Source organism: Triturus cristatus, chromosome 2_1 (assembly GCF_964204655.1).
Source record: "Triturus cristatus chromosome 2_1, aTriCri1.1, whole genome shotgun sequence".
NCBI lineage: Eukaryota > Metazoa > Chordata > Amphibia > Caudata > Salamandridae > Triturus > Triturus cristatus.
In genome coordinates, this window is record NC_140581.1 from 15,762,429 (window position 1) to 15,834,517 (window position 72,089).

Sequence of the window (72,089 nt, forward strand, 5' to 3'; positions counted from 1 at the left end):
TAATGACGCATGGCCACTATGTATCGTAATGACTGATGCACTTACAACCTGGGAGAATGGACCCTGTGGATTGTAGGGGGGTCTTGCTCATGCAGGGGCACCTTCACACTTATAACTGAGCACCCTACCTTCAGGATTGAAAGGTCTACCTTAGTGGCGACTTATAGGTTTTAAGTGCAGTGACCTCAGATATAAAGAAACTTGTATCTGCCATAAGTGGTGCTAGCACCAGCTTACACAGGCTGCAATGGCAGGCCTGTAGTCACAAGTTGAGTGGTCTCCCATGGGTGACATAATACAGGCTTCAGCCCATGGTTTACCCATGCCCTGGGTACTTAGTACCATATACTAGGGACTTATAAGGGTAAACCAGTAGCCAATCTGGGGTGTACCCAAGTACTCACCATGCCCAATTTAGAGAAGAAGCACGGAGACTGGAGTGGATAAAAAATGGCCAGTGTCTTTGATGTACGAGGGTAATTTCTCAACAAATTCATGGAGAAAAAAATCCACGTATTTTGACATAGATTCACAAAGACTACATTGGGCAGATATAATCTGTCTGCCAGGGATGGGCACCTCTTGTTTTTGTACCTTGGGGATAAAGTATAAAACCGCAGTGATTGGAAAATCAACTTTCAAAAAACTGTGCTCATTTTTATTCAATAGTCCATCCCTTTTCCATTGCCCAAGCTCTTTGAGAATAGTATCTTTTAATTGTCTTACATCATTGGCCGTGGCCTTCCTATAGCAAAGTTCATCATTCAAATGACGGTATGCCTCTTGTAAGTATTGCCTTTTCAGCCACAACACAACGTTGCCTCCCTTATCAGCCGTCGTTATAATTACATCAGTGTTATTCTTCAATTTTTTCATTAAAGTAGAATATTGTTGATCACGATAAGATCAATATTTCATAGTTTTCATTACTTTTCGGTTGAGCACTTGGAGATCATGGATAACACAGTCACTAAAAAGGCATCTTTGGGCATGAGTGGAATGAAAGCAAAAGTTGGGCGGAATGGGCTCTGAGCTGATGAGTTCCCAGTGGTGCCAAGGTTAGATAGTTCTTGTTGTGTTGACCAATCAGTGTCATCTGAGTTTTCAACGAGAGCATGCATGGTTTTAAGATTCGTCAAATCGGTGACAGCAAGCTGGATACTCGGTTTGTCAGAGATCGAAATATTTACAGCAGTGGTAGAAGCTTTACTCAGTTTGAAATGTTTCATTAGCTTTAATTTTCTTATAAACTTAAAGACGTCAATTCTGGTTTGAACATATTTAAAACGGCTTTTGGGGCAGAATGACAAACCCAAAGCTAGTAGTCGTGTTTCAGCTGTCGTGAGATTTACATCAGTTAGATTGATGACAGTATTGTCCATGGTGGAATTATATATAGTACTTAGTTCTTTTTCTTCGTGTTTCGCCATCTGCCCCTGTTATTTCCTCCTTTTGATTTTGCGTCTTTGTTTTCTACATTCATTCCTCCATCTGCGCCTCACTTGGCCTGCGTGGTGTGCCGCAAGGTCTGGCGGCGATCTTCTACTAAAAAACCCAATTCTTCAGATGAAGATAGGCTGCTCGGAATTACCGTTGGCCCTTTGTATGATCCACTGTCATCTGAACATACGCTACTGGCAACTGAACTGAGATCTGAGTCATAGTCATCAGGATTGCGCAAATTGGTTGTTGGTACTGGTGTTGTTTTAGGTATCAAAGCCTGCCTCTTAACACTATCAAATTTGCGCGCCAAAGTAAAAATTCTACCGGATTCATAATCCCTCTTGTCTCTAGCAAACTTAAATATTTTGTGCGCTTTGATAGATTCTTCGTACTTCTGGAGTCGTGAGAATATGTATATTACCTACTGGCGGTCGCCGGTAGGCTGTTATACTTAGAACCTAGTTTCCATAGGAAAAGCGTTTTTTGATTTACCAATAACTTTGGCGCCGTTTGACGAATCTTAGCAAAATTTTCAAAACCAATGGGGCGCTCCGGTCAGCTCCTTTCTTTAAAGTTTCGGGGTGATTCGTCAAGCAGGGTCCGAGAAAAAGGGGGGTACCAAAACGCATCTTCCCGATGTTAATTTCCATAGGAAATTTTGGAACAGGTTACAGGACGAACTGCTGAACGGAATTACACCAAATTTGGCAAAAAGGTCGCTCTTGGTTCAGAAAGTGCCCTTTTTTAAAATGGTGTATATCCGTTCAGTAGTTGCCGAGAAATTAAAAAAATTAAAATATCGATATCTCCCGGGCACGAGCTTCACTCTGATTGGCTGCCAACACTCCAAACCAGGAAGTGTTGGCAGCCATTTTGTGACTCGGTAACAGAGTCAGAAGAAAAGAGTGGAAAAAAGGTTGAAAAACAAGAAAAGGGGGCTGGGTAGAAACACCCTGACCCCTAGGCCTGCTGAGGGGGTCCCAGAAGGACCCCCAGGACTTGGAAAAACATTTTTAAAAAATCGTCAGAATTCACACTGGGAGAGCGAATCTTGCCGAGAAAAAAAAGAAAAGTGCGGGCTTCATTTTAATGAGCCTCCAGGTGGGCTAGTTCCCGGGGGGCATGCCAAATTAATTTGCGGGGGCCCCCACAGCCCCGGGGACCACCACCTCCCCGGGGCTTCACTTTATAAATGTATGGGGGGCTCCTGCTCCTCCCCACACTGCCCTGGGGACCACCACCTGCCCGGGGCACTTTTTTATTATATGGGGGGGGGGGGCCTTACAGGCCGCCCCAGGGACCACCATCACCCCGGGCCTTAACTAAAAAATTAAAGTGGGGGGGGTCCCTGCCCCCACACACTGCCCCGGGACCACAACCTCCCCGGGGCACTAATTATTTGAATGCGGGGGTCCGTTGCGAACCCCAGCCCCAGGGACCACCACCTCCCCGGGGCTATGCAAAAGGAGGGAGCCCTTTATGGGCCTGGGGACCGCCACCCCCCAGCCCCGGCTCCTGCAATGTCCCAGCATGCCCACCCCCGGGACATTGCGGTTTGCTATGGCAGGGCGGGAGCACGGCTCCTGCCCTCTCATAGCAAACACTGCTTTGCTTCTTGAAAGCGATAGCAGGAAAACCTGCTCTCGCTTCCAAAAAGCGAAGCAGATTGCTTTTGCACCAGGGGAGCTGGTGGACCTTGGAGGCATTGGGGCTTCCCCCAGGGTCCCCAACGCAAAGGGCCGGCTCTGGGGGATGGGGTCCCTGGAGCCACGAGTAGTCCTGGAGGAGGGCCACACTGCCCCCTCCCTTTTCTTAAAAGAAATAGAATGGCCGGGCCCCGGGGGATTGGGTCCCCGGGGGCTGAAATGGCCTAGGGAGGGGGGCCACGCAGCGCCCCTCTTCAAAAATGAAATAAATAATGTCCAAGCCCTGGGGATGGGGACCCCAGGGCCGAAATTGGCCAGGTCCCCAAAAATAGTAAAAAAATAATTTTAAAAAAAGCCGGCATAACCCGGAGGCCCTGCCCCTCCCTGCACCATGCTGCAAACGCGCCCCCTGGTGCGTTGTAAGATGGGAAATTAAGTCCCCATGAATACTGAGGGTCCCTGGTGGCCAACTAGCCCACCAGGTTCCTCAAATAAGCGCCACATAGTTGGTTTGCAGAGAGGTGGTGCGAGGCCACGCACCTTTTGACACCACTCTGCAAACGCTCCTCTTAGCACACTGCTAAGGGCGATGAGGTCCTCTTGTGCCCTGAGGACCTCAGGACACAAGTGGACTTCATCCCCCAAGCAGCAGTGCGCCAGGAGCCGCCTTTGCAGTGTGGTGTAAAAAGGGTGGCGTGGCCTCGGACCACTCTCAGCAATCCAGGTGTGTGGTGCTTACTGGCGGTACCTGGTGGGCTAGTTGGCCCCCAGGGACCCTCAGGAATAAAGGGGACTTAATACCCCAACTTAGAACGCGCCAGGAGGCGCGTGTGCAGAGTGGTGGGGAAAGGGGCGTGGCCTTTGTTCACTTCTCAGCAATCACATTGTGTGTGGCTTACTGGAGGTAAGACATAGGCTAGTTGGCCCCTAAAGGACTCCCAGCAGCAAAGGAGGCTTCAATCCCCATCCAAGAGCGCGCCAGGGAGCGTGTTTGCAGAGTGGTGGGCAAAGGGACGTGGCCTGCTATGAGAACTTTGCAATCCTGCTGTGTGGAAATTACTGGAGGTAATAGGAGGGGTAGTTGGCCCCCAAGGCTGTCGTTGGGGGCCAACTACCCCTCGTTAACTGCAGTAAGTTCCACACAGTGGGATTGCAGGATTGCTCAGACGTCTAAGGAGGACATGTCCCCCTTACTCCACCACTCTGCAAACGCACCTCCTGGCAGATTACGGATTTGGGGATGAAGTCCAATTTACTCCTGAGGGACTTTGGGGGCCAAGAAGCCCTCTTGGTACCTCCTCTAAAACCTATTCAGCAGAATTCCTGAGCGCTGGTCGGAGGCCCAACACCCTTTCTCCACCACTCTGCAAACATGAATACTACTTAAAGAAGCATCTTTCTGCACCTCTGACTTAAAGGTAGTTTTAATCCCCCTGCCTTAATATGTACTAGGGCCTTACCGAAGAGGTCATGCCAATCACAGGGGCACCCCAACGCATAGTGTTCCCTAGTGTATGTAGGTGTTTTTACTGTTTTCTAAGTGTCTTGTAGCATAGGACTGGCCCTAGGCCTAGTTAGTCAGAGGCAGTCACCTCTAGTACCCATCAGCAAAAAGTGGGGGGCACAGGATGACTTTGCAACAAGGCCTCTTTCTGCTCCTCCGTTGGTTCTTTGAGCACATCTCTTGCTTCTCTCTGCACCATTCTTCGTCTTTCTGGACTTCTGTTGCCTCTTTCTGCATTTCTCTTGCTTCTTTCTGCGCCTTTCTTCCTCTTTCTGCATATATCCTACCTATGTAGGCATAGTTAGAAATTAGCATTTAAAAAACCTTTGTAATTCACTGAAATAAACACAGGTTTCAGGGACATTATAGTTAGAAATTAGCATTTAAAAAACCTTTGAAATTCACTGAAAAAAACACAGGTTTCAGGAACGTTATAGTTGGTAACTATAACTCGCGCCCCCGCAATGCACTGCTGATGACATCACATATTACATCATTCATGACATGGTCAGTGACATCGCTGATGACATCACTGATTACATCATCCAGTGACTGTGTGTTTCTGTAAAGTTTAATTTTGTTTTATATATATGCCAAGTCTATCAGACTGTGTTTTGTTGTGTAAGCTGCTGCATGGGTTGGTGAGTAGCTGTATGAGTGTCTATATGGGTTATTGATTGCTTGCCTGAGTGTGCGTGTGGGTGGGTGGGAGGTGTGCGACTCAGTGCATAGATGTGTGAGTGGTTGATTCACTGGGTGTATGGGTTCAAGAGTGCATGTGGAAACAGCTGTTTGGGTGGGTGAGTGTGTGTATGGGTGTGTTGGTGAGTGAATGGATGTCTCAGTGGTACATGTGCAAGTACCTGCATATGTAAAAGGCAGTATATGCGAGTGATGTGTATATAAATAAATATATGTGAGAGTCAGTAATTGTCAGAGTGGCTGCATGGATGAGTGTGTGTTTGCATCAGTGATTCTATACGAGAGTAGTTATGTGTTAGTATCTGTATGAATAAGTGAGGTTGTGTCTGTATAACTGTATAGGTGAGTAAATGGAAGTATGATTGATTCTTTGCATGACTGACTTAGTGTGTGAGTAACTCTGGATAGGTGGCAGTGTGTGTCTGTATAGATGCATGAGTGCATATGATAGTGTTGTATTGATGAGTGACTGCATGTATGAGTGACTGTGTGGGTGAATGAGTGGATGTGTGTGTAGACCTAGGAATCAGTCAGTGTGTATTTAGTAAATGGTATTGATGTGTCTATTTTTTCAAAAATGATAGTGTGTATTTTAGAGTGGGTGTATCAAAGGTTATATTCAGGTGTGAGGAAGTGCATCAGATTTTCACGTGGATGATGTCATCAGGGATGTAATTTGAGATGTCATCAGTGATGTCACTGACATGTCATGAATGATGTAATATGTGACGTCATCAGCAGTGCATTGCGGGGTCGCGAGTTAGCTGAACTAACTATAACACCAGAATTTCTATGGTTTTGTACAAGTGAAATGTCCAACTAACTATAACGTTCCTGAAACCTATGGTTTTTTCAGTTCATTTCTATGTTTTCTTAAATGCTAATTTCTAACTATAACGTGCCGGAAACCTATGTTTTTTCAGTGAATTTCTATGGTTTTTTAAATGCTAATTTCTAACTATAACGTGCCTGAAACCTGTGAGAGAGAGAGAGAGAGAGAGAGTGGGAGGAGCTGATCCTCCGCAATGAATTCTTGAACAGTATGACATTGAATGTCATAAAATGGTTGAGATACATAGATCTTTTTGTGGTTTGGCATGGAACAATCAGTGAAGCAGAGGCATTTGTTCAGAACTTAAATGTCAATACTTTGAATTTGCACTTCACTGCATCTATTAGCACTATATCTGTACATTTTCTGGATGTTGAGATATATATCCGCAATGGTCAGATACACACCACACTGCATAGAAAACCCACCGCGGTTAACTCGGTGCTCCATGCAAGTAGTGCCCACCCTGATCACCTCATTCAAAGTATACCATTTGGTGAGATGATACGGTTGAGGAGAATATGCAGTAATGACAATGATCTGAAGCAGGCACAGGCATCCAGTAAAGCTAGATTTTTGGCTCGAGGATACTCGCCCAAATGCATAGCAAATGCTATTCAGAAAAGTAATCAGTTAAGTCGGGATACCCTTTTAAACAAACAAAGCAAGCCAGAGACTACTAGGAAGGAAGGAGAGGACTCATTCAGATTTATATTTGGGTACAGTAAACAAAGCAAATACATCAAAAAAATCATAAATAGGAACTGGCCTATTATATTGGGGGATCCGGTTATTGGGCAGAAGTTACCTAGTAATGCCACTATAACCTACAGTAGAGCACCCTCCATGAAAGATACCCTGGTGTGCAATGATTTGGAAAATATAGGCAAAGGCACTTGGCTAAGCCAACGCCATGGCTTCTTCAAATGCAAAACCTGCAAGGCATGCCAAAATGGAATCAATACCACTTCCTACAAAACCCCTTTTAATCCTGTTGAGATCCCGATTAACAAAGCCCTAACATGCAAAATGACCCATGTGGTTTATGTGCTGGAGTCCCCATGTAGTCTCCGATATGTAGGCAGTACCGTACTGCAGGGACACAAACGGATACTCCAGCACATCAGGGCAATGAAAAATCAAGATCAGTCCTATCCGGTGGCCTGACATTTTGGTGAGCACCATAAGGCAGATCCAACCCTTTTGTGATACTTTCTGATTGATTGTGTGCAGAGTAAGAAGAAAGGGGGTGATCGAGAGAGAGCTTTACGCCAGTTGGAGACTAAGTACATTCTAAACCTCGATACTAAACACCCCGGGGGTCTCAATCAAACTGAAGACTTGTACACTTACCTTTAACATTTGATTCAATGAGATTTAGATAAAATGTCCACAGTAGCGGAGATAAACAACAATGAAATTCGATAGATAAGTCAAAAGAAAAAAAGAAAAAAACAAATCAACCCCTGTATATAGTAAATATTGGACTATGGTGCTGCATATTTTTAAGTTTCATATGTAATTTTTCACGGTGTAGTGGTATATTTCAGTCATATTGTATATTTTGTTTTTAACACAAGCACATTGCACTTTGCACTGGTAAAGTATTTTGCACTTCTTTGAACAGTGGATAGGTTATACTAGAACGTCGAACACTAAAGAGTATAAGAATTATAGCTGGTGACATTCGTCTAATATATTAAGGGCTCATGCCAAGGTATTTAAACCTGGATTCTATAGCGTGTGTCATTAACAATATAATTGCATGTTTGCACAAAGCTACGGCAGCTATATAACAACTCTTTAGGTATAATAGCAATACCATATGTCATATGTACTGTATTTGTTATTTTAAAGGGAACAAATCGAAATTTTTTTTTAGAAAAATGTATTTGAACATATATTTCTTTTAATCTCGAAGCTCCCTTTACAACATCGATGAATATGTTGTCTATGTCTATGGTTTTAAACCCGTGATGTTCAAATGCACTGGTCACTTTAAAAACCCAAAAATGTAACAAAAGTATTTAAGCAATCACGCACCGAATAGCGCGTCATGTGATCAAGATCCCTAGAGGATCGAAACGCGTCAGGCGAGTGAGTGTGTGTAAGGGAGCGGAATAAAAAAAGTTTTGCACTCATCTATGGTCCATACAACACCGGGAAAAGAAACGGCGTATGGAGTTCTACCTCATAGATATATATATATATATATAAATATACATATATAGTTGAAAAAATTGTGAATTTTTAGTTAGGAAAACTATATTCATTCTTTTTTTTTTTTTTAATACTATACAGAAGTCGTATACCCTTCACGCACCCTACATGATAGCTGCGTGCATTACAGTAGCCATTTTGAAAAGTCGCACTGGGGTCGCAACTTCGGCGTAATTTGTAAAGTATGAAATATCTTTAAATTAATTATAAATAAAAGATTTCCTTTAAGTGTTTGTCTAAATTTATTAATAAAAGTATATTTTTTTTTTTTGAAAACCTTTATTGACAGTTCAATAAGAACAAGTATGGGCCTACAACCCCCCGGGGCCGGCCGCTAAGCAATCAGAGCAGTAACGACAAGTATAAACACAGGCAGCACTTCAGGGAGCAAAATCGTACTGCTAATACTGTGAACAGCGTAAGTAGGGCACCAGGAGAAAAAGGTTTTCATTTTGTGATGAAACAAGGCAGAAGGATCAGGTGACAAGCAATTTTAAAACAACGATCACGGATATGCAGAGTAATGAACGTTAGCGATTTACAGCAATCTATTCGGTCAATGGCGCAAACACAAGAACATCAGGATGGAGAAAAACATAGTCTACAGCTGCGCCCACAGTCCCCCGCCAGAACTCCCCAAGAACACCCCGGAAGTTGTGAACACATGGAACGGCAACGAGGCATAGCAAAAGGAGGTGTATCACGCTGATCCCAGAAAAAGAAAGACAAAAAGAATCAGAGAAGAAAAAGGAGGCCATGGAAAAAGATGAAGGAATACAGAGTCCCCTCCCCCAACCCCCCACCCTGCACCTCTGCAGATGAGTACGCCCCCCCCCCCCCAGCAGTGTGCCTGTCGCCCTGGAACCAGACCCGAAATGTAGGAGAATAGGGAAAAGAAGTAGGAAAGGATCCCCACCAGACGGGGGGGTAGAGAAAGTCTTTATAAACTGGAGGAGGGCCTTCATAACAGACCCCCGGCTTCTCCCTCCCGCACGGTAAGGTTCCCCTAAAGTGAACAAGGAACAGCACAAAAACAATCTTCTCAAACCACGATGGGGAGCATTATGCGTCTATTGTGCCAGTAGCCATGTCAGGAGAGCACACCACCCCAAGCCCGCCCGTCCACTAGGCGACCACCCCCGAGGGGCCAGCCTCATCCCTGACCACTCAGTGGAATTCTGCCCATGCCAGCCCCTCGACCCAGCACCATACCCCATGTTCCTAGGCAGAGGAATATCCAACAACGACAGAGAAGCGACGCACACAGGTGGGGTGGAAGTCTCTGAGCATCAACACAGTCCGCCGCGTGAGGAAACAGGCTTCCAAGTGCTGCCCTAGGATCTGCACTGCACGCAAGGTTCAGGAAGGCAGAAGCAGCCAAAAGAGACATTAGTTGCTGGAGTTGTCTCTGGGTCGCAGGAGGGCATGCACGGGATGAGGCCACCACATCCCACTCAGGTCCAACGCCTCCGGGACAGATCAGGCCCTCAGAAGGTCGAACACACTGTAGCATACTGGCCGGGGCGTCCAATCGTGTACTAACCTCAGGGGGGGCCGCCACAGCGTCCTCCTGCGCGCAGTGTGGGTAGACTCTGTGTTCGTGCGGACAGGCGGGCCGCCACTGCCCCAACTCCGACGCCACACCATCGAGCTTACTCCCCAAGATCACGAAACCATGAACCAAGGAGGAGTGAAGAGTACCAAGAGCCTCGAGGAGGTCGCCGTACCCCAGCTCAGCTCTCTGTGATCTCGCCGCCACACTCCCAAAAATCGTACGCTCACAGGCCCGCTGCGGCCCGGCGGACAGGATGGTAGGCTTCATCGACCCAAGATGGCCGCCAAGTATGCCCGACCCTCACCGGGGCCGGGACCCCAGGACAAGCGTCGCGATGTCCACGTCGCGGGTGACCGGGTTCCGGGGGCAGGCAAAAAACTATCCGTGGTCACGGGCAACAGTCGTCCCCACCACGGACCAGCTCCCGTAGAAATCCGGGGGCGGCCCGCAATGATCGGGGCAGGATACGGACGGCGGCCGGGCAGCTCACCAGCAAGGCAGGGGCAGCCACCGGAGGATCTAAGATTTGCACCCCCGGTCATGCACTCGGTCAGCTACACTGGGCAGTAGAAGTGACCACGCCGAAATGTAGGCCGAGTTTGGCACCGCTCCGGTGGGCCGACTCCACCCAGTCACCACCGGCCGCTGTTGTCGCACTGCCACCCGGCCACGGCGTCCACTCGATGTCCCGGCTCCAGGGCCGCACAGGCCGCAAAGTTCAGATGCAGTTTTCTCCGGCGATAGCACGGCTAGAAACCTCGGAGTCACACAGTCGGGAGCCCCTCTCCTTCAGAAACACGACCACGTAGCACAAGTTGAGGATCTCAGGCAGGATATCCGTGCGGGATGCGGAGGCTCACGGAGCCGGGGGTCTACGCTGCCGTCCCGGTCGCCATCTTGGCTCCTCCCCCCAATAAAAGTATTTTTAAAGTATTATTTTCAATATAATTTCGACTAAAAATTATACGATTATTATTGGATTCGGAGGTTAGGAGGGATGGCCATCGATTTGTTTTGCATGATTTTTTGGTCTAGTCAGGTGGACCACTCCTCCAGGTGATGGACGGCTTGAGGATTCTATTCAAAAGGTGAGGAATCAACAGGCAGAAGTATCCATCAGAAGAGCAAGTTACTTACCTTCGGTAACGCTTTTTCTGGTGGATACAGTATCTGCCTGTGGATGCCTCACTGTCCCACCCGCCTCCCCGTTGGCATGAATGTTTTTAATAGGTCTTAATCATGCTTATGTTTTAATAGTGAGAAATGCTTGATCTGTTGCAATTTCTTTATGCCTTTATTGGTTATGCAATTGTATATATATATATATATATTCACAAAAAAAAAACATAGGTTTCAGGGGCGTTATAGTTAGCTGGACATTTCCCTCATACAAACCCTAGAAATTCCCCTGTTATAGTTAGTTCAGCTAACTATAACTCGCGCCCCCGCAATGCACTGCTGATGACGTCACATATTACATCACTCATGACATGGTCAGTGACATCACCGATGACATCTCAAATGACATCACTGATGACATCACTGATGTCATCATCCAGTGAATGTGTGTTTTTCTTAAAACTTTAAATATGTTTTATATATTTATAGTGAACTAACTATAACAGGGGACTTTCTAGGGTTTTGTACGAGGGAAATGTCCAGCTAACTATAACGCCCCTGAAACCTATGTTTTTTTTTGGTGAATTTCTAAGGTTTTTTAAATGCCAATTCCTAACTATAACGCCCCTGAAACCTTTGGTTTTTTCAGTGAATTTCAAAGGTTTTTTAAATGCCAATTCCTAACTATAACGTGCATGAAACCTATGGTTTTTTCAGTGAATTTCAAAGGTTATTTTAAATGCTAATTCCTAGCTATAACTTATCTCTGAAGATATCATGTTTAATGATTTTGATAGGATTTCTATATTTTTCAAATTCAGTGCATCAATTTCATTATCTTTTTTTAAAAATAGTTTTTTATCACCATTTTTTAAACTTATTTTTTCAATTAATTCTTTTAAAAATTAAAAAATATTAATGGGTTTTTCAAACATTTTTTTTATATTTTTCAAAATATATTTTAATTATAAGTTCAAAACTGTATTTTATATATTTTTTTCAATGTTTTTGGATCAGCGCACCCTATGCGCACCGTTCTCGATCCCTACGCGATAGCATCCGCGCATGGTATGCGTTGGGTACGTGTTTAGTGCGCGATCGCACTACTGTGGAAGTGGTAAGGGAACTGCACACAATCTTCATATTTCAGTACTGCACTTTTGTGTCAAAGCCTGACTCATTTAATCAAAGCATAGGAAAAGACTGGCTCCTAATGCTACTAAAACTTGACAACATGACCGGTTTTAAAACAGTTATCTGTCAGCAAATACACGATGTTACCAAATGCTTCTCTCACAATCCTTACCCAAATGCACACAGACTCACAGTGTGATTTTAGACAAGCAACACTATCCTAGGAGTTTACCAAAACTCATTCACTAGTCTGGAAGAGTTAATGGTACTGCACACAATCTACATATTTAAGTACAGCACATCTATGTCAAAGCATGACTCATTTAATCAATGCATAAGCAAAGACTGGATTCTAATGCTACTAAAACTTCACAACATGACAGGTTTAAAAAAAGTTATCTGTCAGCAAATACATGATGTTACCAAATGCTTCTCTCACAGTGATCCCAAATACACACTAACTCACAGTGTGATTCTAGACAAGCACCGCTATCCCTAGGAGTTTACCAAAACTCATTCACTACAGTGCAAGTGGTAAGGGAACTGCACACAATCTACATATTTCAGGACTGCACTTTTCTGTCAAAGCCTGACTCATTTAATGAAAGCATAAGCCATAACTGTCTTCTAATGCTACTAAAACTTCACAACATGACAGGTTAAAACAGTTATCTGTCCGCAAAATACACGATGTTACCAAAAGCTTCTCTCACAGTGGTTCCCAAATGCACACATACTCACTGTGTGATTCTAGACAAATAACACTATCCCTTGCACTATACCAAAACACATTTCTTCATCTAGAAGAAGTACTACATTTTAGTATAGAAACATAACATAATTCATTTCACAAATTCATAAACAATGACAGGTTTCTAATTCTACCAAAATATAAAAACAGCACAGTTATCTGTCTGCAAACACATGAAAAACACAAATGCTTATCACAGAATGGTTTCTACATGCACACGCACTGTCAATAAGATTGTAGAGAAAAAAAAGTACTCCCTACACTTTAGCAGGAGAAATACATTGGTCTGATTAAAATCACAATAGTCTACATACATCCCCTCACAATTAAATAACTCACCTTTTAAGTTGTTTTGTAGATTAAGAAGTATATCAGTCACTCACCATATTTTCTTTTACAGACTCTCTGCACTGTGCACCTCTCAGCAAAAACAAAGAATGGAAAAGTTTCCCTTTCATTTTCCACACATATACATGTAAACATCAAATCACAATCCTTCACACATAAACTCAAAAGCAAACACACATTTCTATTGGTTAAACATTTCAACCCTTTCCAACTGAAATACATTTCAACCCTTCCCCCAATCTGCCTTCTGCCTGTTACCATATAAACAGGTCATGGAACACTGCACTGAGCACACAGATCAGAAGTTCAGCACACAATGTTGCTACACAAGAGAGGAAGTGTGCTTCACTTTTCAACATATCAGCTAATCATATACAATGTTCCTTACAATCTGTTTTTGTTAACCAATAAGAATCATACCTTTAACAAACAGAAATATACACCCTACCTTTCAGTGTACAAAGTAGTCATACAACCAATGATTTCTTGTCTTTTTTTAAAAAAAATTCAGTGGATCCGCGCACCCAACGCGATAGGATGCACGCACCGTTCGCGCATTTTGCCGTTTTTTGTTTTTTTTAAAAAGGGGGCCCCAGTGGGTCCTTCTGGGACCCCCTAAGCACCTCTAGAGGGTCAGAGTATTTCCACTCTGCCCCCTTTAAATGTTTTACACACTTTCTCCCCTTGCTTCTTCAGCCTCGCTTCTACCGAGGCAGAAAATGGCCGCCAACAGTTCCAGGTTTCGAATGTAGACAGACACTTGACAGACAATTAGCATTCAGAGCGCGATCGGGAGGGTGCGCGCTCGCTTCGGGGAGGGTGCGCTTACGGTGCGGGTAGGGTCCGCGGATCCTCCCCGGCCATAGATATTTATGTACTTTTAACTCTAATTTTCTCAGGAACTACTGAACAGATTCACATCATTTATGCAAAAGACATGAGTCTCAACTGAGGACTATCTCTTTGCCAAATTTGTGGTCATTCCGTTCAGCGGTTCGGGCTGTAGCTGCGACAACAGATCCTATGGGAAATTGCATGGGGAAAACGTGTTTTGGGACCCCCCTCTTTTCTCTGCCCCCGCTTGACGAATCACCACAAAACTTTCAGGGTAGGAGCGGAGTGGAGCTGGCCAAAAGTTTGGAAAATTTCGCGAGGATTCGTCAACCGGCGCCAGACTTATTGGGAATAGAATGTTGCAGATTTCCTATGGAAAATAGGTCCTAACTATAACTATCTACTGGCGACCGCCAGTAGATAATATATATATATATATATATATATATATATATATATTACCTACTGGCGGTCGCCAGTAGGTAGTTATAGTTAGGACCACGTTTCCATAGGAAATCCGCAACATTCTATTTTGAATAACTTTGGCGCCGGTGGACGAATCCTCGCGAATTTTTCAAAATAGGTGGGGCGCTACGCTCCGCTCCTTCCTTGAAAGTCTCGGGGGGATTCGTCAAGCGGGGGCTGAGATAAAAGGGGGGTCCCAAAACACGTTTTTCCCATGCATTTTTCCATAGGACCTTTAGACAGGGCTACAGCCCGAACGGCTGAACAGAATTACTTGAAATTTGGCAGAGAGGTAGTCCCTAGGTCAAGGAAGTGCCTTTTGTGGGTTTGGTGTAAATCTGTTCAGTAGAATCTGAGAAAATAGCCTTTTAATCAATATATATATCTGTGGCAGCTTACCGTGCGCTTACGGTGCGCTTACCGTACGCGTACGGTGGCGTGCGCGAGCACGATTCTGATTGGCTGTTAGATCTTGGTAAACATTCGAATCGGTCGAAACCAGGAAGCGGCGGCCGCCATTTCGTGTTTTTCACTCAGAAAAAAAAGAGTGATATCTTGAAAAGGGGGCAAGGTGGAGAGTTACAGACCCCCTAACATTTGTAAGGGGGTCAAAGAAGGACAGAAAAGTTCAAAGAAAACATTTATTATTATTTTTTTAAAATCGCGGGGTACGCTTACGGTAAGCTTACGGTAAGCTTACCGTACGCGTACGGTAGAAAAAAAAAATAAAAAGAGAAATAAAATTCAGATTTAAGTGTTTAGATATTAGGGGGCTCTAAAAAGAGCCGTTGTGTTTATGAAGTGATTTTTTAGTGGTACCTACAAGTAAGTACCGATGCAGAGTCTAAGGTTCAAGAGGAAGACTCTGTTCCCTTCATCATTGAAGTGTACACCATCTCCTCTATAAATGTCTTGCATGTCGTAACGCAAGTTGTTGTGGTAAATGGAACCCATACCATAGTCACGGAGGAAAGCAGAAACAGATTTGTTGACGTGCTTTCTTGCTTTGTCAATCTGCGGACAGAAATGATTGGACCAGTTCTATTTTTGCCTTTGGCATATGTTAGAAAACACAAAGGCAGTTTTAGGGAAAAGTGAAAACAGTTGTGCAAAGGTGTCCTTCATAAGCATTTCCAGACCTACCCCAGTCAAAGTGCCTAGGTCATTGCCACCACAGTGCACTATTATGAGGTCAGGGTGTTGGATTTGCATGAAGGATTTCACCAATGGCATCAATTGGTGCCACTTTAACCCTCTCTGACCAATCCATTTAATGTCTACATTTGGCAAAGCAAGGTCTCTCACCATACCTGTTTTCTCTGCATAATTTTCACTCCAGAAGACATAGCTGTGCCCTACAATCCACACTGTGAACATCTTCCAAGGAGATCTGGATGCACTCAGGAGGTGTAATTTAGTAGAATGGGAAAATGAAATGAAAGACAGTTTGGAAATGGAGGCATACATATTTTTTTCATAAAAAAAAGAACTGATTGGCTGTTTCATACCATTCTAGAATAAAAACTAGGCTGCATGTGTAAATTAATAGAAGCATGTTTTGTATTGGTACAGAAAAATGTGTTACCAAAGAACAGTACTTTGGATTTGCTGTTAGGTTTGAAAAGTCAAGCACTCTTGCTCTGTGGAATTGAAACATTGTTTGGCGAACTTCTGACCTAACTCCACACAGCAGTGTTCCATGAGCTGTTGCTATGGTAGCAGGCAGAAGTCAAGTTGGGGGAAGGGTACTAGGCAGAAGTCAAGTTGGGGGAAGGGTACTTTTGGAAAAGGGTTGGTTTTCAACCAATAGAAAGAGAATAGGAGAGAGGTGTAAAGAAAAGAGATCCTGGCTCTGATAATCTGCTGTTTGAGTGCCACATTTCTTTCACAGCTAACTAATTTTAAAGGTGAGTTTAGAGTTTGAGAGGGGATGTATATGGTAAATTAAGAAATGAATAATAGAAATGGAATTCCTTTTGTTGAAGTTGTGTTTATCATTTTCTGTTTTGGGAGAAATTTAAATTTGAGGAACATGTAAAATAATATGGACTATGTTTTCACGATAAATTAAGATGTACTGGTATAAAAAAAGAATAGTTTAAGGGTTTGAGGTTGGACTCAGTAATGCAAATACATTCAGCATCACTAAGGCTGGTTGCCCTTGCTGGAATGTAGGCAGTCACCCAGGTTACACATGGTGGTGGTCTGAAAAAGCAGTTTGGACATGTGCAATTAAAAAAATCTGAAAAGTGGATTCATAATGTGTCAGTCTGTAAAAGTGATTATCACTTGTCAAAAAAAAGAGCAGTAAGTGTGCTTTCAAATTGGCAAAGAAATTTCGTTTTGTGAGTAATGTGAAAATATGACTCTGTGTGCATATAGGAATTACAGGCAGAGATTTATTGTGTACTGCTCTGGTGATTTCATAGTTGCATTAGTAGTAAAAAGGGGGAGTCATTTTTTGGTGCAGAAGCAGACTCTTAGCACACACCCAGCTGCTTTCCATGTGGAATCATGCACAGTATTTACAAGCGAGTGGGGTTTGAGGTTTCAGTCTGTAATGCAAATACATTCAGCATCACTAAGGCTGGTTGCCCTTGCTGGTATGTAGGCAGTCACCCAGGATACACATGGTGGTGGTCTGAAAAAGCAGTTTGGACATGTGCTTTTTTAAGAATCTGAAAAGTGGATTCATAATGTGTCAGTCTGTAAAAGTGATTGTCACTTGACAAAAAAAAGAGCAGTAAGTGTGCTTTCAAATTGGGAAAGAAATTTCGTTTTGTGAGTAATGTGAAAATATGACTCTGTGTGCATATAGGAATTACAGGCAGAGATTTATTGTGTACTGCTCTGGTGATTTCATAGTTGCATTAGTAGTAAAAAGGGGGAGCCGTTTTTTGGTGCAGAAGCAGACTCTTAGCACACACCCAGCTGCTTACCATGTGGAATCATGCACAGTATTTACAAGCGAGTGGGGTTTGAGGTTTCAGCCAGTAATGCAAATACATTCAGCATCACTAAGGCTGGTTGCCCTTGCTGGAGTGTAGGCAGCCACCCAGGTTACACATGGTGGTGGTCTGAAAAAGCAGTTTGGACATGTGCTGTTTTCAGAATCTGAAAAGTGGATTCATAATGTATTTTTCTTTTCCAGAGGGGGAGAAAAAGGTGAATCCTCAATTGGTCACTTGCATACTTTGTGGTCTGGTCCACTTTATCTCTAAAAGATTTAAAAAAATTAGTTATTAATTTCTCAAGGATCTTGAGATGTGGTAATTGATTTTTAGTGTTTTTTTTATAAAAAAAAAAAAATACGCTTACCGTACGCGTACGGTAAAAAAAAATAAAAAAAAAGGTTCAAAGAAAAAATAAAAAAAAGTTGAGAGGTAAGGTTGGCTCTTATAAGAGCCGTTGGGTTCATACAGGGATGGAGGAAAGAAAGAATGGGAGTATTATGAGCGTCTACAAACATGCTGGTCTATCTTATTGTTAATAAGGGTAAGACTGATCTCCCCAAAAACAATAAGACCACCACATTTTGTACACCTCATTTCAACACTCCCAAATCGAGGGTTGATGTCCACAGGAGAAGAAAAAGGTGATGCTCCCACATCAGAGGAAGGGCTCAGCTGAGCTGCCGATGATGTACTCGGCTGAGCATCTGAGGCTGGGCTCTGGTGACTTACTGAAGGGTTTTCTTCAGCATGTCGAGCAAAGGTCCTTGGGTGTCTGTCCTGGAGGTGTCTCTTCATAGAGTGATTTCCAAAGGAGTATTTCCTCCTTGGATTTCCTCTTGATAAAACACGACCACAAAGTTTGCAAGTGACCAATGGAGCATTCACCTTTTTCTCCCCCTCTGGAAAAGTGAAATACTCCCATACAAAAGAAGTCTTTTGTTTCCTCCTTCTCTGGATCATGGTGGTGCTGCTGGCCTCACTCTCAGAAGAGGTCTGCTGTTCTGCCATTGTATCCCAATGTCAATCCAGCTCCTGCTCCTAGAGAATCACAACAGAAATGAGGGGAATGGGTGTGGTGTGGGAAGAATCTGGAACTGAAAGTAGTTTCAACCAATGAAAAGTGTTCTTTCAAGCAGTAATGAGGGGAATGGGTGTGGTGTGGGAAGTTTCTGGAAGTGAAAGTAATTTCAACCAATAAAAAGTGTTCTTTGTAAGTCACATGACCTGCCGTGCGCGCACGTGACGCTTACGGTGCGCTTACGCAGCGCGTATGTCACACTCGCGCATGCGCATTACACGCCCCTGCGTAACCGCGACGTTGCTTCCGGGTGTACGCGTACGTCACGCACGTATTGCGTATCGCGCATGCGCATTACACGCCCCTGCGTACCCGCGACGTTGCTTCCGGGTGTACGCGTACGTCACTCACGTACGCGCACCGTACTTATGACGTACGAAGCGCGTACCGTCAGCTTACCGTACGCGCACGGAAAAAAATGCATTAAAAAAAAAAAAAAACCTTTCCATAATGCAGGATATAGTACATATAATATTTTATACAAAGGCTTACAAAAAATGAAAAAAAAAATTTGCATTTAAAAAACCGTACAAGTTCACTGAAAAAAACATGGGTATCACACACGTTATAGTTAGAAATTTGCATTTTAAAAACCTTGCAAATTCACTGAAAAAACCATAGGTTTCACACATGTTATAGTTAGGAATTAGCATTTAAAAAACCTTAGAAATTCAATGAAAAAACCAAAGGTTTCACACATGTTATAGTTAGCTGGACATTTCTCTCGTAAAAAACCAATGAAATTTCCCCGTTATAGTTAGTTCAGCTAACTATAACTCGTGCGCCCGCAATGCACTACTGATGACGTCACATATTACATCACTCATGACATGGTCACTGACATCACTCATGACATCACTGATGACATCTCAAATGACATCACTGATGACATCACTGATGACATCATCCTTGTGAAATAGTAGCAGACCTCTTCTTCCCCTAATATAACCTTTAATACACACATTTAAAAAAATGAAACTAAAATGTTCGAAATAATGAACATATCAATATCAGTTACAACAACCTATTCAGTAATTCTAAGAACCACATACACATCCACTCATTCACCAACAGTCCTATACAGTCACTCACACATGTACTCACTCATCATATGTATTCATACACCTATACATCCTGTTACACAACGCCACTCATCCATAGAGTTACTCACACACAAAGTCACTCATGCTAATAAAGAATCAAACATCCATTTACTTGCATATACAGTTATACACACACCACCACACCTACTTCTACAGAAACTTACACATACTTAGTCTTTTAAACAATCACTTATAGAAACACATACTTATTCATACAGGAACTCTTTCAATCTCTTACTCTCACATATACTCAGTTATATACACCAAAAGACACATATAACAGTTAAAAACATATGTAGTTACTCATGGAGACACTATTGAGACAGTCTTTCACTCACTAACACACCTTTACACATACTCATCCACCCATATAGTCATGCACACATGCTGTCTTCAACACATACAGTGAGTCACTCATTCATGCACCTATGCACTACATAATACCCCCCACCGAACCATGCAGACACTCAGACTGATACTCAAAAAACCAACTAATAACCTATATTGACTCCCATGTAGCTACTCACCAACCCATGCAGCCACTTATACACAAAGTGAGAGACTGATACAGATATTTACATATTTAAACATTACTCACTAAGCCATGTATTCACTATGATACATTTTAACAATCAGTTACACAATACATTTTTCTAAAAAAATCATCCATTTAGAGACTTATATACCCATTTAATCTTCCATCGAGCTTGAGATATACTTATATAAAACCTATTTAATTTTCAGAAAAACACACATTCACTGGATGATGTCATCAGTGATGTCATCAGTGATGTCATTTGAGATGTCATCAGTGATGTCATGAGTGATGTCAGTGACCATGTCATGAGTGATGTAATATGTGACGTCATCAGTAGTGCATTGCGGGCGCACGAGTTATAGTTAGCTGAACTAACTATAACGGGGAAATTTCATTGGTTTTTTACGAGAGAAATGTCCAGCTAACTATAACATGTGTGAAACCTTTGGTTTTTTCATTGAATTTCTAAGGTTTTTTAAATGCTAATTCCTAACTATAACATGTGTGAAACCTATGGTTTTTTCAGTGAATATATATATATATATATTTAGTACACTATGTATACATGTGAAAATGTGTTGATTCACCTGTTTACCTCGGTGGCACGGAAAAATGGATGGAGCGGACGTCACCACGCTGACAAGGTCCTCTTATGGCTCCTATAACGTCATACGGTGTCGCGAGTGGAGTCGTGCTATTATGAAATCGTCATCGATGTGGGAGAGCTAGGAAAGAAATTCCGCAGAATGCTGGTGCAGAGGATATTCACCTAAGTGTTCAGGCTAGTCCTCTGGGAGCAACTGTTTATGTTGCCACTCCAGAAATCGAAAACCAGTGATCTGAGGGCAGAAGCCCTGCAGATGGCACACGAAGTGGGGAGCCCAGTTGGGGCAGCGAAGTGACAAGCACCACTACCCACAGAAAAGGTAACAAGGACACTGAATAATACAGGATCTTCTCTTTGTATCTGGCAGGAACAACAAGGTTAAAATGCCCTAGTACCAATATGTAGAATTAGTGCTACAACGGTCTTGAAGAGGACCTGCGATGGCTGCTGCTTCTGCCTTCCATACACTGGAGGCGGCACATGGGTCACGCGGCACGGTCATACTGCAGTGGAACGCACACTCGTTGACCTCTCATGCCACTGCTCCACACTTCGGGGACAACGCTTTCCATTAGCTGTATTTTCTGATGACGTGTCGCACTGGCCCCGTCCAACAGCAGAACCCCTTTAGATCCAAACAGACTCTTCCACTCTCTCACCGGAAGTGAAACCAGGCCAATAGGACACTTTCACAATACAACAGCCCAGACTGCACTTTTCGGAAAAAAAAAACATTCCTTCCTCCTAATTTATCAAATAAACGACTCACTGAAGAACAGGGGCCAGCTTCGAGCAGTAAACAGCTGTTACAAAGACTTTTTTACTTCGCGATACCATTTCAACGCATGCATTACCATGTATGCGTTGTACATCGCAAAGTCACTACTACGCATTTTTTCAGAATGCATGTTCATTTACCACGCATGCCTACACAACAAATTTTGTTGTAAAGGTATGTATGGTAAATGGCCATGAGATTTATAAAAATGTAGATGATCCAAGTTGTTGTAAGGAAACAGAGGCTGTTCCGTTTCCTCACAACGACGTGCATCGCCCCTCTGAGACGACATGAAGCAGGAACCATGAGGAGAGGGAACAATGAGGAGTGAAAGGTAAGGGGAATTGGGCATGGGGTGGTGGTTACTTTTCTAGGGTTTAGGGGAGTGCAGTGGTGTTTGCGTAGTGTAGGGGGTCGTGCTGAGGGTAGTGTTTTAGGGTTTAGGGTAGTGCAGTGGTGATTTTGTAGTGTAGGGCGTCGTGCTGGTGGTAGTGTTTTAGGGTTTAGGGTAGTGCAGTGATGTTTCTGTAGTGTAGGGGGTCGTGCTTGGGGTAGATTTAGGGTTTATGGTAGTGCAGTGGTGTTTGTGTGGTGTAGGGGGTCGTGCTGGGGGTAGTGTTTTAGGGTTGAAGGTAGTGCAGTGGTGTCCATCACCTCCCCCTTTTGTACCGCTTTGTTCGCCATAAGTTGGCAGGGTATGCTCAGACGTTGAGTTCCCTTGCTCACTTTGCCACTGGATTCAAGCAAGCCTGACAGAAACCGGTCCTAGGAAGCTTGTTTCCGGTCCAGGGAAGACATGGCTTGGCAGTTCGGGCTGGACTGTTCCCATGAGGCACAGGGTCAGACTGATTTGCATATGGCCATGTCTGAACTGGGGTGGCAGAGTGGGCTAAAGAACGGTGATGGATCAAACCCAGATCTGTTGACTGGGTGCGAGTGTTTGATTGGTTCTGATGCTCCGTCCATCACCACCCCCTTTTGTACCGCTGGGTAGTGTAGGGGGTCGTGCTGGGGCAGTGTTTTAGGGAAAAGGGTAGTGCAGTGGTGTTGGTGTAGTGTAAGGGTTCGTGCTGGGGGTAGTGTTTTAGGTAGTGCAGTGATGTTTGGGAGTATAGGGGGTCATGCAGGGGTAGATTTAGGATATATGGTAGTGCAGTGGTGTTTGGGAAGTGTAAGGAGTCGTGCTGGGGGGAGTGTTTTAGGGTTTAGGGTAGTGCAGTGGTGTTTGGGTAGTGTAGAAGGTAGTGCTGGGTGTAGGGTTTTAGGGTAGTGCAATGGTGTTTGGGTAGTGTATAGGGTAATGCTGGGGGTAGTGTTTTAGGGTTTAGGGTAGTGCAGTGGTGTTTGGGTAGTGTAGGGGGTACTGCTGGGGGTAGTGTTTTAGGGTTTAGGATAATGCAGTGGTGTTTGGGTAGTGTAGGGGTCATGCTGGGGGAAGTGTTTTAGGGTAGTGCAGTGGTGTTTGTGTAGTGTAGGGGGTAGTGGTTTAGGGTAGTACAGTGGTGTTTGTGTAGTGTAGGGGGTCATGCTGGGGGTAGTGTTTTAGGTTTTAGGGTAGTGCAGCGGTGTTTGTGTAGTGTAGGGGGTCGTGTTTTAGGGTTTAGGGTAGTGCAGAGGTCTTTGGGTAGTTTAGGGGGTTGTGCGGGGGTAGTGTTTTAGGGTTTAGGGCAGTGCAGTGGTGTCTGTGTAGTGTAGGGGGTAGTGTTTTAGGTTTTAGGGTAGTGCAATGGTGTTTGGGTAGTGTATGGGGTACTGCTGGGGGTGGTGTTTTAGGGTTAAGGGTAGTGCAGTGGTGTTTGGGTAGTGTAGGGGGTACTGCTGTGGGTAGTGTTTTAGGGTTTAGGGTAGTGCAGTGGTGTTTGGGTAGAGTAGGGGGTCATGCTGGGGGAAGTGTTTTAGGGTTTAGGGTAGTGCAGTGTTGTTTGTGTAGGGGGTAGTGTTTTAGGGTTTAGGGTGGTACAGTGGTGTTTGTGTGGTGTAGGGGTTCATGCTGGGGGTAGTGTTCTAGGGCTTAGGGTAGTGCAGTGGTCTTTGGCTGGTGTAGGGGGTCATGCGGGGGGTAGTGTTTTAGGGTTTATGGTAGTGCAGTGGTGTTTCGGTAGTGTTGGGGGTAGTGTTTTAGGGTGTAGGAAAGTGCAGTGGTATTTTGGTAGTGTAGGGGTCGTGCTGGGGGTAGTGTTTTAAGGTTTAGGGCAGTGCAGTGATGTTCAGGCAGTGTAGGGGTCGTGCTGGGGTAGTGTTTTAGGGTTTTGGGTAGTACAGCGGTGTTTGTGTAGTGTAGGGGGTCGTGCTTGGTGTAGATTTAGGGTTTAGGGTAGTGCAGTGGTGTTTGTGTAGTGTAGGGGGTCTTGCTGGGGGTAGTGTTTTAGGTTTTAAGGTAGTGCAATGGTGTTTGGGTAGTGTATGGGGTACTGCTGGGGTTAGTGTTTTAGGGTTTAGGGTAGTGCAGTGGTGTTCCTGCACATTTAGGGGGTACTGCTGGGGGTAGTCTTTTAGGGTTTAGGGTAGTGCAGCGGTGTTTGGGTACCATAGGGGGTCATGCTGGGGGAAGTGTTTTAGGGTAGTGCAGTGGTGTTTGTGTAGTGTAGGGGGTAGTGTTTTAGGGCTTAGGGTAGTGCGGTAGTCTTTAGGTGGTGTAGGGCGTCGTGCCGGGGGTAGTGTTTTAGGGTTTATGGTAGCGCGGTAGTGTAGGGGGTCTGGCTGGGGGTAGTGTTTTAGGGTTTATGGTACTGCAGTGGTGTTTCGGTAGTGTAGGGAGTCGGGCTGGGGGTAGTGGTTTAGGGTAGTGCAGTGGTGTTTGTGTAGTGTAGGGGGCCGTGCTGGGGGTAGTGTTTAAGGGTTTAGGGCAGTGCAATGGTGTCTGTGTAGTGTAGGGGGTAGTGTTTTAGGTTTTAGGGTAGTGCAATGGTGTTTGGGTAGTGTATGGGGTACTGCTGGGGGTGGTGTTTTAGGGTTAAGGGTAGTGCAGTGGTGTTTGGGTAGTGTAGGGGGTACTGCTGGGGGTAGTGTTTTAGGGTTTAGGGTAGTGCAGTGGTGTTTGGGTAGAGTAGGGGGTCATGCTGGGGGAAGTGTTTTAGGGTTTAGGGTAGTGCAGTGTTGTTTGTGTAGGGGGTAGTGTTTTAGGGTTTAGGGTGGTACAGTGGTGTTTGTGTAGTGTAGGGGTTCATGCTGGGGGTAGTGTTTTAGGGCTTAGGGTAGTGCAGTGGTCTTTGGGTGGTGTAGGGGGTCGTGCGGGGGGTAGTGTTTTAGGGTTTATGGTAGTGCAGTGGTGTTTCGGTAGTGTTGGGGGTCGGGCTGGGGGTAGTGTTTTAGGGTGTAGGAAAGTGCAGTGGTATTTTGGTAGTGTAAGGGTCGTGCTGGGGGTAGTGTTTTAAGGTTTAGGGCAGTGCAGTGGTGTTCAGGCAGTGTAGGGGTCGTGCTGGGGTAGTGTTTTAGTGTTTAGGGTAGTACAGCGGTGTTTGTGTAGTGTAGGGGGTCGTGCTTGGTGTAGATTTATGGTTTAGGGTAGTGCAGTGGTGTTTGTGTAGTGTAGGGGGTCGTGCTGGGGGTAGTGTTTTAGGTTTTAAGGTAGTGCAATGGTGTTTGGGTAGTGTAGGGGGTCTGGCTGGGGGTAGTGTTTTAGGGTTTATGGTAGTGGAGTGGTGTTCCTGCACATTTAGGGGGTACTGCTGGGGGTAGTCTTTTAGGGTTTAGGGTAGTGCAGCGGTGTTTGGGTACCATAGGGGGTCATGCTGGAGGAAGTGTTTTAGGGTAGTGCAGTGGTGTTTGTGTAGTGTAGGGGGTCTGGCTGGGGGTAGTGTTTTAGGGTTTATGGTAGTGCAGTGGTGTTTGGGTAGTGTAGGGAGTCGGGCTGGGGGTAGTGGTTTAGGGCAGTGCAGTGGTGTTTGTGTAGTGTAGGGGGTCGTGCTGGGGGTAGTGTTTAAGGGTTTAGGGCAGTGCAATGGTGCCTGTGTAGTGTAGGGGGTACTGCTGGCGGTAGTGTTTTAGGGTTTAGGGTAGTGCAGTGGTTTTTGGGTAGTGTAGGGGCATGCTGGGGGAAGTGTTTTAGGGTTTAGGGTAGTGCAGTGGTGTTTGTGTAGTGTAGGGGTAGTGTTTTAGGGTTTAGGGTAGTACAGTGGTCTTTGGGCGGTGTAGGTGGTCATGCGGGGTGTAGTGTTTTAGGGTTTATGGTAGTGCACTGGTGTATGGGTAGTGTAGGGGGTTGGGCTGGGGGTAGTGTTTTAGGGTTTAGGGAAGTGCAGTGGTATTTTGGTAGTGTAGGGGGTCGGGCTGGGGTAGTGTTTTAGGGTTTAGGGTTGTGCATTGGTGTTTGGGTTGTGAAGGGGGTCGAGCTGGGGGTGGTGTTTTAGGGTTTAGGGCAGTGCAGTGGTGTTCGGGCAGTGTAGGGGGACAGGATGGGGGTGGTGTTTTAGGGTTTAGGGCAGGGTAGTGCTGTTTGGGCAGTGTAGGGGGTTGTGCTGGGGGTAGTGTTTTAGGGTTTAGGGCAGTGCAGTGCTGTTCGGGCAGTGTAGGGGGTCGTGCTGGGGTAGTGTTTTAGGGTTTAGGGCAGTGAAATGGTGTTTGTGTAGTGTAGGGGGTCATGCTAGGGGTAGTGTTTTAGGGTTTAGGGTAGTACAGCGGTGTTTGTGTAGTGTAGGGGGTCGTGTTTTAGGGTTTAAGGTAGTGTAGGGGGTCATGGGGGTAGTGTTTTAGGGTTTATGGAAGTGCAGTGGTGTTTGGGTAGTGTAGGGGGTCGGGCTGGGTGTAGTGTTTTAGGGTTTAGGGTAGTGCAGTGGTGTTTTAGTAGTGTAGGGGGTCATGCTGGGGGTAGTGTTTTAGGGTTTAGGGCAGTGCAGTGGTGTTCGGACAGTGTAGGGGGTCATGCTCGGGTGGTGTTTTAGGGTATAGTGCAGTGGTGTTCGTGCAGTGTAAGGGGTCATGTGGGGGGTGGTGTTTCAGGGTTTAGGGCAGTGCAGTGGTGTTCGGGCAGTGTAGGGGGTCTTGCAGGGGGGTGGTGTTTCAGGGATTAGGGCAGTGCAGTGGTGTTTGGGCAGTGTAGGGGGTCTTGCAGGGGGTGGTATTTCAGGTTTTATGGCAGTACAGTGGTGTTCAGGCAGTGTAGGGGGTCGTGCTGGGAGTGGTGTTTCAGGGTTTAGGGCAGTGCAGTGGTGTTCAGGCAGTATAGGGGTCGTGCTGGGGGCGGTGTTTTAGGGTTTAGGGCAGTGCAGTGGTGTTCGGGCAATGTAGGGGGTCGTGCTGGGGCTGGTTTTTCAGGGTGTAGGGCAGTGCAGTGGTGTTCGGGCAGTGTAGGGGGTCGTGCTGGGGGTGGTGTTTAAGGGCTTAGGGCAATGCAGTGGTGTTCGGCCAGTGTAGGGGGTCGTCCTGGGGCGGTTTGTTCAGGGTTCAGGGTAGTGCAGTGGTGTTTGGGCAGTGTAGGGGGTTGTGCTGGCGCTGGTGTTTCAGGGTTTAGGGCAGTGCAGTGGTGTTTGTGTAGTGGAGGGGTCGTGCTTGTGGTAGTGTTTAGGGTTTAGGGTAGTGCAGTGATGTTTGTGTAGTGTAGGGCACCCCCAAGGTGGAGGCTAGGCATCCTTAGCGTTGTGGGGGCCGTTGTGGAGATTAAGCAAGTTATTGCCCAGAGTTGCAGAGTGGGACTCCATGATTGGAATGGCAACGAGGCGAGAATTATCAGGTCCATGGAATTTTTGAGCCCAAGACCCGCCGAGGCGGGGAATTGAACCCTGGTACCGGGCTAGACCTCTGCATCAGGGTCTGCCGCTCTAACCATTGAGCCACACTTCTCTCACACTTCTGTAGTGTAGGGGGTCGTGCTGGGGGTAGTGTTTTAAGGTTTAAGGTAGTGCAGTGGTGTTTGGGTCGTGTAGGGGGTTGTGCTGGGGTAGTGTTTTAGGGTTTAGAGTAGTGCAGTGGTGTTGGTGTAGTGTCGGAGGTCGTGCTGGTGGTAGTGTATTGGGGTTTAGGGTAGTGCAGTGGTGTTTGGGTAGTGTAGGGGGTAGTGCGGGGGGTGGTGTTTTAGGGTTTAGGGCAGTGCAGTGGTGTGTGGGCAGTGTAAGGGGTCTTGCTGGCTTCCTATAACTACACAGAGGCTTAGTGCCCGGTATCCCCGGCCTATTTAGATTTTTGGGGGGAATTTTTAGCTGAGACAAGCATTTTCTTTCAAGGCTCGCCCCAACTCACCAGTAGCAGTTGATTCTTTATCAATATTTTTTAGATCTGATTTAAGCTGAGCTACTATGGAAAAAAGATGGAAAATGAGACAACTCATTGACCCACTTAAGACAACGGGGGTTCAAGTGTTTTTGCAGGAACCCGCCAGATTGAAGGTCATTAAAGATGGGCAGCCACTGTTTTTTGTCTCGGATCTGGAGGCTAAATTGGCACTAAGTAAATGGCAGACGGCATGAACACTTGGCGGGACTGCTTGGTTATGATTAAACTTATAACGCTGTACTTTTGAATCTTGTTATCTGTTTTTTCCTTGCGTCCCGGTAAAAATGGCTGGGAAAGGGTAGATTAGGATTATTTTTGTGCCCCGGTAAAAATGGCTGGGGAAGGGTAGATTAGAATTATATAGAGACTGGGTCTGGGTGGCTTTGGAAGTAGTATGGGCCTAAGTTGGCTCACATCCCCTTTTTTTTCTTCTTTTTCCTGGTCATGATGGGCCAGCTGGGACCTGGCTGGGTGGTACGTTGAGACGCAAGCTGCCATATTCAGCGGCAGCTGTTTGGGGAGGGGATGGGTAGGTTACTTTGGAGGGGAGGGAGAAGGGTATTCTGGGAGGGAGTGGGGTATAAGGAGGGAAAAAAGTCAAAAAGAAGGTTAGCAGTTATTACTATTTTGTTTTGAGGTTTGACAATTTAATTAAATGGGCGTGGCTTGCTTTGATTGGGTGTCTATCTTGGAATGTGTCTGGTCTGAATAGGGGGTTAAAAAGACAATTAGTGCGGGAGGAGCTCAGGGCATATAAACCTCGTTTAGTACTTTTAACAGAAACACATTTAGCATACATAGACCGGGGTTTTCTTGACCAATTGGGATTCCAGAATGTAATATGTACCTCTCAAAATGTGTCAATTAGAGGGGCTGCCATCTTGGGGTCTAAAACATTAGACTGTCAAGTCCACAAGGTGTTAGCAGATCAAAGAGGGAGGTGGGCTATTGCTCAAATTGAGATTAACACTGTGAGATATGTTTTCTGTGTTTTATATCGTCCCAATGTGGATGATCTGACAATATTTGATGACATCTGTTTAGAATTAGTGGGATGGCAGGGGGTTGTGGTTTTGATAGGATATTTTAATTGTGTTATTAATTATGGTATGGATTCCACTAACCGGCCACTTGCACTAAGAATGACGAAGGTTGAGAGCTAGGGCGATTACATTCACTGCAGGACGCATGGCGCTATTTGTACCCAACTACACCGGTGTATACGTAATAATCTGCGCCACATCGGCAGTACTCTAGGATTGACATGGCCTGGGTCTCAGACACTATATTAATGGGGGCAGACATGAAGATCTGTCCCAGGATTACATCTGACCACAACCCCATATTTTTTTCTTTCCAGGCAAACTCCAATCCTAAAGTAGCTCACCTTTTTACCTTTCCACGGTCTCTGGTTACAGATGTTGAGTATTAGGCTTTTATTATTTGAAACATTTCGGATTATCTTACAGATAATATAGGGTCTGCCCCGCTTTGGGTCGTATGGGATGCTATGAAAGCATTTGTTAGGGGAGTCACTCAGCAGTTCGTCCGGCAACAGAATAGAGAACGGGAGAGACTAACTAAGGATGCTTATCAAAAGCTTATAAGTTGTGAGATTCAGCATGCTGAGGCCGTTCAACTGCAAAAGTTAGATCAAGATTCTCTGTATGTTTCCCTTCTGGAGCAGAGGGCAGTGATTAATAGGACATTAAAAGAGAAGATAGCAGCTTGCTTTAATAAGCATAAGACACTACAATATGAATATAGGGACTGGATAGGGAAAGTTTTAGCTCATCAGCTTATGGATAGTCGCCTTAAAACTAAGATTAAGGCTATTAAAGGCGAGGGTGGCACTATTTACAGAGGCCCCCAGGAGATAGCTGACCCGTTTTCTACTTTTTATCATCAATAGTATTCCCCAGATCCAGCACAAGACTTGACTGATATGCAGAGCTATCGATGAGGGAGTAATCTGCAGACTTTGACAGAAGAAGATTCTCTGTTACTAGAGCAGGAGATTACAGTGGAGGTGGTTTTGGAAGCGATTGGGGGGCTATCGCCATGGAAAGCGTCTGGGGATGATGCCATCCCGGCAGAGTTTTACAAATGCTGCAAAAGTCTCCTGGCCCCGGTGCTTCAAGATGTAATCTCTCAAGTTGGGATCACAGGATGAGTTTCAGATTCATGGAACATGGATAACAATTTTTTTCTAAAAAAAGATAAAGCTCCAGAGGAACGGGCATCATATCGCCCAATTTCTTTAATAAACGCAGATGCAAAGGTGTTTGCTAAGATACTGGCCACCAGGTTAGCTCCAATGATGGCCAGCCTGGTTTCTCCCGGGCAGCATGGGTTCATTCATGGAAGAGACACTACTGCCCATGTTAACACGGCAATAGCGGCCTTTGATGCTGCGGGGAAGCTTAAAACTGAACTGGGTATTGTCTTATTGGATGTAGAAAAGGCATTTGACCGGGTGGCCTGGCAATATCTCTGGGCAACACTCATCGCATTTGGGGTTAAGGAAAGTTTTCGGAAGCTGGTTGCGGCTATGTATCATAATCCCATGGCCACATTACTGTATTCAAAGGTCCAAACTATTCCCTTTCCCATTCGCTGTGGTACGAGGCAGGGCTGCCCCCTTTCCCCTCTATTATTTGCTCTTTATATAGAGCCTTTTATTCGGGCATTATTGGTTAATAATTTGATTTGTCCGTTGAATATTGAACAGCGGCCCATCAAATTTACGGCATATGCCGATGATATAGCTATTTTTACTGAAAAGCCAAGGGAGGCTATAGAAAACATTAATAGGGAGGCAAAGAGGTTTGGATGCTTTTCCGGTTATAAGCTGAATAGCAACAAAACTCAAGTTCTTCTTAATTTCCAGCCGGAATTCCCGTTTGAAGTGGTTTGCTCGAAGGTTACATATCTAGGGGTGCAAATCTCGGCTAAAATAGGGGTCATACACTCATTAAATTATGATTCTCTACTAATAACAGTTACCAAACAATTGAAGCTGTGGCATAAGCTTCCATTAAGGGAGATGCAACATTATAAAAATGAAGATACTTCCCAAGTTCCTTTATCTTTTTTGGTCAATCCCGTTACGAAACCCTAATGTGTTTTTTAAGAAGCTGGATGGGGTCTTGAGCAGTTTCATTTGGGGTTATAAGAAGTCAAGACCCGCTAATGGATTGATGAAACTCCCATATAACCAGCGTGGTTTAGACCTCCCTGATTTTAAACTATATTTTTGGGCCGCTTTTGTTGGCCGGCTACACAGTCTCTTGAACCCCGAGCAATTGGATTTTTGGCATTGGTTGGTCCTTGGGGGAAGATAGCCAGATGTTTTTATATCGAATTAATGACCCTAACTATTTTAAACGCGTAGGGTTCAAGACCATAAGAGATTGTGTACATATTTGGCAGGGCATCAAAACTAGATTTTCTTTATCTCTGGTACATAGTAAACTTCCTCTTTGGGGTAATCCAATGCTGTCCGGATTATTTCCGGATGGAATGGCTCGTCAGTGGACTAGGTATGGGGTTTACTCTCTCGGGCAATTGTATGATTGCAATGACTTCAAGACATTCGAGAATCTCCAGTTGATGTTTGATATTCCTCAATTAATGTTTTTTAAATATATACATGTTAGGGACTATTTCGTCAGTAACTTAGCAGTTCGGAGGGTCACTGGGTCAGAAATTTGCAAGACAATTGTGGAAAGAAGAAAGAGCAGTGCAAAACGAACGAACAGAGGTGCAAAAAGAGGCAAGAAGGAAGAGGGGTACAGAAAGAGGTAAGAGAGATGCACAATTGGCAAGAGATGTACAGAAAGAGCCAGGAGGGGTGTAGAAAGAAGGAAGAAAAGTACAGAAAGAAGCAACAGAGGTGCTAAAAGTGGTGCAAAGGGTGCAGAAAGGGAACACGGGTGTAAAAAGAGGCAAGAGGGGTGCAGAAAGAGGAATGAGGGGTGCAGAAAGAGGCAAGAGGGGTGCAGAAAGAGGCAACAGAGGTGCAGAAAGACACAAGAGAAGTGCAGAAAGAATCAAGAGAGGTGCAGAATGAAGCAAGAGAGGTGCAGAAAGAAGCAAGAGAGGTGCCGAAAGAGGCAACAGAACTGTGGAAAGAGGCAAGTGGGGTACAGAAGGAGGGAAGAGAACTGCAGAAACAGGCAAGAGTTGCAGAAACAGGCAAAGGGGGTGCAGAAAGAGGGAACAGGTGAACAGACAGGGGCATGAGAGGTACAGAAACAGGGAAAAGGGGTGCAGAAAGAGGGAAGAGGGGTACAGAAAGAGGCAAGAGGGATGCAGAAAGAGGTAAGAGAGTTACACAAAGAGGCAATAGGGGTACAAAACGAGGCAACAGGGGTACAGAAATAAGGAAGAGAAGTGCAGAAAGAAGCAACAAAGGTGCTGAAAGAGACAAGAAGGGTGCAGAAAAAGACAAGAGAAGATCAGAAAGAGGCAAGAGATGCATAAAGAGGCAAGTGAGATGCATAAAGAGGCACGAGAGGTGCAGAAAAAAGCAACAGAGGTGCTGAAATAAGCAAGTGAGGTACAGAAAAGGGCAAGTGAAGTGCAGAAAGAGGCAAGTGAAGTGCAGAAAGAAGACCATGAGGTGCAGAATGAGGAAGACATGTGTAGAAAGAAGAAAGAGAAATACAGAAAGAGGCAAGTGAGGCACAGAAAGAAGAGAGGCTTGTGCACTATTAGTACCAGTTTAACACCCACATTATGCAATAAGTAACACATGACCATTCCAGCTCTGCAAAGGGCCTTCCACCACGCTGTAACACATGATGCTGCATTTTTGGGAACATTTGAGCCGTTTGAGCTAAAAACAAGGCTTTTTTTGTTCAAATCTGCAGATTAGGCAGCAGATGATGGAATATTTGGCAAATGCTGAAAATGTTTAAATATTTGAAAATTGGTGCAGCAGAACAGTCACATAATTCCAGTGGCCCTGCTCATACCTCTGACTAGGTCCAGAAGTGCTCCTCAGTGGTTCCTTCTTTTTTTGTTTCTCATTGAGTTTATAGTTTAGCTTCTATGGAAACGAGTAAGACTAAACCTGAGTTTACCACCCCACAACACAGACTACAATAACACATAATTACTCTCGAAAACACATAATCCCACTTCACGTAATTCCTATACACTAAATACCAGATACTTTCTATTCACATAATTCCACTGCACAACATACCACATAATTCCACTACACACAACATACATCCACTCTACACTAAAATACATTAGTAAAAAACTTTTATATTTACAACGCCAATGGCTCTAACTCTCGCAAATGTGAAACCTATGACATTGCAAATACTTATTTCACTAGTAGTCGCGTTTGCAAAGTGGTGGAGAAAGGGTGCTGGGCCTCCGACCAGCGCTCAGGAATTTCACTGCGTAGGATTTAAAGGAGGTACCAGGAGGGCTTCTTGGCCCCCAAAGTCCCGCAGGAGTAAAGTGGACTTCATGTCCCATCCTGTAGTCTGCCAGGAGGCACGTTGGCAGAGTGGTGGAGAAAGGGGGCGTGGCCTTTGAAGAAGTCTTAGCAATCCCATTGTGTGGGACTTACTGGAGAGAAAGAGGGGTAGTTGGCCCCCAAGGACATCCTATTACCCCCATAAATTCCCACACAGCAGGATTCCTAAGTTCTCATAGCAGGCCATGGACCCTTTGCCCACTACTCTGCAAACGCGCTCCCTGGCACACTCTTGGATGGGTATTGAAGTTACCTTCGCTGCTGGGGGTCCTTTGGGCCTACTAGCCTACATCTTACCTCCAGTAAGCCCCACACAGTGGGATTGCTAAGAGGTGGACACAGGCCATGCCCCCTTTCTCAACCACCCTGCAAACGCACCTCCTGGTGTGCTCTTTGTTGGTAGATGAAGTCCCCTTGCCTCCTGAGGGTCCCAGGGGGGCAACTAGCCCACCAGGTACCTCCAGTAAGCCCCACACAGCTGGATTGCTGAGAGTGGTCTGAGGCCACGCCCCCTTGTTACACTACTCTGCAAACACGCCGCCTGCGCACTGCTGCTCGGGGGATGAAGTCCACTTGTGTCCGGAGGTCCTCAAGACACAAGAGGATTTCATCACCCCACCAACAGTTGCGCCAAGGGCTCCCGCTCTTTGCTTTTTCAAAAATATTTCCTGCACAAATACAGCCGAAGTTATTTTAAAAAATGATTTTTTGGGGCCTAGGTGTCCCTGTGGGACCCCCTGAGCAGGCCTAGGGGTCAGGGGTTTCTACCCTGCCCCCCTTTCTTGTTTAAAAAAAAAAAAGTAACTGTTTTCTAGTGACTCTGTTACCGAGTCACAAGATGGCTGCCAACACATTCTGGTTTAGAATGTTGGCAGCCAATCAGAATGAAGCTCGTGCTCTGGAGGGTTTGCGAATCACCGCGTCTTGTAGTACTGCAAGGACTTCAGCTGGCTATGCAAACACGGGGATGTGAGGCACAAGACGAGCAGGGGAAATACTTACTTAAACTACCAGCGAGGGCTAAGGTGGTGTGTAGCTTCTCCTATGCTGGCCCGGATTCTGCGGTAGATGCTCGGACCTGGCTGCAGTCTCTGGCAGCACTGGCAGACCTCGAGGAGGGTCTGCTGGTGAGTTAGCTGGTTGACTGGATCAGGGTTCTACTGGCCTAACCTTCGGGTACAAAAGTCTCTGCTAAGGAGGGATATGGCGCTGCCGAAAAATACGGCGAAAGCCCCCCTGCAGGAGGAAGACAACCTGAGGAGCGGAATTAAAGCTCCCCAGACTAGAGCCAGCAGACCTGCATTGTGGCTTCTAGAGGCAAGTAAAGCGGCCGAGCTGATCTCAAGGGGGAAACTCCGAGTTCAGACGGGGGATGCAATTGCATTGCTACTTTGTAGTGTGACATCCAAAGAAGCTCTGGAGATCAATGTTGAGAGTAAACTATCGCTATCACCTGAGGACTCTGCAGAGAGCTTGGAAGAAGAGCCCGATGCTGGCGTTGAGCTGCCTTTAGGGCTCGATCGGGGGGAACGTGGACTTGAGAGTCTTTGGTCATTCAATAGGATGACATTGTGGAAATGTCTGCTGTGAGGGCCGGGGGCATTAACGAGCGCAGATTGGAGATTAATGGGGAGATTAATGGAGAGAGCCCCGGTAGTATCTCCCAAAGCTGCGATGTGTTTAGCCCCGAGGACGACGGGCCTAAGAGTATCCAAGCGGCTCAAGGCAATGCTACTGGAAAATCTGAGACAAGTGCTAAATTTACAAATAAAACTAAATGCGTACACTCATCCGGGGCTGTGGCAGAGGTTGTGACCTCAAGGAAGAATCAAGGGGACTCACCAAAGTCCTCTAATACCGCAATGGGGAACCCAAAAAAGAATAACAGAAAAGATCTTAGAGTTACTAAGTCACACAAAATATCTATTGACCCTCAAGGGTCTAGTTGGTATAATAGATCTGGAGCTCATCGAGGGGGGATGGAGAACAGCCCACTCAGGAAATGCGTTACGTCAAAAGGAGAGGTTAAGGCACTGATTTCTTGCTTGTCTGGCTCGGTAAGGGGGCAATGTACGGGAAGCGCAACAAGTAATGAAACTAATGAGGCTATCGGAGAGCAAGTGATATCTCCGATTTATCCTAATTAACTCTGTAGGATACCTCAATCAGAGCAGCTTAGAAAGTCTGCCCGGACCCAGTGAGAATTAGTCAATAAAACTCAGACAGTTTCACTTGATGCTGAACTTGAGATTGAAGAACAGCTTACTGCTAAGGAGCCATCACTGGCAGTATTATTACAGGCTTTCAAAAACAACGGCAAGAAGCCCAGGATCATCATGCTCAGATTAGGGCAAACTATCTCAGCATTAAGCCATCATTGGATGAGGTGATGGGTACAGTAGCTGGTATCTCGAAGGATATGACTGAGTTACAAAGCAGGGTAGCGGAGACAGAGGAGTCAGTTACTGCTATTGCACAAACCATTCAGTCACATGATCTACAGCTCCAGGCTTGTCAAACTAAAATTGAAGACCTAGAAAACAGACAAAGGCGAAATAATCTAAGACTATTTGGAGTACCGGAGGGTAAGGAGGATGCTGATACCCGAGCATTTGTGGTCCAACTACTTCAAAAGGAATTCCCGGATCTGTCAGACTGGGACTGTCAAGTCCAAAGAGCACACCGGCTTCCTATAACTACACAGAGGCTTAGTGCCCGGTATTCCCGGCCTATTTAGATTTTTTGGGGCAATTTTTTGCTGAGACAAGCATTTTCTTTCAAGGCTCGCCCCAACTCACCAGTAGCAGTTGATTCTTTATCAATATTTTTTAGATCTGATTTAAGCTGAGCTACTCATTGACCCACTTAAGACAACGGGGGTTCAAGTGTTTTTGCAGGAACCCGCCAGATTGAAGGTCATTAAAGATGGGCAGCCACTGTTTTTTGTCTCGGATCTGGAGGCTAAATTGGCACTAAGTAAATGGCAGACGGCATGAACACTTGGCGGGACTGCTTGGTTATGATTAAACTTATAACGCTGTACTTTTGAATCTTGTTATCTGTTTTTTCCTTGCGTCCCGGTAAAAATGGCTGGGAAAGGGTAGATTAGGATTATTTTTGTGCCCCGGTAAAAATGGCTGGGGAAGGGTAGATTAGAATTATATAGAGACTGGGTCTGGGTGGCTTTGGAAGTAGTATGGGCCTAAGTTGGCTCACATCCCCTTTTTTTTTCTTCTTTTTCCTGGTCATGATGGGCCAGCTGGGACCTGGCTGGGTGGTACGCTGAGACGCAAGCTGCCATATTCAGCGGCAGCTGTTTGGGGAGAGGATGGGTAGGTTACTTTGGAGGGGAGGGAGAAGGGTATTCTGGGAGGGAGTGGGGTATAAGGAGGGAAAGTCAAAAAGAAGGTTTGCAGTTTGGTAGGTGGTGGAAAATTAGCAGTTATTACTATTTTGTTTTGAGGTTTGACAATTTAATTAAATGGGCGTGGCTTGCTTTGATTAGGTGTCTATCTTGGAATGTGTCTGGTCTGAATAGGGGGTTAAAAAGACAATTAGTGCGGGAGGAGCTCAGGGCATATAAACCTCGTTTAGTACTTTTAACAGAAACACATTTAGCATATAAAGACCGGGGTTTTCTTGACCAATTGGGATTCCAGAATGTAATATGTACCTCTCAAAATGTGTCAATTAGAGGGGCTGCCATCTTGGGGTCTAAAACATTAGACTGTCAAGTCCACAAGGTGTTAGCAGATCAAAGATGGAGGTGGGCTATTGCTCAAATTGAGATTAACACTGTGAGATATGTTTTCTGTGTTTTATATCGTCCCAATGTGGATGATCTGACAATATTTGATGACATCTGTTCAGAATTAGTGGGATGGCAGGGGGTTGTGGTTTTGATAGGATATTTTAATTGTGTTATTAATTATGGTATGGATTCCACTAGCCGGCCACTTGCCCTAAGAATGACGAAGGTTTAGAGCTTGGGCGATTACATTCACTGCAGGACGCATGGCGCTATTTGTACCCAACTACACCGGTGTATACGTACTACTCTGCGCCACATCGGCAGTACTCTAGGATTGACATGGCCTGGTTCTCAGACACTATCTTAATGGGGGCAGACATGGAGATCTGTCCCAGGATTACATCTGACCACAACCCCATAATTTTTCTTTCCAGGCAAACTCCAATCCTAAAGTAGCTTGCCTTTTTACCTTTCCACGGTAATTGGTTACAGATGTTGAGTATTAGGCTTTATTCTTAGAAACATTTTGGATTATCTTACAGATAATATAGGGTCTGCCCCGCTTTGTGTCGTATGGGATGCTATGAAAGTATTTGTTAGGGGAGTCACTCAGCAGTTCGTCCGGCAACAGAATAGAGAACGGGAGAGACTAACTAAGGATGCTTATCAAAAGCTTATAAGTTGTGAGATTCAGCATGCTGAGGCCGTTCAACTGCAAAAGTTAGATCAAGATTCTCTGTATGTTTCCCTTCTGGAGCAGAGGGCAGTGATTAATAGGACATTAAAAGAGAAGATAGCGGTTTGCTTTAATAAGCATAAGACACTACAATATGAATATAGGGACAGGATAGGGAACGTTTTAGCTCATCAGCTTATAGATAGTCGCCTTAAAACTAATATTAAGGCTATTAAAGGCGAGGGTGGCACTATTTACAGAGGCCCCCAGGAGAAAGCTGACTCGTTTTCTACTTTTTATCAGCAATAGTATTCCCCAGATCCAGCACAAGACTTGACTGATATGCAGAGCTATCGATGAGGGAGTAATCTGCCGACTTTGACAGAAGAAGATTCTCTGTTACTAGAGCAGGAGATTACAGTGGAGGTGGTTTTGGAAGCGATTGGGGGGCTATCATCAGGGAAAGCGTCTGGGGATGATGCCATCCCGGCAGAGTTTTACAAATGCTGCAAAAGTCTCCTGGTCCCGGTGCTTCAAGATGTAACCTCTCAAGTTGGGATCACAGGATGAGTTCCAGATTCATGGAACATGGCTAACAATTTTTTTTCTAAAAAAAGATAAAGCTCCAGAGGAACGGGCATCATATCGCCCAATTTCTTTAATAAACGCAGATGCAAAGGTGTTTGCTAAGATACTGGCCACCCGGTTAGCTCCAATGATGGCCAGCCTGGTTTCTCTCCAGCAGCATGGGTTCATTCATGGAAGAGACACTACTGCCCATGTTAACACGGCAATAGCGGCCTTTGATGCTGCGGGGAAGCTTAAAACTGAACTGGGTGTTGTCTTTTTGGATGTAGAAAAGGCATTTGACCGGGTGGCCTGGGAATATCTCTAGGCAACACTCATCGCATTTGGAGTTAAGGAAAGTTTTCGGAAGCTGGTTGCGGCTATGTATCATAATCCGATGGCCACATTACTGTATTCAAATGTCCAAACTATTCCCTTTCCCATTCGCTGTGGTACGAGGCAGGGCTGCCCCCTTTCCCCTCTATTATTTGCTCTTTATATAGAGCCTTTTATTCGGGCATTATTGGTTAATAATTTGATTTCTCCGTTGAATATTGAACAGCGGCCCATCAAACTTACGGCATATGCCGATCATATAGCTATTTTTACTGAAAAGCCAAGGGAGGCTATAGAAAACATCAATAGGGAGGCAAAGAGGTTTGGATGCTTTTCCGGTTATAAGCTGAATAGCAACAAAACTCAAGTTCTTCTTAATTTCCAGCCGGAATTCCCGGTTGAAGCGGTTTGCTAGAAGGTTACATATCTAGGGGTGCAAATCTCGGCTAAAATAGGGGTCATAGACTCATTAAATTATGATTCTCTACTAATAACTGTTACCAAACAATTGAAGCTGTGGCATAAGCTTCCATTAAGGGAGATGCAACATTATAAAAATAAAGATACTTCCCAAGTTCCTTTATCTTTGTAGGTCAATCCCGTTACGAATCCCTAATGTGTTTTTTAAGAAGCTGGATGGGGTCTTGAGCAGTTTCATTTGGGGTTATAAGAAGTCAAGACCCGCTAATGGATTGATGAAACTCCCATATAACCAGCGTGGTTTAGACCTCCCTGATTTTAAACTATATTTTTGGGCCGCTTTTGTTGGCCGGCTACACAGCCTCTTGAACCCCGAGCAAATGGATTTTTGGCATTGGTTGGTCCTTGGGGGAAGATAGCCAGATGTTTTTATATCGAATTAATGACCCTAACTATTTTAAACGCGTAGGGTTCAAGACCATAAGAGATTGTGTACATATTTGGCAGGGCATCAAAACTAGATTTTCTTTATCTCTGGTGCATAGTAAACTTCCTCTTTGGGGTAATCCAATGCTGTCCGGAATATTTCCGGATGGTATGGCTCGTCAGTGGACTAGGTATGAGGTGGACTCTCTCGGGCAATTGTATGATTGCAATGACTTCAAGACATTCGAGAATCTCCAGTTGATGTTTGATATTCCTCAATTAATGTTTTTTAAATATATACAGGTTAGGGACTATTTCGTCAGAAACTTAGCAGTTCGGAGGGTCACTGGGTCAGATATGTGGGAGTGTATGTAGGCCCAGACCCGGCAGGCCACCATTAGCAAGGCGTACCAAATTCTTTGTCAAAGTAGGGCTGAGGGCTGTGAGAAATTGGCCTCCAGGTAGAGCGAGATTCTGGAGGAAAATATTGACATAGAAAACATGGGGATAGCTTTGGATATTATTGCCTGTTCTGTACACTCTGTGAACCTACGGCTCCAGCAATTTCGGACACTTTGTTTACTGTATTATACCCCAGAAAGGATTGCTAGATGGCCTCAAGGGGGGGTTGGGTGGGGAGGGACCTATGGAGGGACACGTCAGAACTGTCCTAAATGCGGGCTATATGCTGCTGGCATTGTTCATATGTTTGTTATGTGTCGTGCCTTAAGGTTGTTCTGGGATAAGATACTAGCAGCAATTAAATGTAAACTTGCCAGTGACCTCATGCTTTCAACAACTGAAAAGATGCTAGGGTACAAGGAAGATTGCGGGCAGAACAGGTCTTTATTGACAATTATGCTGGTAGCTGCCTGGTTGGTGATAGCTAGAGCCTGGATCTCTCCTAAACCCCCTACTGAGATGGAATGGTGGCTAATCCTCAAGGAAACTGGGGAAAGGGAAAAAGCGCATGCTAAAGTACGGGCAATTCAGGCCATGCAAAAGCATAGGGCCATTTGGGGCTGTTTAGAAGAGCCATAAAACATATGTTAAAAGGTTTTGGGCTGCCATAGGTGTATAAGGTTGTGCAATTGTTTAGGAGTGTTCCCATCATTTTGTTTACTTGATGTTTTTGCTTTGTTGTCTCTGCTTTCGTTATTATGCTTTTCTTTGTTTGTATGACTGTTCTTCTTCTTGACATAAGTTTTTTCACAAAAAAAAAAAGTGTTGGCAGCCAATCAGAATGAAGCTCGTGCTCTGGAGGGTACGCGAATCCTCCGCGGTGCTCAGATATATACATTTTTATTTTTTTGAGTTTCTCAGCAACTACTTAACGGATTTACACCATTTTTAAAACAAAAGCGTGCTTTCTAAACCAAGAGTTACCTTTTTGCAAAACTTGGTGTAATTCCATTCAGCAGTTCGGGCTGTAGCCCGATCCAAAATTTCCTATGGAAATTAACATGGAGAAAACGCGTTTTAGGATCCCTATTTTTTCTCGGCCCACACTTGACGAATCACCCTCAAACTTTCCAGACAGGAGCTGACCTGAGTGAACCATTAGTTTAGAAAATTCCACAAAGATTCGTCAAACGGCGCCTAAGATATTGGCAAAAGAAAAAACGCTTTTTGAATAGAAACAAGGCCCTAACTATAACTAACTACTGGCGACTAGATATAGTAAAAAAACATAATACTAAAGAAATAATAAAACTTCCATATATTTACCATTAAAACTTTTACAACAAATATGCCTTCACCATTTATGCTTTTACAACGAAATTCGTTGTAAAGGCATGAATTGTGTGGTAAACTTGTGTGGTAAAGTCGCCTGCGCGGTTCAACCTGTGTGGTAAAGGCATGCGGGGCTCCGACTGCATGGTAAAGACCGTTTCCCCCTGGAACATTCTGTACAAGGTTTGAATTTACTGTGCAAAACATCATTATTGTTGCCTGTTGGGAGACAGCTCTGGGTGGGTAGAATTAACAAAGACAGTCAGACCACAACTTCGGCATAGTGAGAATGGGTGAAGTTTATTATAAAACATCTACCCAGCCTTTAACAGAGGAGCATTTCAATGGGATTGTGGAGGTCGCCTCATGTCAGTATTCTAGCCCATCTGAATCCTACCACAATCCTGAGAGGGATGGTGGCCTGCTCTACCCAAGACGGGCTCCAGATGACACATACCCTCAGGTAAATGGCACATTAGACCACATCTAAGGTATTCTGTCAGACTCGCACACCCTATGCTTAATAGGATAGGCAAAGCTAGGTAGGAGCACAATTATATGTTGTCATAAAGTAAATGGTTGAACGGTTCATTCTTTTCACCATTTTTGTCCACGATCAGCTCTGCCCGTAGAAGGTCTCCCATACTCTGCCTACATGCACTGCTTTGCCTGGTGCTGCCTCGTTTTTTCCCACTATTGATGATCGCTTTGCTGCCTGTTAGCCTCTATTTTTGCAGTATCTGTGTAGCCTTAAGTTTTATTTCGCCTCCAAGTTTATCCTGCAGTTTTTGGCACACTTTCTGCTTTTCAGATCGAACGCGCCATTTAGGAGCCACTCGCTCCTTTCCTGCCTGCTCTTTCCCACCCATTCACACTCACACTTCCCACCACCCAGCACCCCACCCCACTCCAAGGACCTACTTAATGGAGGATGCAGCGTGGCTGCGTAAAGCTGTCATGCCACTTGTGAACCAAAGGCAAGCCCGTCTACGCCTGGACTGTATTCAGTGCAAGGAACCATAGTCCTCTGACCACCCACAGATAGTCCCCCGTAGAATTCCAAGCCCTGGACCCCAGATGTCGCAACAACTGCTAACTCACATCTCCTCAATCAACAGTAGGACCATTCACCTGCCGCTGCTGTCTCTTCACCTGCAACTCAGGACCTCCCACCTTCACAGAAACCCACTTTGCCAACCTTGACCGCCCCTGAACAACTCAGATGCCTCCTGCTTAATGCTTGATACCTCTCCAAACATGCTTCAGAAATTTGGGACACCTTCACTCTTCCCCCAACGTGATATTCGTCACATAAACTCAGCTAAACCCCTTCTCCACCCCTGACATCGCCACTGGGACAGCACCAACAAACATGAAGGAGGCATCGCCATAATCCACAAAGAAACAATTAGCTGCGCTACACCGAAGACGATGAAACATTGATCAACGAACACCTCATCTTCCAACTCCACACCGACGGCAGAATCAGTATTAGATGCACTCTTGCCTACAGACCCCTTCCCAAGGACCTCGCCTCTGCGATGTCATCGCTGACTTCATTGCCCCATTAGCTATCGACTCCAAGCACTACATCTTACTCTGTGATTTCAACTTCCACCTCGACAATCGCACAGGCACCAACTCCCCCCACCTCCTGGAACGCATGAGCATTATCATCCTCACCCAGCTGGTCACCAACCCACACACAGTGCAGGACTCATGCTTGATCATGTCACAGAACTCACTTGGAGCGATCACACCATCATCCACTTTACCATCGCAGGATCCCCAGGCAAAGACACCAGGCCTCCCATCTCCTTCCTCTACAACTTGAACAAAGTGACACAGACCAAATGGACGGATGCCCTCAACACCAGCCAGCCCGACACTGTAACCAACCTGAAACAGGCCATCCAGAGCTTCACCACCTAGCTCACCAACTGCACTGACAGAGTCACCCCATCAAGCCGGCCATGACTGGCAGACCCACCAAACAGGCCAGCTGGTGGACACCAGAATAGAATTCAGGACCATGAAAAGCAGTTGCAAATGACTGAAGAGATTATGGCACACCAGCAGAGACCCCATAGAACGAGCCACCTTCAAGTCAGCCCTCAACAAATACCACAAGTGCCTCAAAGACAAGAAAAAAGACACCCAAGCCCACCACATTGAAGCAAGCACCAACCAGACCAAGGAACTCTTCAGCATCGTCAAGAGAGTTCTCATGCCTGGCAGCTACCAAGAACATGATCTCCCTTTCACAGGAACTCTGTGACACACTAGCGAACTATTTCCAAAACAAGATATGCACCATCTACAGGAACTTCAAACCCCAACCCACCAACTTCAATAACCTCCTCGCACCAATGGACGCCACCCCCGATCATCCGCTCACCGCACAGGAACAGTTCACCACCCAGAACACCATAGCCATCACAAACTCCATCCACACAAGAGCGTCCACAGACCCCTGCCCCACCGCCTCTTCACCCCTTGGAAGCAAGGAAATCAGCTGCCAACTGACCACCATTCCCAACGCATCCATCACCACAGCCATCACAGAGACAATTGGAAATACGCAGAAGTCAAACCCCCTCCACAAGAAACCTTCCGCCAACCCCAGTGAACTCAAGAACTACCACCCATCTGGCTGCTCCCAAAGTTCTCGAGAAGGCTGCTAATCGTCAGCTCACCGAACCCCTGGGGAGAAAACAACCTGCTAGACGCCTCTCAATCTGGTTTTCACGCCAATCACAGCACCGAGAAAGCTCTGATCGCCACCGCCGACGACATACACACCACCCTCAGTGATTAGGGAGAACCTCCTCGACCTCTCGGATGCATTTGACACTATCGCACCACACACTCATCAAGAGACTTTACCACATCGGGATCCAGGGTGATGCCCTCAAATGGATCGCATCCTTCCTCACAGGACGAACCTACAGAATCCGCATGCCACCCTTCGCCTTGAAACCATCTACGATGTCTCAAGATTAATCCCTCAGCCCCACCCTCTTCAACATGCACATGACGCCCTTGGCTGAAAACCTCAGAACCCATAACCTCAACATTATATACAACTCCGAGCTCATCCTCTCGCTCTCAGCACCACGGGAACCAACTTCCCCAACTGCATAACAAACATTGCCAAATGGATGAAGACTAACTGTCTAAAGCTCAACATCGACAAGACCGAAGTGCTCATCTTGGAGAACACCTCCCTATGGATCGACACATGGTGCCCTGCCAAAGTAGGCCATACTCCCACGCAGATAGACCACAACCACAACCTGGGCATCATTCTGGACAGCAAATTCACCATGAAACGACAGATCAACGCACTGTCCTACTCCTGCTTCCACACACACTGCATGCTCCAAAGGATCTTCTAATAGTTTCCCATTGGCACAAGGAAAACTGCCATTCAAGTCCTAGTCACCAGCCGATTGGACTATGGCAAAGCACTGTATGCAGGAACCAGCACCCAACTCATGAAGAGACTACAGATGATACAGAAATCAGTGGCCAGGCTCATCCTCAACCTGCCCAAACGGAACCACATCACCCCTCCCCCCAATATCTTGACATACACCTACAAAGTTCTCCATGATCAAGTACCAGACTATATCATCCTCTGCCTAAACTTCCACCAACCTTTTAATGACATTTGCTCCGCCTCTCTCGCTTTGCACAGACACTGCGCTTCTGCCAAAGCATCAGTGGAGGTCGTTCTTTCTCTTACCTTGCCGCAATTCCTGAAAAGGGCTTCCCTTCCATCTCCATAATATAAACAATGGTTCCAAAGGGAAACAAATAATTTCAATTGCAATAAATCAAACAGCAAAAATCAAAGAACAAAGATCAAAAAGCACAGCATTGAAAAATCAATCAAATAATCAATAATAAACAATGAATTACAATTCGAAAAACAACAATTTATTTTTTTTGTATTGTCAGTTGGATATCAGCTTATTTGAATATAAACAAAAATGAAAAAGGCTGTATATACAAAATTTTAGAAAAACGACGCAGTGACAAAGTGAATAAAGTGGCTAAGTGCAATAGTGAAAGTGTAGGTATTTACAGTATATGCACGTGATTATCAATAAAATCAAAGTATACACAAAAAACAAATTTTACAACAAACTTTTTGTTGTAAAAGTCCTCAACTTCGTTATGAATATAGGATAAACCTTGTCAGACACATGTCCTATCTTTTTATGTTATACACAAGGAGTTCCAATTGGTAAGGGACTGTGGAATCGTCAACGTTTCGACCCTATATTGACCAGTCGTTGTAAATAGTCATATCGGGTCTTCTTCAGGACCCAGAAGGTGTATAACAGCCTAGATTGCAGGTGATGGGACAGACTTTCACCAAAATGTCGCAGTTGCTACTCGTTACCAATCGGAAGGGACAGCCAGGATCGGAGAGAATCTTGATTGTAAAGGAGAATCGTCTTAGTCTAATCGATAACTCTTTATTTTCTATCTTTTTACGCTTCGAATAGCAGGACCTGCTAGGGACTACTGACTTCAAGGTAGAGACTTAACGTGTACCACAGCAATCAGGACACGAGTTCAACTAGATTGCAGGTGATGGGACAGACTTTCACCAAAATGTCGCAGTTGATAATAAAGAGTTATCGATTAGACTAAGACGATTCTCCTTTACAATCAAGATTCTCTCCGATCCTGGCTGTCCCTTCCGATTGGTAACGAGTAGCAACTGCGACATTTTGGTGAAAGTCTGTCCCATCACCTGCAATCTAGGCTGTTATACACCTTCTGTGTCCTGAAGAAGACCCGATATGACTATTTACAATGACTGGTCAATATAGGGTCGAAACGTTGACGATTCCACAGTCCCTTACCAATTGGAACTCCTTGTGTATAACATAAAAAGATAGGACATGTGTCTGACAAGGTTTATCCTATATTCATAACGAAGTTGAGGACTTTTACAACAAAAAGTTTGTTGTAAAATTTGTTTTTTGTGTATACTTTGATTTTATTGATAATCACGTGCATGTACTGTAAATACCTACACTTTCACTATTGCACTTAGTCACTTTATTCACTTTGTCACTGCGTCGTTTTTCTAAAATATTGTATATACAGCCTTTTTAATTTTTGTTTATATTCAAATAAGCTGATATCCAACTGACAATACAAAAAAAATAAATTGTTGTTTTTCGAATTGTAATTTATTGTTTATTATTGATTATTTGATTGATTTTTCAATGCTGTGCTTTTTGATCTTTGTTCTTTGATTTTTGCTGTTTGATTTATTGCAATTGAAATTATTTGTTTCCCTTTGGAACCATTGTTTATAATATGTTGATGAGGCCCAGGTTCCTTGGGTTATAGGGTTACCCCTGTTTATTTAACTTTTGTCCCTTCCATCTCCGGTCAGTACCCTCTCTGGCAGAATCCAGGAAGACACTCAAGACCTGACTTTTCAACTGAGCGCTGCAACCTAGCGCTTGTGTCGGGAATTAGTAGAGCCAGTCTCTTACCTTTGCTGATTCTAATTTTGATTTATTTAGTGTCACGCTTGCCGCTACGATACATAGCCATGGATGTGGCAGCGTTCACATGGTAAACGCGGCTGCGTTTCTTGTGGAGGTCCTTGTTTTTTCCTCTCGTACGGTTGTCTGTCCTTTAGGACAACAGTGATGGGTTGTTAAGTCACCTTGATAAATATATCGTGACTTTGGTGGGTGCACCCATATTTTCTGAAAGATTTGATCTTCCCTTTTTTGTTAGTCAGGAGTCCAGTGTTTTTTTTTTGCCATGTCCTTGGCTTTTTTTCCCCTTCATTCTTTTATGATTGTTGGATAAGAAGAAGGTGTTACGTCCTTGGGATATTTTGGTGCGTTATGTCTGGACAATCGTTATGTTAATACCCTAAGAGGAGATGCACTTGGAGGCTACAACAGTGAGCTAAAGACATCCAAGTGGAACTTTACCTTCACTCTCAGAAAAGCAGTTGGAAGCTGAGTGGGGGGGTAAGATCCTTATTTGATTTTGCCCGAGTGCTTATGCCTAATCAAGCACGTATGGATGTGGATGGGTGGAGCTAATCTCTCTCTTTGTTGCCGTTCGAGGCATGTGGGCTGCTGAATTCATATCTGTGCATAGATCGCCGCCTAGTGTTGGGTCCGGATGATTGCACATTGTTGTCCTGGAAGAGTCTTCGAAGTATCACGAGATAGGTGGCTCCTCCCCTGGACTACAGTGCGCATGGGCATCCCCTCCATCCTTAGATTGTTTTTTTCCGCCATTGGGTTTGCATGTCCTAATCTTAGCTCTTTGAGTATTTAGGCCTTCACATTCGTCGGTATTGTTTTCGTTCGGCGCCAAGTCTATTTGTGGAGGGCGTTCTCGAGTAGATCATCAACGATGGAACCAAAGACATCGAATAGCCCTTTTAAGCGTTGCCCTCTTTGCAACGCTAAGTATGCTCGCTTCGACGTGCACCCGGTGTGCAACAAGTGCCTCTCTCCAAACCACGACGAAGCCACCTGTATGGCGTGTTCCAGGTTTCGATCGAAGAAGACCCTTCGCATTCGTCGAGCAGCTCGGCTCGAGGCGCAGAAAGCGACGCCGAACCCGGACAACATCTTTGGGACAGAAGATGAGGAGGTCGTGGACCTTGAAGTTCGAGGGGAGCTATCGGATCCGGCTTCGGAGCGAGAATCCGACTATGATGCTGAAGACGAGCGTATAGTAGACGAACAGGAAGATGGTGTCGTCGAAGAGGTAGGAGACGACGAGGAGGCCCTTGGGGCCGAGGAGGATGGCTCAGAAGATGAGCTAGACCCACATGTCGGTACAGGGCCCAGAGAGGCACTCGATAAGGCTCAGGTCGAGGGATCGCCACAAGGCCTTACCCAAGATCATTCTTCTCGTTCTACAGCCCCGCATAAAGGCCCGGCTACGAACTACCCTAAAGAGCCATCGGTATCGAAAGCGCCATCATTCGGTCAAACGAAATCGAAACTGAAGGCACAGGCACCTAACTCGAAACCGAAAGTGAAAGAGTCTCTCATCGGCAACAAGGCCTCGAAGCCCTCGGAGCCGAACAAACAAAAGAAGGCCGTCGACGCACAGAGATTTCATGGGGACGTCGAGCCGAAGGCGGCGCCAACAACCAAGGTCAAGGTTGCCGACCCGAAAAAATCGGCCCGAGGATCGTCGACACAAAAATACAGAGCGACTCGTGACGGCCGACCCATCCCAGTCCTCGTGTCGAGAACACGGCGTCTGGTTCGGGGTTAGATGCCACGTCCAAAAGGGTATCGAAGGAACGTGTCGAATCAACAACACCGTCTCCCTTCCTAAAGAAGAAGGTGTCGGAGTCGTTACTCCGCATCCACGACACGGCTTCCATGCTCGGCGCAAAAGCACCCCCGCAGCCGAAGACGGTCAGCACAGTTCACATCGCGTCGACGCACATAAAATTCAGATTACCACCGGCGGTACGACCGCCGATGTTCGACGCAAAGAAGGGTCCAGAGCCGCAAAAAGGGGTCGACCCGAAGAAACCTGTCGAAGCACCAACAGGAATGCCAATGGGACAGAGAGCTGTCGAAGTACCTCAGGAAGATGAGGAGCCAAGGCAGTTTATCGATGCGGAGACTGGTAGACTTTCAATATATAAAAGAAAGATACAGCCAGAGAAATCAATGGAGCCATACAAAATTCCATTGAAGAAGAAGAGGACCACATCACCAGTTCTAGTGGAACATGTTCAATATTATGACCAGGAGCCTCAGTCATTCTCACCCACACAGTTTGATGTGGATGCAGGGGATGCTGGTGATGTTGAGGACACTTATCCTGTGGACACTGACCCTGAAGATCAAAACCAACCTTGGGTGGACGATATTGGTACAGGGGACCCACATACTGCTCCAGACACACCGGCATATGTGGTAAAATCATCTCCTACTGAGGATACTGCTGCCTTCAATGCCTTGATTGAGAGAGCAGCTAAAAATCATGATGTACAGCTCCACACTGATCCTATTGAGGATGATTTTCTGATGGATACCTTCTCTGCCTCAGAAAGATCTGTTAAGACTCTGCCCATGCTGAAGGGGGTCCTAAAACCGGCTCATGACATTTTTAAGGAGACCGCAAGGGCGAGAGTACTAAACCCTAGGATTGACAAAAAATATAGGCCAGCTCCTGTGGACCCTACCTACATAAGAGGCCAGTTGCCTTTGGACTAGTTGGTGGTGTCCAATGCTCGGAAGAGAGCCAATTCACAGACAACGGGTGATGCTCCTCCCCCTGACAAGGAGTCTAAGGTCTTGGAAACTTCAGGAAAAAGAGTTGCTGCACAGGCAGCTAACATCTGGAGAATTGCCAACACTCAGGCACTTCTGGCTCGATACGACAGGGCGCATTATGTTACCCTAGAGACACTGCTACAGCACCTCAAAGATCAGTTTAAGGAAGGAGCAGAGTCTCTTATTACAGAAGGGAAGCTCATAAGCAACGCTTCCATTAAGTGCGCTCTTGACGTAGCAGACACTGCAGCTAGGGCTATTAACACCAGCGTCATGTTAAGAAGGCATGCTTGGTTGAGAATCTCAGGATTCAAACCAGAGATACAGACAACGATACTCAATCAACCTGTCAACCCTGACTCCCTTTTTGGCCCCGAAGTTGACACCACCCTAGAAAAGATCAAAAAAGATACAGAGACTGCAAAGTCTATGGGGGCTCTGCAATCACAGCAGTTTCGGAGTGGGTCCTTTCGTCGCTCTAGCAACAGAGGACCATCTAAAAACCAGAACTCCCAACAGTCGCAGTACACTAAAGGAGGTTCACAGACCACCTATAATAAGAATACTAGAGGTGGATACCGTGGAAACAACGTCAAAGGCAGAGGCCGAGGGAACAACAGCTCCAGGTCCTCCGCCACCAACAAACAGTGACGCCTTGTCACTGCCCCCCGACCACGTAACACCTGTCGGGGGGAGACTCCAGGAGTTCCTGCCGGTCTGGAAGTCCATCACTACAGACAGGTGGGTGAGAGACATTGTCCAGTACGGTTATTGTCTGGAGCTCACATCCACTCCACCAAACATACCACCAAGACACCGTCCTATGTCCGCAGAGCACTTGCACTTATTCCACCAGGAAGTTCTCAGTATGCTCCAAAAAGGAGCCATAGAACTCGTGCCAGCAGAAGAACAGGGATCAGGAGTGTACTCACTGTATTTTCTGATCCCCAAAAAGGACTGGTCTCTCAGACTCATACTGGATTTACGACCTCTAAACCGTTACATTCTGTCAGAGCATTTTCACATGCTCACCTTGCAACAGGTGCTGCCGTTGCTCAAACAGGGAGACTTTCTCGCAACACTAGATCTCAAAGATGCGTATTTCCATATACCCATACACCCTTCACACAGAAAATATCTCAGGTTCACTGTTCTCAATCAACATTACCAGTTCAAAGTCCTCCCTTTCGGAGTAACAACGGCACCCAGAGTGTTCACCAAGTGCCTGGCAACAGTGGCGGCCCACTTAAGGAGACAGCACATACATGTCTATCCTTATCTGGACGACTGGCTTATTCAGGGAAAGTCGGCCCAGCAGTGTGCATCCACGTAACCCACACCATTCACCTTCTTCACAGCCTTGGCTTCTCCCTGAATTATCCAAAGTCCCACCTTCAACCCACCCACGTACAGCAGTACCTAGGCGCGACCATAGACACTCTGGCAGCCAAGGCACAGCCCAATGCAGTACGGATCAACAGCATGCAGTTGCTCATAAAAAAGTTCAAACCTCAACACTCACTACCGGCACGAGTGTTTATGTAGTTGATAGGCATGATGGCCTCCTGCATCTTCATAGTCCCGCACGCGAGGTTACATATGCGCCCGCTTCAGGAGTGCTTGGCACGTCAGTGGAATCAGGCTCACGGACAATTGAAGGACCTAGTGTTGGTGAGCGGTCGGGCATACAACTCTCTGCATTGGTGGAATCCACAAAACCTTTGCAAGGGCCGACCGTTCCAAGAGCCTGTCCCACAAATCATACTGACGGTGGACGCGTCTCTCCAGGGATGGGGAGCTCATGTACTCAATTACACAGTGCAGGGACTATGGACGACACAGCAAAGGAGGATGCACATCAACCTTCTGGAACTCATGGCAATCTTCCTTGCAATGAAGGCATTCAAAGTACACTTGTGCAACAAAGTCGTGTTGATCCGGACGGACAACATGACTGCCATGTACTACATACAGAAGCAGGGAGGAACACACTACCCACAGTTGTCTCATCTGGCTCAGAGCATGTGGAAGTGGGCCATTCAGAGGATCATCTTCCTCATGGCGGAACACCTCCCGGGCAAGGACAACCAGATGGCGGATCTGCTCAGCAGACACAGCCACCAAATACACGAGTGGGAGATACATCCATCAGTACTCCAACCGTACTTCCAACGGTGGGGTCGTCCAGAGATAGACCTATTCGCCACAAGGGAAAACGCAAAATGCCAAAACTTTGCCACCAGGTTCCCACATCCACAGTCGCAGGGCAATGCAATATGGATGAACTGGGCAGGCAGATTTGCGTACGCTTTTCCCCCAGCACCATTAATACCGCTGGTGGCACGCAAACTGAGGCAACACTCAATGACGCTCATCCTGGTTGCTCCAACGTGGGCACGCCAACCATGGTACACCACGTTTCTGGAACTCTCCGTGGTACCGCATCAACGACTCCGGCTAACACCCACGCTTTTAACGCAGAGCCATGGCGAGATTCAGCACCCAGATCCGCAACAGCTGAACCTGGCGATCTGGCTCCTGAGATCTTAGAATTTGGCTACCTAAACTTGCCTCCAGAATGTATGAATATCATCAAGGAGGCAAGGAGACCCACTACCAGAGCCTGCTACGCGGCTAAGTGGAAACGATTTGTCATTTATTGTAAAAATAATGACATCAATCCGCTGGATGCATCGACGCAAAACATTATCTTTTATCTATTACACTTATACCGATGCAATCTAGCATACAATTCCATCCGTATACATTTAACCGCACTGGCAGCTTACCTTCAGAACAGGCAGCACCTCTCACTGTTCAAAGTGCCTGCCATCAGAGCTTTCTTGGAGGGACTCAAACGTGTGATTCCTCCAAGACACCCTCCTTCACCAGTCTGGAACCTAAATGTGGTCCTCACCAGACTGATGGGACCACCTTTTGAACCTCTAAACTCGTGAGATTCAATTTCTAACATGGAAAGTAGCTTTCCTAGTTGCCATTACTTCCCTACGAAGAGTTAGTGAACTTCAGGCACTAACCATTCAAGAGCCATTTATACAGGTTCATGCCAACAGGGTCGTACTACGCACCAACCCTACTTTCATGCCCAAGGTAATTTCGCAGTTCCATATGAACCAATCCATAGAACTACCAGTGTTTTAGCCTAATCCTGAGAATGTAGCAGAGAGAATGCTCCACACACTTGATATCAAAAGAGCTCTCCTGTACTATATTGACAGAACACAGACTTTCAGGAAAACAAAACAACTGTTTGTTGCCTTTTCTCCACAGCACAAAGGCAACCCCATTTCCAAAGCAGGAATAGCTAGGGGGATCGTTAAGTGTATACAGATTTGCTATGAAAAAGCTAAGCGCACACTAACAATTCCTCCAAGAGCCCACTCCACACGAAAGTTAGGGGCCTCCATGGCTTTCCTGGGAAATATTCCTTTACAGGAAATATGTAGAGCAGCCACATGGTCCACTATACATACATTTAACAAACACTACTGTGTAGATGTACACTCAAAACAGCAGGCAGCTGTAGGACAGGCTGTTCTCAAAACTCTTTTTCAGACTGCTGCAGCTGGCACGGGCAGCCGCCGCTAAATGGAGGGACTATATAATCTATGCACAGATATGAATTCAGCAGCCCACATGCCACGAACCGAATATGCTACTTACCAGTATGCATCTGTTCTTGGCATGTAGGGCTGCTGACATTCATATCGCCCACCCTCCTCCCCGGCGCCTGTAGCAGCTGTAGCATTCAGTAATTACTAGTTAGCATGGTCATCATTCACTGTATTACACTCCATCTATGCCACAATGGCGAAAAACAATCTAAGGATGGAGAGGATGCCCATGCGCACTGTAGTCCAGGGGAGGAGCCACCTATCTCGTGATACTTCGAAGACTCTTCCAGGACAACAATGTGCAATCATCCGGACCCAACACTTGGCGGCGATCTATGCACAGATATGAATGTCAGCAGCCCTACATGCCAAGAACAGATGCATACTGGTAAGTAGCATATTCGTTTTGTAGGGGTCCACGAGTCCATGAGTGCTGATCCAAAGATACCTGAACCTTTGTTTTGTTTCCCCACCTTCTTCCATGGTTCTTGCCTGCTATCCCTGTTATTATTAATAGGTGGTGGCGACAGGTGCTAGGTAGAGGAGTGGGATTAATCTTCGCTCCCGCAGTATCGGGTGGTTGAGAATTGGGAAACAGGACAGCTTGAATACCCTTGCGAGTGATTAGCTGTGCTCAACAAATACGGATTGAATGTAATGATGGTAACATTATTCTGCTCCATTCTATTCATCATTGCAGCACATGTATTTCCAATTGCTTCAACAAATGTTTGAAAGCCCAATTTGTGTACTTCTTGTGTCTCCCTTTGGGCATGCCTGGGTTAACAACGAAAAGGTAGATCTGTGTCCACAATTTCCTTGGGGAATCAGAGTTGTCAGGTTCTGAGGTTGCAGGCACCATCCAGCGCCCTCAAAGTGAAAAGTGAGCTAGCCAGGACTTCGGTCAACATATTCTGATGGTGTGCATGGGTCAGTCCCACATAGTTTTGAAGATGATATTGCCCAAACGCACAGTCTTACTGACATAGTAGGAACCGTACTACACTAGCCATGGAGCCAGCTCTAGAGTGGAGGCTGGACCCAAAGTGGGTTAAAGGCACAGATTGTGCCGAGGGAGAACCTGCTTGCTGTAATCAGACTGGTGGCCTCCCAGGATCCATAGCACCTGAAGGCATGTCAGAGGGAGTCTGTAGGGTGTCAATGGTGTGAAGTGTGGCCTCCTTAAATGCCACAATCTGTTGTGGCTTTGCCAACAGACTCAGAAATTCGGGGGCACATGTGAATCAGTAAGGGACCAAGACAATAGGACACCTTGATGTTCTAGTGACTTCTAAGACGGACAGTGGTGAGATTGGGGCAAGGCCCGTTTGGCGTGCTTGTGTTTCTTTTTTAATTCACAGTTACTTGTAGGATCATGAGGATGACCTTTCACTGGATTGCCCCTGGGAGTTGGAACGGATCAGAGTCCTAGACATAGAGTCCCATATTGCCTTTGGGTGCATCAAGGTACACTCCTTGAGTGACTTGGAGTTGTGGCCAGAATCCAGACATACATCTTCTGGAGATCTGTCGCAAACATTTGTTTGTGACAGTTCCTACAAGGCTCAAACCCTGTAGTTTTAGAAATGAACATATTACCTTGCACACTGGGGAAAAAATTAGGGTTAAAAAAAAATAATTGTCAACTGACCAGAAAGTTTTTGGAGATACCTCCGGGTTAGCATATGAAGGCTCAGATAAAAAGGAATTGGTGTCGGTGGCATCTGTATATGGCTCCAACAATCACCTCTGGGGAGGAATCGATGGGGTGCTGCTTGATGCCACTTAATGACACCCAGGGTTTATACTGAATAATCGGCCGGACCCACTCAGCACCTGGAGATATTTGAAATGTGAGGAATTTGCACTTAAAAGTAGTCGTCAAAAGCATGATAGAACAAAGCTTCTGGAGGTTGCTATTCGGTTAGGCATAGCAGAGGAAAGGCTTAGGATGAGCAGTGCTCCTTAAACTCCAACAGGGCTCTGGATGCCAGTGTCAATGTAATGCAGAAGAACAAGATACCTTTGGTTACACCTTATCTGGTAGATTCTACTTAGGTGCAGATTCCTTACTTTTTAGAATTATCCCCAGAAAATCTGAATGGATCCGAAATCTTTTCATGAGCAGTACCCCTGCGTGTCGGTCGGTGGAGTCGGTTGGGTCCACTTGGCATCATTAGCGCCAGAAGTGACATTTGCGATGCCTTTATAGGCACCACCCAGGCGAGCTGTCAGATACTTTTCATGGCTGTTCATGGCAGAATCACACTGCCACAATGTAGTGGAAGTGGAAAACTAGGACCTTGAAAGTGGAAAGCCTTGTCCCTAGAAATCTGTTCAGAGAGGGAAGGATGGGTGAGTCGGTAAGGAACCGGAGGCTAGCGAGTCTCTACCAGATAAGGTGTTACCAAAAGTAAGTAACTTGCTCATCTGATACAGACTTCTAGCCACAGATTCCTTACCTTACAATAGATACCCAAGCAATACATCCACAGAGGTGGGTCTCCAGACCAAGGAAGTCATGCAGGACAGAACACGCCAAGTGCCCAGCCCTAAGGATCTGATTGTCCAGACAGTAGTGTTTGATAAATGTGTGCAGGGAAGCCCACATTGCTGCTGAGCAGAAGTCCAGGACTGGAAATCCGTGAGCTAACGCAGCGGTTGCAGCTTTAGCTCCGGTGGAATGAACATGCAAAACCTCAGGGGGCTGCTTCTCAGCCAATGCATAGCCGACTTTGATACAGAGCACGATCCATCGTGAGATGGTCCTCTTCTGAGCAGTCCATCCTTTCTTAGCTTGGACATACCCCATGAAGAGTTGGTCGTCCACCCGGAAATCTTTTGTGCGGTCAAGGTAAAATGACAATCCTTTTTTTGGGTCCACACAGTGAAGGTGCTCCTCTTCTTTGGAGGGATAAAGCAGAGCTTAAAAAGTAGGCAGTGATGGTTTGGCCTACATGAAATGGAGTGACCACTTTCGGAAGAAAGGAAGCTCTCGTGCAAACCAACAATTTGTCTCAGTAGATGTTAAGATAAGGAAGCTTAGATAAAAAGAGCTAAAGCTCACCGACCCTCCGGGCAGATGTTGATCCCACCAGGAAGGCCGTAGTGATGGTAAGAAGTCTGAGAGGACAATTATGCAAGATCTCAAATGGAGCACACATCAGAAACACCAGGAAAAGGGTTAGGTTCCACAGAAACATACGGAAGTACTTGGAGGAAACAGATAGGGGATAGAAAAAAGGGAAGGCTGGTCAGACAAAAGAAGAAAAGCAGATATTGCAGAAAGGTATCCCTTAATAGTGCACAGAGCAGATCCCTGTTGGGCAAAGGGAAAGTACAAACAGGAGAACCTGAGAGAGGGAGGCAGAAAGGAGATCAATGTCTTTCTGTACACCATGCCACACATTTTGCACAACGGTAGGATTAAACCATCTTGTTAGAGGGACACCTGACTACCAAGATAAAGTTACAGACTTCAGGTGGAAGGTGTGAGAAGTTAGCCTGGTATATGCTGTCCACTAGTTCTAGTGGGCACCTTGTATCAATCCAAACAACCCCTTATGGTGAATTGGTTAAAGACAACCTTTATTGAAAGATATCCTAGTGGTAGCTATGGAGAGCAGTCTTCAGGCTAAGTCTTGAAGGAGTGTAAAGCAGCTTGTTTTACCAGTCTATAATCTCTTGAATGACTAAATGAAAGGAGACCACACCAGGTATATATATATAAAATATATGTATTTATTCCTAAACACACCCTACTAGTCTCTTTATGAGGCTAGAGGTCACAGCACATGTGTTACACTTCAAATATCATAGTAAATTAGCACAATATACGATGGCCCCTAGGAGCGAACCAAACCATATATTAAGAAAGTGGTATAAGAACCACGACTTGACTAAACACAAGGCCTAGAGCCTGTAGAATCGCTGGGACCCCAAGGAACCACCCAAGGTAGTGACACAGGGTACCCACGGGGGCCGTGTGCAGTATGTGAACACAGCCATGAGCTTCGTTAGCTTCTATGGGGAAAGTCACGGTTAGAATTTGGAAGTTTAAGGACACTTAGGAGTGGACTGGGAACAAACCCTATTGGACTTAGATGCTTCTAGGGTCAACACCCACGGGAGCACTGGAGAACTCATGTTACCTCACCCAGGGAAGCCGGGTGCATGGTTGTCAAATGGTGTACGGTCGCGTCGTCGTTTTCAATGGCAGGATGCTGAAAAGTGCTGCTGCCAGGAAGAGGAGAAGTGTCCGAAGAGATCCAAGCCTCGATTGAAGATGTGAAGAACCTGAAAGCAGAGGGGACAGAGTCTGGGTCACTTGCCCGTGACCAGGGGCACGACAGTCGAATGCCCACCGATGTCAGGTGCTTCAGGTACGAGGAGGGGAAGCTTGACTCTTCAGCCACGAGGACAGGAGGCGTCGAGGATGACCAAGAGCTGGATTCGAGCTGTCCCACGAAGGATGTCTAGTGCTGCAGCGTCGGTGCCTGGATTGGACACAACAAGCCTTGGCTTGGTTAACGGGGTGCTATCTGAGGCCTTCCCTATTGCCAGGGGGACAAGGCAGGGCTGCCCTCTATCGCCCCTGCTCTTCGCTTTGGCGATGGAGCCTCTGGCCTCTCTGGTGCGGGCTGACGACTGCGTCCGCGGCTGGGAATGGCCCAACACAGAAGCGGACAAGATAGCCCTGTACGCCGACGATGTCCTGGTCTTTCTGTCCGAGCCTGCGGTCTCCGGGCCGCGGTGCCTTCGGATCTTGCAGTCCTTTGAGCAAGCATCCGGACTCCGGCTGAACCCTGGGAAGTCGGTACTGGTCCCACTACACTTATCTAGGGACTGCTACGATTGGCAGTCCACCATTCCGCTCCGGCGTCACTCGGTCAAATAGCTGGGGATCTGGGTCACCCTTCTTCCCGAGCTGGCTTGGTCTCTCAATGTAGCTCCATTGGTAAAGAGGGCTAAGGAGGATCTCCAAAATTGGAAGATGCTTCCCCTGAATCCCCTGGGGAGGGTCGCCCTGTTCAAAATGATGATCCTCCCCAGATTCCTCTACGCCCTTCAAAACACCCCTTTCTGCTTCCCCAGAACCTGGTTCAGGGAGCTGGACAGCCTCGCTACTAATTTCCTTTGGAGTGGGGGGCGAGCGCGTTTGGCCCTCACCACCTGCCGGATCCCCTCCTTTGATGGGGGTATGGGGATGACACATCTGTACCTTTACTTTTTGGAAACGTGCCTTCTAGTAATCCACGATTGGTTTAATGGGGGCTGGCCGACCCAGCATATCGGCTCGAGTTGAGTGAATTGGGCCTCCCCAAAATTCAATCCATGATGTACGGGGGACCCATTCCGTCTCGGTTGCCTGACGGGACGCGTTCCGTGTTGCTGGCCTGGCGGGCGGCCCTGCGCCACTCTTGCTGGACACGTAGGCTTTCCCAATGCACACCCCTCTGGCAGGGAACCTGGCTCCGCGAGGTTAGAGGGTAGCGGGGGTTTAACTCGTGGGACCTTATCGGAGTCTCGCAGCTTGGGGATGTCTGGGCCAATGGCCATCTGCATTCATTTCGGGAACTCCAGACCCGCTACTCCCTTCACCCATCCCAATTCTATAAATATCTGCAGCTGCGGCACGCCCTCCGCACGCATCTTCCTGAGGAGACCAGGCTTCCGGAGTACAGTCCTCCCGAGGCGCAAACCATGTTGGGTGACTTGGGCAGAGGGGGCATCTCCCGCATTTATTGCACTCATCAATAATACTCCCACTTCGTTGGACAGGTTGCTGGACCAATGGGTGGAGTGGGTGGGCTCTCTTGACGAGGCGGATTGTCTTTGGGGCCATAAGGGCGTCACGCCAATCACAGCATCCGCCAAGCTTAGGTTGATACAGCTTTACTATCTGCACGCCGCCTACCTCACGCCTCCATCGCGCGGGCCTGCGCCCAAATGCGTCCTGTGCTAGGTGTGGCTACGCTCCAGCTGATTTCTTCCACATGGTCTGGTCGTGCCCTCGCCTGGCGCGATTCTGGGGATCCATTGAGGAGGAGCTCACGGAGGTATTGGGCTGGACGGTTCCCCACGACCCACGTCATTCCTTACTGGGGATCGCAGACGGGCTGGATGGGACCAGGAACGAAAAGATCTTCCTTAACACGGCCATGATTGTAGCCAAGCGTGATATCGTGGCGGCGTGGAAATGCCCCGAACCACCCGATCCGGGGAGATGGCTTGGGGGGGTGGACTGGTGCTCGACCCAAGAAAAAACCCTGTATGTCGCAAGAGGATGTCCCAGGAAATACCGTAGGGTGTGGGGGAAAAGGTTGGGGACCATGGAATGATTGCCACACTTTGTCTACACTTCTGTGCTGGTGAATGCCCGACTGGGCAGGTAATTGTGGGATTTCATGCTCCTGTAAATGTTCATGATTTATTGTGCTCCGTGCTCTTGCTGATCTTCTTTTTCTTTGTTTTGTACGTAATCTTGCTCAAAACAATAAAAACTTGTTTATAAAAACTAAAATAAACAAGCCTTGGCAACAGGAAGCCACACAGGAAGAGGAAAGATGCTTCGGTGCGGACCAACAAGGTCCTGGGTACTCCCCAAGTGATGTAGAGTCAGGGCACGTGGAGCAACCAGGGGAAGCCCAATGAAAGTTAAAGTTTCCTTCACAGTGACCCACCAGTCAACGGACCAGGGATCGCGAAGGAGCCTCGAGTCAAGACACAAAGGGCCGGCTCACGGAACACTTGTGGAGTGTAGGCCAGCAATCTTCGGTGGAAAAGGTGCTCAGGGTCTGGGCTACAAGTAACCCAATGCACAGCCTCAAAGGATGTCGAGAAGCTGATGCACTTGCAAATGTGCACGGTGTCCAGGGGTTCCAGTTCCACGGTACTCACGAGGGCTACGGGTCTCAGCTTTGCTGGGGACTCGGGTCAGCCTCTGAGAAGTCTGGAAACCCACCTCCTGGGTTGCAAATACTTCGGAGTCCAGTGGGAGCTTCGGAGATGCAAACTGGGCAGATGCGTCTTTGGTGCCTGCCAAGCAGGGGAGTAACTCCTTTACTCCAAGGGAGATTCTTCAGTCAGCTAGTCGTGTAGATTGTCGAAGTTCCAGGATTTCTCTATCATAGTTTCGTCCAGGTGTAATCTAAAGTCCTGTAGCCAGGGGTTCCTCTCTTATACCCAATGAAGGGGTAGGACATACTCTGGGGACCCATCTATGGGAGGGTCAGGAAAGAGGGGTGGCTACACCCATTTCCTTTGTCCAGTTTAGTGCCAGTGCAGGGGCTGGTAGCCCCTGCAACCGGTTTGAGCTGGACTATGCTCAGGGACACCAAATGTGCCCCCAGTGTAGACTTCAAAGCACTCCTTGGGTGCTCCCACTCAGCCCTAATCCACTAAGGCCTGTCTGGGAGATGGTAACACCTCCCTGTGACAGGAAACCTATTGTCCAGGCCTCCCCTGCCAGAGTTTCGGTCAGCAGCAGGAGGCCAGACTCGTGTCTGTGGGTGGCAGCATCCATTTTGTGATGCTAGGGCTCTGTTAGCTGGTACCGGATATAGCGGTGCGGCCATGTCTCTCACTCTAAAAGGGTGGGATCATACTCCCACACCAGTTACTGGTGTGGGGGTATGATTCCAAGGTGTTTGACACCAAACACAACATGTTTCCGTGCAGCCATCCCAAAGTTAGCATTTACCGTTTGGTTATAATGCACTTAAGAGTATATGGTCAGGCTGCATCACAGACAACCCCGGAGAATAGATTCCGAAGGCTGCAGAGGGGCTCTGCTCATGCATGGGCACCCTCCCACACAAAACCAAACACCCTGCCTTCAGGATTGATAAGGCATGCCATTAGTGTCACTGATAGTTTTGTATGTGCAGTGATAGGGTGAGATATAGTGAACCTATATCTCAGTAAGGGGTGCATGCACCACCTTACTCAGGCTGCAGTAGCAGACCTGTGGTGTCATTTTGGAGGGCTTCCCAGGGGTGGCATAATATATGCTGCAGCCCCTGGTAGGTCTCTGGGGTACCTATGCCCTGGGTGCATAGTATACCATACACTAGGGACTTATAAGGGCACCCCAGAATCCAATCTGTGGTGTACCTAAGGTACTAGGAATCAATTTAGAGAGGAGGCAGCTAGGCTGGGGTCCTGAATAGCAGGACCGCAGCCAGACTAAAGTTGAAAAACATCAGTAAAAAGTGAGGATAACCATAAGAAGCAGATCCTACTTTCCTACAGAAGGTTGAAAGGTTGAAAGGTTGAAAGGTATCAACTGTCAATCTCCATGCAAGAAGGCAGAGCGTTGACAGGTTCAAGTGGAGAATCCTCCTCTTCTGCTGCTACAGACAATCCTCCTGAAGGGGCAGACTAGTCGGAGGAGCGATGGCCAGTCTCAACAGCTCGAGATACTAGACTCTCCGTGCCCAGTCCAGAGCCACAGGGATGATCTTGGCCTGGTCCTTCCTGTTCTTCTAAAGAACTCTGGGCAGAAGTGGTATTGGTGGAAAGGCGTACAGGGGACCTGCGCTCCACTATAGATGAAAAGCATCTCCAAGCAAGACCCGCCTTGGGAACTCTTGCACGCAAAACTGCTGACATTGTGTGTTCTTAGCGGTGGCGTGCAGACCTAACCAATGCTCTGTCAACTGCTGAAAGAGACCATGCACCACCTTCGGATGGAGATGCCATTTATGATCTGTGAGTTATCTGAGACCCAGTTTGTCTACTCTGGCATTCAGAGTGCCTGCCAGATGTTGAACCACCAGTAATATGCCCTGCTGTTCCAGCCATGTCCAGGGATGCAGGGCCTCTTGACAAAGGGCCCATGACCCCACCCAGCCTTGCTTCTTGCAGTACCACATAGTGGTGGTGTCCGTGAACACTTGCACTAGCCTTCCCGGGATGAAGGGTTGAAAGGCTTTCAATGCCAACTTTTTTGCTCGGAGCTCCAACAAGTTGATGTGGAGTCCAGATTCCGCTGAAGACAAGATGGCCGCACCATCCCAGGAGTGACATCTGTCACTACTGTCCAATCTAGCTGGGGAAGGGAGAGGGGTCTTTTGCTGCTGACTCAATCGTGGTTCAGAAGCCACCACTGTAGGTCCTTCACGGTTCCCTCCGAGATCTGGACCATGTGGGAGAGATTCCCTTGATGCGGAGGCCACTGGAACTTCAAGTCCCACTGCAGAGCCAGCATGGCAGCCGGCATGTGTTACAAGTAGGATGCAGGCGGCCCAGCAGCCTTAGAATCAGCCTCACTGAACTCCAGGGCAGAGGCTAAAACTGGAATAGCCATTACAACGTGGTCATAACCACGCATGACCATTACCACAAATCCTTTACAATGAACATGCCTTTACCATGCATGTCTTTTACCACAAATCCTTTACCACACATGCCTTTCCAATAAAATCGGGCATGCGTGGTAAAGGAATTTTCATTATTAAGGATATGGGGTAGTGGTCATGTCTGCGTTGTAATAGCTGTAGCGTCGTAGTTTGTTTTGATTGTGCTACTTACAACCCATCACTAAACTCCTAAAAGCATCTAAACCGCTCACATATCATTTCAATTCCAGTAACCCACTCCGGCGGTCTGGTCGCAAAGCCACATGTGTTGTAAAAATTGGCACTTAACCTGAAGAACAAGTCACTTAACTTTGGTAATGAAATATCTTTAAGAAACATAGGTTAGTTATAGATTCCTTACCTTAGAATTACCCCCAGGTGTCAGACTGGATCCGGAAAAATTTACGTCAGCTGTACCTCTGCGTGTCGAAAGGTGGCGTCAGTCGGCTCCCGGTTTTGTCGCCGACGTCAGTTCTGTACAAAACTTTCCACGCCAGAAGCACAGAGCCATGCAAGACACTGACCACTGGTGCACAAAACTAGGGCCCTGAAAGGAAGTCCTTAACCCTAGAAGTCAGTTCGCAGAACGGGGAGGATGGGTGGGGCGGTAAGGAATCTATAACTAACCTATGTTTCTTACAGATATGTAGTTACCAAAGGTAAGTAACTTGTTCATGTGAAAGAAACAGTTATAGATTCCTTCCCTTAGAATAAATACCCCAGCAATACCAATCCCGGAGTTGGGTCTGCGAACTACGTTCACACAAGGAATTCCTGGAGAACAGAACGGCCAAAGAAGCCGTCTCTCTGGACTTGGCTGTCCAGGTAGTAGTGTCTTGTAAACATGTGCAGCGATGCACACGTAGCTGCCTGACAGAGGTCATTAAGGGGGACTCCACATCCCAAAGCAATGGGCGCACAACCCCACTGGAGGCTCCTTCTTTGCCAAAGAACAACAAGCTTTGATGCACAAAACAACACATCTAGAAATGGTCCGTTTGTGCACTGTCCGACCTTTCTTGGTGCCCGCGTAGCAAAGAGCAGGTCATCCACCCGGAATTGTTGTGCGTGACCCAAATAAAAGGAAAGCGCAAGCTTTGGATCCAGACGGTGGAGGCTCTCTTCCTCTTTATAGGGATGTGGAGGCGGAAAGACGCTCTGGTTGGGAAAGGGAGAGGGATCTGCTGTGACCCAATCCTGGTTCATTAGCCACACTGCAATTGGTGTGCAGTGCCCTCCAAGATCTGGACGCATTCGGACAGGTTCACCTGATGTTCTGCCCACTGGAACTTCAGGTCCCACTTAAGAGCCCGCATATGCCATGTGACATGGTCCACCAGCAGGATGCAGGAGGCCATCAGGTCCAGTAGCCTGAGGGTCATCCTGACCGAAACCAGGGATAGAGGCTTCAAGATCGGAATCATAGCCCGGGAGGATACACCCAAAACTGTGTCAGACTGGATACGCAAAGTTTTTCATCAGCAGTACCTCTGCGCGTCAGAAGGTGGAGTCAGTCGGCTCCGCGTCCGTCGTTAGCATCGTGGTCGCCGGGATGACGTAGCGGTAGCTACTTAGACGCCGCTCTCGCGCACTGATGTCAGTTCCATACACGACTTTCCGTGCTAGAAATGCAGAGGCATGAAAGACACTGACCACTGGTGCACAAAACTAGGTCCTTGAAAGGAGGTCCTTAACCCTAGAAATCAGTTTGCAGAACGGGGAGGTTGCGTGGGGTGGTAATGAATATATAACTAACCTATGTTTCTTATGCATATATCGTTGACCAAGGTAAGTAACTTATTCATCTGAAAGAAACAGTTAGTTATAGATTCCATAACTAAGAATAGATCCCCAGCAATACCAACCCCAGAGGTGGGTCTGCGAACCAAGATCACACCAGAAAGTCCTGGAGAGCAGATCGACCAAAGAAGCCGTCTCTCCGGACTTGGCTGGCCAGGCAATAATGTCTCGTAAACGTGTGCAGTGATGCCCACATAGCTGCCTGACAGATGTCATTCAGAGGAACTCCTCATCCCAAAGCAGTAGTGGCTGTCGTCGCACTGGTGGAATGGGTGCGTAGCCCTACAGGCGACTCCATGCCCACATAGCTGCCTGACAGATGTCATTCAAAGGAACTCCTCATCGCAAAGCAGTAGTGGCTGCCGTCGCACTGGTGGAATGGGTGCGTAGCCCTACAGGAGACTCCTTGTTAGCTAAAGAATAGCAGGCTTTGATACACAAAAAGACCCATCTAGAGATGGTCCGCTTGTGTACAGCCTGACCTTTCTTGGCGCCCACGTAGTCAACAAAGAGATGGTCATCCGCCTGGAACTGTTTTGTGCAATCCAGATAGAAGGAAAGCGCACGTTTTGGGTCCAGGCGGTGGAGCCTCTGCTCCTCTTTAGAAGGATGCGGAGGCGGAAAGAGGGTGGGCAAAGTGATGGTTTGGCCGATGTTAAAGGAGGTGACCACCTTGGGAAGAAAGGATGACTGAGTTCATAGGATAACTTTGTCCGGATGTATAGCCAGAAAAGGGGGCTTGGAGGAAAGAGCCTGGCAGATGTGATGGCTACCAGGAAAGCAGTTTTAAGATTTTTTTTTTTTTTTTTTTAATTTTATTTATTGGTTTTTCAAAATCGATACAGTACATATCATATACAACAACAAACCAACTTGGTGTATAGTTGACAAATGTACGACATTACATAAGACATAACGGCCGCCTATATCATCATGCATCGAACCCAGTGATGTCCCCCACAAACACAGTCAGGATTTATTTAAAAGTAAATGTTTAGATCTAATAGTGCGAAATCGGACAGTGGTATACAATGACCCTCCCGTGGTGCCCAATCAAATCTCACATAAATTCTCCCGTAGTGCCCAATCGAAATTCACGTCAAATCTCCACATTTGTTGAATCACACAGTCCCAGTGCTAGCTACATTTACCACCTCATCTCCGGGCCACTCGTCCTCTCCTGAACCCAGGTAATAAATGGTTCCCATATCTCTCTGGGTCTGGAATTGGGTGGCATTAGTTCCCAGAACGTGGCCCGCTGAACTTGGCCATACGTAACCTCCCTCATCCAGTCCATGATCCTGGGTTTCCTCCTTCTCCCCCAGTGAATAGCTATTTGGCGAATAATAGCAAAGGCGCATGCAATTTGCGTTTTTTAACGTGCGTATCTCTAACATATCCTACAGTCCCAGTAATGGGGATGGGGACGTCAGGCCCAGGATCTGATTTATAGACGCAAAAATTTGGGACCAGTAATCAGCAATGGCCGGACACTCCGATGCCATATGGAGAAAAGAGGTAGAGGCCGCACCGCAGCGCCAGCAACAGTCATCGTCTCTGAGCCCCATGCGATGCAAGCTAATGGGCGTTCTGTAATATCTATGCAAGAATTTTAAATGGATCAGGCGAAGCTTGTAATTGGGAGATAGCTCAGTCATTTGAGCGCAACAGTACGTCCACTGGTCATCAGTCAGGGGGGCGATAGCTCTATGTTCCACTTATGCCAAGCACTGTGTGTCGTCATGGGGGCGTCAGCCTGCATAGGTGTGTAAAGTCTAGTGATAAGTCTACGTGGCGATGGTGTACACGATAGATTTTCCAAAGCATTCAAAGGGGATGGTTGAGACGGGAATTCGGCGTGCAATTTACGACAGGCAGCCTGAAGTTTGTGATATAGGAATGTCTCACCGAAAGATACCCTCTGACCCTCTTCCGCCGTTGGAGGTTCTCTAAACATCCCCCCGGGTAGACATCTGCAAATGTATGGAGTGACATCGTCTGCTCTACCTTTTTGTTTATCTCATCTCTGATGTTAGGTAACATAGGGTTCTGTGCTAGGGGGATGGAAGGAGCATATAATATCTGTGCTCCCACCCACCTTCCTAACCCATCCCAAGCCGATCTTAGTGTTTCAGAGGTGCCGATTCCATCTGTAGTATATTTATAGGTCTGGTACACCGCCACCCGAAGAGGAACAGGCACCACTGCATCTGTCTCCACAGCCACGTGTGGCTGAAAGGGCGTTGGGTACACCCAATAATGCAGGAATTGTGCCTGTGCGCAGAATGCATACAACTTAATATCGGGTGCGCCCAAACCACCCTGCTTGAGCGGAAAGACAACAGTTTCCACGACACCCGGGCCTGGCCTCATGCCCATGCCAAAGATATTACAGTGAGCACAATGTTCTGAAAAAAGATTGGGTAAGTATGATTGGCAGACTCACAAAGAGATATAGAAATTTAGGCAGAACAATCATTTTTGCTAATGCGATTCTTCCGGCTAGTGACAGCGGGAGTTTAGCCCATATAGCCACCTTTTCCTTCAACCAATCAATGGCTTTACCGTAATTGAGGTTCCACACTTCTTGTAGATCCCGGCTGATCCAGATTCCCAAATACTTTACTTTCTCATCTTCCCATTGTAAAGGGAATTCTGAAACCACCGCCTTAGTGTTATCAGTTAGGGGGAACACCTCCAATTTAGCCCAATTTATAGATATGCCTTATAAATCACCAAATGTGATGAATTCTCTTAATACTGTGTCCAGATTTCGCGCAGGGTTAAGAATATACAAAGTGACATCATCTGCCTAGAGTGACATCAAAAGACTCCGAGCACTAAAGCCTATACCCTTGTCCGTGTGGTGTTGTCTAATACGTGCAGCCATCGCAATGGCAAACAGGGGGGACAGCGGGCACCGCGTAATCTGAAACGGGTCAGATACAAGGGCATTCACTCGCATCCTAGCCATCGGTTCAGTATAGAACAGTCTGATCCATCTAATAAAAAGGGGGCCAAAACCCATCGGTTCCAAAATCCTGAACAAATAGGGCAGTTTTAAGAGTTAAAAGTCTTAGAGGACAGTTTTGAAGTGGCTCAAAGGGATCGCACTTCAAATAGGTCAAGACCAGATTCAAGTCCCACAGAGGCATAACGAAGGGAATAGAAGGAAAGAGATGAGTTATGCCTTTTAAGAAAAGATTTACAACCTGGGACTTGAAGAGAGAAGGCTGATCAGGAAGCCTTAGAAAAGCAGAAATGGCTGAGAGATAGCCCTTGAAAGTGCCCAGAGCCCTGCTGGGCCAAAGACAGGAGGAACAAGAGGACCTCAGAAAGAGGAGCAGAAAGGGGATCCACAGCCTTAGCTGTGCTCCATGCCACAAATATGTTCCATTGGCAGGCGAATACCGTCTTAGTGGAGGAACGCCAGGCTGCCAAGATTACGTCACATACTTCGGGAGGCAAGTCAAATGACGTCAACTGCCACCGCTCAATCTCCACGCAAGGAGGAGCAGGCTGGACAGGTTCAGGTGGATGACCGTCCCGTGCTGCTGCGACAGAAGATCCTCCCGAAGAGGCAGTCTGATCGGAGGATCGATGGCCATGTTGAGCAGCTCGGGATACCAGACTCTTCGTGCCCAATCCGGAGCCACAAGAATGACTTGGGGCACCGTTGTGCTTGATCTTCTTCAGCATTCTGGGAAGAAGTGGTATAGGCGGAAAGGCGTACAACAGACCGCAACTCCACTCGCGACGAAAAGCGTCGCCTAACAAGAGCCGCCTTGGAAATTCCAACGCACAGAATTGCTGACATTGCGCGTTCTCTTAATTGCCAAATAGATCTAACCAAGCCTCTCCTCACTGGTGAAAGAGACCTTGCATCACCTCCGAGTGAAGACACCATTCGTGATCAATCATGCACCTCAACTGAGTTCGTCAGCCCTGGCGTTCAGTGAACCTGCCAGCCAGTTGTTGAACCACCAGGGATATGCCCTGATATTCCAGCCATGTCCAGAGGTGGAGGGCCTCCTGACATAGGGTCGCCGACACCACTCCGCTTTGGTTGTTGCAGCACCACATGGCGGTGGTGTTGTCCGTGAATACCTGCACTACTCTTCCCCGGACAGAGGGAAGGAATGCCTTGAGTGCAAGACGGATCTCCTGGAGCTCCAGAAGGTTGATGTGGAGTCTGGAATCCGCCGCAGACCAGAGGCCTCTGATCTCCACCTCTCCCATGTGGCCGCCCCATCCCAGAAGGGATGCGTCTGTCACCATTTGTGTCCTGGTTGGGGAAGGGAGAGGGATCTGCCGCTGACTCAATCCTGGTTCGTGAGCTGTAGGAGAGTAGGATCTGCTTCTTATGGTTACCCCCACTTTTTGCTGATGTATTACTGTTTTCGACTTAGTCTGACTGGGGTCCTGGGTAATCATCCTATCCACGGGAGCCCCTGTGTTGGGCCTGGACCCGGTGCCCAAAAGGACGTCGTTAAGGGCTTCATTGAACGGCTGCAGGGGCTTCGAAGAGCTTGCTTGCCGTTGAAGCACCTCTGTCAGGAGATTAGTCCTGACCACCACTGTAGGGAGCTCGAGGTGGGGGGCCTCGGCCACCCTATGCAACACCACTGCGTATGACGCTACCTTCTCCATAGCCACGGTAGGAGGATACAACATGCCAAGGTCAGGGGAGGTATCCAGACCACTGGCATCCCCCAGGTCCACTTTCCAGTCTGGATCATAAACCAACTGTTCAGTCAGAGGGTCACCAGACCCCTCCCAGTCCTCCTCCTCATCCTCTGGGTGCCAATTTGGTCTAAAAGGGACCCCAGGAGTGAACAGGGGCACAAAAACTCCACTCGGTGCTGGATCCGGCGTCGGGCGATGCTGGATCGGCTCCGTGTCCACATCAGGATTGAGGCCGGGGTCGACACCCTCCAGGGGCACGACCGGTGTCGAATGCGGTGCAGTACGAAGCGGCGCCAGCGGAGGCGTAATAATGTCAACCGATCCGGATCCAGGCCTGGATCCATGGGGGGCCTGAATCCACAGCAAAGCTGAGGCCCGTGGCTATCGTGGGTGACGTGGAACAGTGAACTTTTGCAGCAACACTATCTTCCTGGAAGTTGTGCTTTGGGCTTCAAGTAGCCCAGCCTTGAGCACCTCCTGCACCGAAGATTGTTGGCCTCCACTCCACGAGTGAACCGTGGGCCAGCTTCAAGTGCGACCGCTCGAGGCTCCTTCGCGATAACTAGCCCGTTGGCTAGCAGGTCCTCACGAAGGCAACTTCTTTTCTGATTCGGCTTCCCTGGTTGCTCCAGATGTGCCCTGACTTACCCTCGCTGGGTGAGTCCCTCAGACCTTGCTGGTCTGCACCGCAGTCCTTTCTCTGCATTCCTGTGACTTGCCGCTGCCAAGGCTTGTTGGGTCCATTCTGGTCGCTGACACCGCAGCACTCGACAGACTTCGTGGGACAGCTCGAATCCGGCTCGTTGACTTCGTCGACGCCTCCTGGACCTCATGGCTGAAGAGTCAAGACACCCATCAACTCACCTGAAGCACCCAACAACGGTGGGCATTCGTCTACCGAGCCCCTGGTCACCCTGAAGTGACCCAGACTCTGTCCTCTCTGCTTTCAGGTTCTTCTCAGCTCCGATCCAGGCTTGGATCACACCTGGCACTTTTCATCTTCCCGGCAGCAGCACTTTGCAGCATCACGCCATTGAAATTGACGAAGATTCCCGACACCATTTGACACCTATGCACCCGGCTTCGCTGGGTTAGGTAACAGGAGTACTCCGGTGCTCACATGGGTGCTGGCCGTAGACCCTTCTAGGTTTAAAAGGGTTTGCTCAAAGTCCTCTCCTAAGTGTCCTTAATCTTTAAAATTCCAACCGCAACTTTCCCATAGGATTGTACAAAGCTCGCGGCTGTGTTCTCACACTGCACGCGTCCCTGTGGGTCTCCTGTGTCACTACTTTGGGTGGTTCCTTGGGCTCCCAGCACTTCTACGTGCTCTAGGCACTGTGTCTAGTTAAGTCGTGGTTGTTATACCACTTTCTTAGTATATGGTTCGGTCTCTCCCTGGAGCCCGCTGTGTATTGTGCTATTTACTGGCATTCTAGTGATTTAACATTGTGTGCTTTGTGCTCTGATCTCATAAAGAGGTTAGTAGAGAGTGTTTAGTAATAAATACATACATTTTATATATCTCTAGTGTGGTTCTCCTTTCATTTGGTCATTCAGGAGGTTATGATATGGTAAAACTAGCTGCTTTACATTCCTCAGAGACTTAGCCTGAAGGCTGCTCTCCATAGCTACCACTAGAATAGCTTTCAATAAAGGTTGTCTTAAACCTTTCATCAATAATGGTTGTTTGGACTGGTGCAAGGTGCCCACTATAACTAGTGCATAGCACATACCAGGTCAACTTCTCACATTCAGCTTCTCCCCTGCTTTGTGTGGCACAGTTGAATTGCTTGCGTGATCCATTTTGCAATAGTGCCCTTATTTACTGGTTTCCCTAGATATTTCTTAGCAAATGAGTAGTGGCATTATCTTCCTATTTGTTTTCATTTTTTAAATGTAGTTCATTATGGAGGGTCTTGCATCCAGCATGAGCAGCGTCTACTTTGCAAGAGGGAGAGGAGTTGGCCTAACAGTTAGGGCGCTCGACCTCAGACCTGGGGGAACTGGGTTCGAGTCTCGGTAACGACGCTAAACATCCTGTGATTCTGGCCAAATCACTTAATCTCCCCGTGCCTAACAAAAAAAAAAAATGTGTGTCCTCATGTAACGTAACTGGTGCTATGTAAAGCGCTTGGATACCTGGTTGGATTCGGGTCAAGTTCGCGCTATATAAAACTCTGCAAAAAAAAAAAAGTGTCTTTGGTTTTTGGAAAATACTTGGAATCTGTATAGTCTTATTAATGTGGAAATGTGTAACAATCTTTGGTTAGAACTGTGGCTCTGTCCTCATGATGATCCTGTTGTGAACTTGAAAGCATGGTTCTCAAATTGTGAGTGCTTGTATTTCACTCACCCTGCGCAGAGATATTATGGGCACCAGAAACACCGTCTTATGGGTGACCATTTGTAATATGGCCTTGTGCAATGTTTCAAAGGGTGCCTTCATTAATTGTGTGAATACCACATTTAAATATTATATGGGGGGTTGGTACCTTTCTAGGTGGTGCAATACCTTTTGCTCCTTCTAAGGCACAAGTTACTTACCATGGGTAATGATATATCTGTAAGAAACATTAGTTAGTTATAGATTCCTTACCTTAGAATTACCCCCAGGCGTCAGACTGGATCCGGAAAGTTTTTTCTTCAACAGTACCTCTGCGCTTCAGAAGGTGGCGTCGGTCAGCTCCGCGTCCGTCGTTGGCATCGTGGTCGCCGGGATGAGGTCGCGGAAGCGACTTAGACGCCACCCTCGCGCACTGAGGTCAGTTCTGTACACGACTTTGCGCGCTAGAAATGCAGAGCCATGCAAGACACTGACCACTGGTGCACAAAACTAGGGCCCTGAAGGGATGTCCTTAACCCTAGAAATCAGTTCGCAGAATGGGGAGAATGGGTGGGGCAGTAAGGAATCTATAACTAACTAATGTTTCTTGCAGATATATCGTTACCGAAGGTAAGTAAGTTGTGCATCTGAAAGAAACACGTTAGTTATAGATTCTTTACCTTAAAATAGATACCCCAGCAATACCAACCCCGGTGGTGGGTCTGCAAACCAAGATCACATCAGAAAGTCCT